At 35.3% G+C, this 60,948-nt stretch overlaps 1 protein-coding gene and 6 pseudogenes across 1 annotated transcript; 2 read left to right on the top strand and 5 right to left on the bottom strand.

Annotated features, from left to right (window-relative positions):
• Nucleotides 1-1,415: 1,415 nt before the first annotated feature.
• On the bottom strand, nt 1,416-2,325 carry LOC116279396 (olfactory receptor 8K1-like; annotated as a pseudogene).
• A 14,820-nt stretch (nt 2,326-17,145) lies between these two features.
• Nucleotides 17,146-18,090, top strand: LOC140693447 (olfactory receptor 5J2-like). The gene has a single exon (XM_072957311.1). The coding sequence runs from the start codon at nt 17,158-17,160 to the stop codon at nt 18,088-18,090; it is 933 nt and encodes a 310-aa protein (XP_072813412.1). The 5' UTR covers nt 17,146-17,157.
• A 5,979-nt stretch (nt 18,091-24,069) lies between these two features.
• LOC140693262 (olfactory receptor 8K3-like) lies at nt 24,070-24,988 on the bottom strand (annotated as a pseudogene).
• Nucleotides 24,989-36,939: 11,951 nt separating this feature from the next.
• LOC102529929 (olfactory receptor 8K3-like) lies at nt 36,940-37,851 on the bottom strand (annotated as a pseudogene).
• Nucleotides 37,852-42,121: 4,270 nt separating this feature from the next.
• LOC107035054 (olfactory receptor 5J3-like) lies at nt 42,122-43,102 on the bottom strand (annotated as a pseudogene).
• Nucleotides 43,103-48,486: 5,384 nt separating this feature from the next.
• LOC140693614 (olfactory receptor 5J3-like) lies at nt 48,487-49,464 on the bottom strand (annotated as a pseudogene).
• An 11,446-nt stretch (nt 49,465-60,910) lies between these two features.
• LOC140693603 (olfactory receptor 4C11-like) overlaps nt 60,911-60,948 on the top strand; it is an 891-nt pseudogene continuing 853 nt past the window's right edge.

The raw sequence follows: 60,948 nt of genomic DNA, 5'->3' as shown, positions 1-60,948 counted from the left end.
GAGAATGCAATTTTGCATTTATTTTATTTTGCTCAATTTATGTTTTATTTCTTTTCTATTTAAATTTTAAAATATTTTCCAGCTTTCTAGAGGTTATAATTGATAAATAAAATTTGTATGTATTTCCAGTGTACAATATGATATTCTGATATATGTATATAAAGGTGATTATTATAATTAGCTAATTAACATATCCATTACCTCACATAGATAATTTTTTTTTCTTTTGTGGTGAGAACACTTAAGATGAACTCTCAATAAAGTAAAACACAGTATATTAAAAAAGGGACAAAATAAACAAAATGCATAGATCTGGGATAAAGAGACCCTAGTTCATATTTTGATTTACTTCCCCACAATTTTCTATTTAAATGCTGACATAGATTGAAGCAAGCATGACTGGGGTAGTGTATATAATTTAAAAACTTTAAAAAGACCATCTCAAACAACAAAGAGAACACTAAGATGTATGGAATCCGTTTGTTTGCTGAGTAAGTACACAATTGGAAAAAAGTGTTGTTAGCAGAGTCCATTCAAAATGTTGGCTCTGTGTATATACAAGACCATGAAGAAGACAAAATAGACGTGATAAAAGTGCAATTAACCCTAGAGTGTGTCAGTCATCTCTAATCTTATTTATCGCTGCTAAAGATTTTCAAAAGATTGATGTCATTTTAGTAAATGACCAGATAATTTACTTTTCTTGTGTTTGCCAATTTTAACTTGTTTGTTGTGAGGCTATAAACCAAAGTTAGCTATAGTTTGATGGCCTATGGGAGACCCAGAGTTAGCCAAAATTTTTCTCATGGTTCTTAATTAAAAAAAAAACTTCCCATATGCTCATTCCATCCTTGAGATTAAAACATATGAATACAATCAGATTGAAAAGTCCATTCTGAAGTTCATGCTTTGTTTCTACTTCAGCTCAGATTCTTAAAGCACCTCATTCATGTTGTGTCATAATCAGAGATTTCATTACTTTCTTGCCTCTTGTCTGACCCACACACTTTTCAAGGTCTAATTTTATTTATATTTAATTTACAGTGACTGCTATAACATACACATTACTAATTTTCTGGTTAATGGTACTCATGTTGACTAAGACTTTTTCTTTCACTTCTGCAAGTCAAAATTTGAGCAAAAATTTGGCATAATCTGCCTTATGTCTAAAACAATTTAAGTTCCAATATGACCTTGAAAATTATCTGGCTGCAATATTTATTCAATTGAAGTGGAAAATAGTACAGGAGTTTTAAGAGAAAGTGTTTTATTCAGAAAAAGAGAAAAGCAATCTCATAAAACATTCCCACTTTTTGATACTATAATCAGAGTGACAGGATATTAAACAACAATTGTTGGTTCTACTTTTGTAACTGAATATTAAGATATTAATGGCGAATTTTGCATCGATTGGTTTAAGTTCTCTTCAGAGCATCTTTTACTTCTTTGTTCCTCAGGCTATAGATCTATGAATTCAGCATAGGAATCACTAGGGTGTAAAACACAGAGGCCATTTTATCAATAGCAAAAGCATGGCTGGATTTGGGTTGCAGGTAAATAAACAATAACGTCCCATAGAACACGACCACCACTGTCAGATGGGAACTGCAAGTGGAGAAGGCTTTGTATCTTCCCTCCGTTGAGTTCATTCTGAGAATGGTCACAAGAATAAACATGTAAGTCACAAGAACAACCAAGAGGGAAGAGAGCAAATTGCACCCTGAAAAGATCAAAATGATCAGTTGTAACTCATGTGTGTCAGAGCAGAGCAGTCACAGTAAAAGTAACTGATAATGTTAGAGTCACAGAACGACTGAAATAACTTAATGGTGAGAAATAGTGACACAAATGTGTCATAGAGACAGGGAGTAAGTACCAGCCCCCAACACACTTTCTCTGCCATGATGACCCTGTAGAGAAGAGGCTTGCAGATGGTGATGTAGCGATCATAGGCCATTGCTGATAGGATGAACAGTTCAGTGATGATGAAAACCTCAAAGAAGGTTAGCTGGGTGGCACACGAATAGTAGGACATTGTATTTTTGTGCACCACAATGTTGACCATCATTTTGGGGCCAATGACAGTGGAGTAACCAAGATCAGTAATTGACAAATGTCTAAGGAAAAAGTACGTGGGAGTATGTAGCTTGGAGTCCAAATGAGTCAATATAACCATGCCCAGATTGCCCAACACTGTGACCAATATATGACTAGGAAGATTCCAAAAACAGGCGCCTGCAGCCCTGGGCTGTCAGTGAGCCCCAGAAGAATAAATCCTATCACTTTGGATACTGCAGTATGGTTATGTTTCTCCATGTGGTTCATCCTGGTAACCTGTGTGTAAAATCAATATTGATTATACTTGAGATGCTATCTTCTAAGAGAATTTCATACATGGTGCATGAGATAAAGTCATTTTTCATTGTCTCAAATTGTAAATAAAGATTCTTCTTCCCATCAGGTCAAAACTGTACACATCTACATTCACACTGCAGTGAAAGGGCCTAATGATTAGCTTTTTTGATTGTAATGTAAGTTCCTGACATTAAGCTTTTGACTGCTGAGTCACTCCATTTCAAAGACATCCACCTCAAATAAATGTATGTCCAGCTACACAATCAGGTAGCCAGCCTGCTCTGTCTCTTAACTTCTCTTTTAGAAAACCCTAGATAATGTAGGTAACTGACTGCTTGATTGGCCCTGCTTTTCCCTTCCTGCATTTTAATTCCTACTCATGTTTTTAATGCACCATTAAAAAGTGAATATAGGTGTGCCCCACCCTTGACCACAATCTAGCCAGAACTCATGATATTCTCTCTCTCTCTTCCTCTCTCCGCAGCCTCTCTGCCTGGCCCTGAGTATGCCACGTACCCACCAGAATGTGTGCAATAAATCTTGTTTTTCTAAAGTTCCCTGAAAATTGTTGCTTAGGTGCATCCTGCAATTGTAATAAAATTCACAAGGGCTGGTCTAGTCACTACAAACTAGCTCTGGTTGGGGAAATGTCTGTGGGGGCCCACTACAAATATTAAGGGGCACTTGAGTGCCCACAGGCATTCCTAGTTGATAGAATCACTACCAATAGGCTGAGACCAATGTGAAACACAAATTCATTAAAACTTTGGTAAAGCATGTTATAAGGGGGCAAGACATTTTGAAGATTTTTTTTGAGATGGCTACTATGGCCTCCTTCTTTTTTACCCAAGTCTTTTGAACTATATCAAGTGACTTATTATATTTCAGGTTTTAAAAGTTTCCAAGTAATTTGTAAAAGAAAAAATCTACACCCAAACCATAAACCTTATGTTATTAACAATCATCATATCTGTTTAAAGTTGCAAGACACAAAAAGACTTTCTAAACGTTTGGAGTGACAAGTAAGACGGTGATCAGAAAAACCTCCGAGTACTGAGTACAGATTTCAGTACTTCTCACTGAATGTAGCCTAGCTTATTTTCCCAACACAAGATCCAATGCTGTAGTATTATAGTTTCAGAGTTTTGCTATTAGTATCTTTGTCCTCATTTGCCACATCAGTTGTTTCTGACTATTGAGTCACCTTGATTGGTCTTCCAATCACACATCCCTCATCTGCATAAAGAGGGCTTGCCACTCTGATTATTTCTTAATGTTGATGGATTATGGAAATTGATGTAAAGAGACCCACTGGAAAGAAGAATACAAATGAATATCAAGCACTGATAGAGAACTCATTAAATGCCAGGCATTTACCCAAGCACTTCACATATATTAAATCATATGATCCACACAATCACTCTAGGAAATAAACAGTATAGTCAGCTGTCTGTTTTCACAGGGGATTGATTCCAGGACCTGCTGTAGATACCAACATCTGCAAATGCTTAAACCTTAAAGCCATCTTCCATATCCACAGGGGATTCTGCATCTGCAAGTTCAACAAACCATCACTGATGAACACAGTAGCATACGTACTGAAAAAAAATCTGCATGTAAGTGGATAGTGCAGTTCAAACCCATGTTGTTTGAAGGTCAACTGTATTAGCATAATCCATCTGAGTGTCAAGGAAACTGGGGCACAGGAAGTGAAATAACTAATGTTACTCAGGTAATAAGTGGTATTAATAAAAGTTATTCTGTCTTCAGAATATATCCTCATAAACACAGAGACATTCTTCTGCTTTATTAAGATCACCCTAAGCACAGAGGAAAGGAAAGTGGGACAGGAGGGACACCAGTTGAATTAGTATAGAAAAAGTTTCTTGTTAAGATAAATAACTGAAGCATTAAGTTTATTTGAAAAACTGAGATGATCTAAATGCACAGAACAGAGTATCAGAGATGATATAACAGATCTGTCCTGCACATGAGTCCTACTGATGACCGGAAAGTACATTGCAAGGTGAGAAACAGTTTTGCAGAACTTAACACCCTTCAAGGTCTATGGTGATGATTGAGTTTAAGCTGTATGTCCTGAGAAGTTGTTGAAGACCAGTGTTTCTACTCAACTTGCTGAAGAATCTGCTTTGACTTTCAACTGTTTTAATCCTCATTGTCTGTTGCAGAATGTTTTTAAGTGTTTTTCTATCCCCTTGAGACTCATTTTGTTAAAGTTATGATCTGGTTCAAGGATAAAAAAAAAAGTACATAATTACCTGAGGGAGGGTGACTTAAATACCTGTTAATTATTCTCCAAATGTTCTACTAGGAAAAATAAAAATTATTTCATGCCTGGGTCTAATGAAATAAATTATACATCACTAAACACTGAAAAACCTAAGTATAACTGTGTCAGCATCTCAGTTACACAATATAATACGCATATTAGGTGTATCACACACACATGCACACAAAATGCACGAGCAAATGAACAAATGACTTTGTAGAAAAAGAATATACAATATTTGATAATACAGTGTCCATTAACCAAGAATAATTTTGATGGATATATAATCCTTATGTCAACCTATAGGTTGACAATTATAAGTTGAATTCTAAGGATTTCTCTTTATCATTGGTTTTCAGACATTTTATGTGATGTGATTTGGTATAATTTCCTTTCTGTTTATCCTGCTTAGAATTATTTTAGCTTCTTATACCTTGGGTTATAGGGTTTCTTTCTTTTTTAAATTCTGTCAACATTCTTCCAGTGGTTTTGCTGCACCATGTTATGTATTCTTCCCTCTTGGATCTACACTTAAATGTACAGTATGTAGCTTGTTATTTTTCTACAGATCACTAAGACTATTTTCATGGTATTTATTCAGTATTTTTATTTCTCTCTGGCTTTATTTTAGGTAACCTCTATTGTGATGTGTTTAAGAGCAGTTATTGTTTTTTTCACTGTATAATCTGCTGTTACTCTTATTCAGCAAATATTAGTTTATATCTAGTACTCTATTTTCATCTTCTGAAGTCCCATTAGGTTATTTTTAATCTTTTTTTGCCTCCTCAAAAAGTTAGTGTTTTAATTAAGTTATTCAGTATGTTGAACATATTTATAATAAATTTAAAGTCCTTGCTCAATAATTCTATCATCACTGTCATTTAAGAATCTATTTTAATCATCTCCTGGATGAGATCACATGTTCCTGCTTTCACATATTTCTAGTATTTGGGATTGAATGCTAAATATTGTGAATTTTTATGTTAATAAGCATTGTATTTTTTTCTGTCTTCTTAAAAGAATGTTAAACATTTTAAACAGGGACTTGGTGGCTCTGTTTAGGACTTGTTTTCAAATTGTATGAGTAGAAGTCTACAGTAGATTTTACCTCTGAGATCCTCTATACTGGATGCCCAAGTGCTGAACAAAAATTCTGCTTTCTGGCTTTTTGTAACTCTAATGTCTTCCTGGGCTTTGTCATCTCTGGAATTATTCAGCTTATAATTCTGTGATTATTCTTTTTTAATAGGTTTGTGGACTTTCATTGTAGGCATGCCAAAATTAATGTTCAGTAAGAAACTCAAAGAAACCTTGTAATATTGTTACTTTAAATGTAAATGGATTAAAGTCTCCAAAGGCAGAGACTAGTAGAATGAATTAAAAAAAATCATGATCCAATTATCTGCTGTCTTTAAGAGGATTACTGTTTACACTGATGTGCAGAAAATACAATGAAAACATGATTGAAAATATACCTGCCATAAAGAAAAAAAAATACCTGACAGAAACAAACACAGTTTGCTGACATAGAGTTTAATAATTGTTTCTGTTGGCAGAGATGGGGGATTCTGTGGAATCATTAAAGGAAACATTGAATCAACAGCAAGGAATGTTGGGATTTTGGGGAATGAGTGACATTTAATTGAGATCTAAAATATGAAGATTCATTTGGCTGAATATAAGCAAAACAATGCATTTTTCTGTGCATTTTAATTAGCCTTTGCTCTGGAGCCAAAAAAGAATGCAATTATATTTATTAGAAATATTATCAAGTAACATTTGCCTTTATCATAGTTTATTAAAACAATATTCCATATTGGATATTAGATACAAAGATTGCATTGATTCTTAAAGATTCTATAAAAGGTGTTTTTTACTTCTTTATTCCTTAAGCTGTAGATGAAGGGGTTAAACATCAGGATCACTAGAGTGTAAAACACGGAAGCCATTTTATCAGTATGGAAGGATTGAGTGGAGTTAGGCTCCATGTACGTAAAGAGCAGAGATCCACAGAACACAACCACCACCGTCAGATGTGAACCACACGTAGAGAAAGCTTTTTTCCTGCCCTCTGCAGAATGCATTTGAAATATGGGAATCAGAATCAGTACGTAGGATAGCAGGATGCCCACCAGCACATGACAAAGTCTCCAGGACATGATGACACTGTAGCACAGGGGGTGACAGATGGCCAAATAGCAGTCATAGGCCATGGGTGACAGGATAAAAAATTCACTGATAAAGAACATAAGAAAGAAAGCCAACTGTGTGACATATGCATAATAGGATATGGTATTTTGATCCACAACAAAACTTACCAGCATCTTGGGACAAATGACAGTAGAATTACCAAGATCAATGAAAGGCAGATGTTTGATAAAAAAAAACACATAGGTGTGTGTATATGAGAATCCACTTGGGTCAAGATAATCATGCCAAGATTGCCCACCACTGTGACTGTGTAGATGATGAGGAAGACCCCAAAAAGGGGGACCTGCAGTTCAGGCTGCCTTGTGACTCCCATCAGAATGAATTCAGTCAACAATGATAGATTCTGCTGGCCCATTTAGTCCAGTTAGATTTTCTGGGAAAAAGCAGAGGGGTTGTTATTAGTTTCATTTAGTGTCACCTGAACAAAGACAGAATGGATGTTTTCTTAGTAATAGGACAAAGAATAATAATTTCCACATCTGATTTTGAAACTAAAATAAATGACAGAATCTTTTACTTCCCAAGAAAGGGTAGTCAAATGAAACACATGCTCTATTATGACATATGAGACTCTAAAGGGTCATAAATATTTGGAACATGTCCATTGATTTAGAAAAATCCATATTGGTGTTAACAGAGAAATGTTAGACTTAATTTCATCTACACAATCATATCCCAATTTTTCTTTCATACACTTCCATTTTTGTCTGAGAATTCTTGCAGTGCTCTCAAATCATACAAAAGTGTATATAAAGAGAATAACACTGGAATTTTAAAATATTTCAGTGATAGTGTCACCCTCTGCATTTTATAAAATTTATGTAGGAAGTCAGTAAAACTAAGTGGAACCACTCTGGTTGAAGATAATGAACCTGCTTTATCTCAATCCACCTGGATTCCCTTCCTTTCACATTCAGTTTCTTCTCCATGAAAACCTGGAACTCTGTAAGCATGATTATCAGTTGGAGGAGTCATTGGAGTTCAACATGCTCAATCAGGCAAAATGCTGGATAGAATTACTACAATGTAATAGAATGCTCGGCTTTAGCCTGCCCAGTCCAAATGGGCCAAGGCAGAAACTCCTCCCTATCAGGTGAAAGTTCTGGGAGTTGTTGAAGAAAAATTAATCAGTCAAACTAAGAAAGAAATGAAGGATTTTATTCTAATGAAATTGAGGATTTTAATCCAGGAACAGCCTCTCAGAAAGCTCTGAGAACTGTCCACCTATGAAAGGTCAAAACACAGTTACATAAGTTTTTGAAACAGAGGGCTGTGCATTAAGTGACGTATTATTGACAGTTTGCAGAATCCAGCTCTACCCATAGAAGGTGAGTAGTGGGTCATGGGTCATTGTGGTCCCTTACAAGATTAAAAAGGAAAGCTGTCTCCTAAGGAGTTATCTTATTGACAGAATGTTGCTCTTTGTGGTTGAGCTGATAGGTATTTCTGCTGATGGGGGAGTTTTGGTGCATAATGCAGACACACAATGCACAGCAGAAGGGAGAAGAGGTTAAAGAGCAGAGGAAAATTTTTATGGTTAAAGTTCTTTGATTTGCCTTAGAATATAAATTTTTATTTCATCAGAGCTGTTAGGGAGGAAGAAATTTTCCTCTACCCTTCTAAGTTCTTTTGGCTGGTCTAAGAATTAAATTGCTGTGAGATAGATTAACAGGAGAAAATCAAATAAAATTTATATAACGTGTATGCATGAGAGAGACCCAGGAAATTTGAGTAATTCACCCAAATGACCGAAGTCCTTGCCTTAAATACCATCTTCAACTAAAGGCAAAAGAGGGTATTGGGGGCAGTGGTTTGGCATTTCAAAGGGGAGGGATGCAATTCACATGCAGGTGGTAAAGCAAATATTTGGTAAACAGATATTTGCTGGGCCATGCAGAGACAATGGTATTCAGCGTGTACACTGATCTCCATGCACTGCCTGAGTTTCCCCCACCACACTAGGCAACTTTCTCTGTAGATACTGCTGGTGATAGTTCTATTCTGGGAACAAGCTATTTATCTAAATTACTTGAGGATGAGACAGACCTGCCTCTTTTTCCTAGATGATTCTGTCTGTTGTTTCTCTGTTGAATCCCATTCTACTTACAGGTTTTTTTTTTTTTTTTTGCTTTTTACTATTTTACAAATAACAGTCAAGTGTTTCAGGACCTTCTGTTAAGGTTTTCCTACAGAATGAGAGACACATTGAGTTAAACAAAGGAATTCAAAATTCCAGTCCTGATCTTACCACTCTGAAGTTTTCAGTGTTGCTGAGAATGATTCTAGTGTTTACTGAGTTTGTCTCCATTTTCAGTGTCAGTTACTACTTCCCTCTGAAGATGTCTTGATTCTTTGAGCTTGCCCATTCTAGTAAGAGAGTGTACTAAGTGAAAATACAGTATTGCTAACTATACACATTGTTGTACAGCAGATCTCTGATACTGTTCATCTTGCATAATTGAAATTTCAAATCTGTTGATTAGCAATTCCCCATATGATTCAGCAATCTCATTTCTGGGCATTTATGGAAAATCATTGCCATCAGGACATTAAAGTGATATTAATACCTTGCCCGTTCTTCATATTTGGGAAAGGATATCTCTGGTCATGTTTGGACATGTTGATGCAACATTTTATATACTTCCATTTAGGCCTAACCATTAGGGCAGGCAGGATGCAAAAAGTATGCAGAAGGATGACTGCTTTTCCATCCTCAGACCTGGTGATAGCAGTTTGGAATTATTTGGGGCTCAGGGCTTTCTCCATAACTCTTAAATAATTATATTTATTTGCCAGTCTACTAACTCAGTTTGTAAAGCCTGTTCTGAAAATAAAATTAACCAAAGGGTAAGCAACCAGTAGGGATATCAAGCAGACAACTATAAAAATCTATATGTTCATGCATGGGAGGTTATCCTTATATATAAGGACTTATATCCTTATATTCAAATTATGTTCACTTAAAAATATTGCAAAATTTTATAAAATATTATAATATAGTGCATATTGTAACATTATTTTTCAAACATTGCATTGGATGTGTTTATATAAAACTATATTTACCAAATATTATATAGGACATATACTAAGAAAAAAAGTTTTAATTTGAAATTCAGATGTGACTGGGCATCCTGTATTTTATCTAGAAACCCTAACCTTAATAGATTCTAATAGATCTAAAAGATCTAAAAAATCAGTAATGATTTTTTCAGATATTTACAATATCCAAATGCACTTTCAACATTCAGAAATCAAATGGATGTATGACATCTAGTAAATTCATAGGATTTAAAGTCCTAAAAATATTGTACTACTCCAGTCAAAAAGAGAGACAATGAATTTTTGTGGTGTAAAGTATCAGCTGTCACTGACCATAAGAGTGTCAATAATCAGCAGCCAGGAACCATGGGAAACTACCAACACCCAGGTGGTAATCAAAATCGACATTCCTATCTACTCTCCTTTAATTAAGAATTGGGTTTTCTTCTCCAAACTTACATTTATTTTTTCTCTGGGTAGGGAAAATAAATGCCTTTCCTCTCTCTATGTGATGATGCCTGAGGAAATAGCATATAATTTATTCAGATGATTAAGCCCAAATTATTTCAGTGATATTTTTTTAATTGCCTGTGCTATTTACTAATTATTCAGGACATCCTATATATTCCCTAGTGAAAAAATATAAGGGGCAATTTTAGGAAAGGAACAAAATAAGATAAATGATTTATACAGTTCATGGAGACCTACATAAATGCACTCACTCCCATACAGAGTCGATGATTAAAGTAACAATGAAAAATACTTTAACATCAGCTTTATCCTAGTAAAACTGGAACAATTCAAAACTCATGATACATTTTACATGACATTATCATCATCATGTAATATTTTTTCTTTGAATTTATTATTCAGATAAAACTATGTAGTAGGCACTGTTAAAGATATATAAAGAAATTAAAACCTCATCTTTAAATGAGTGCTATACCTGCCTTGTCCTTTCATATGGTAAACCCACAATGATTGTTGTAATGCCATGTGTTACTCTAATGATTGCCTCAACTGTAGTGTTTCTTGAGTTGAAATCCCACCACACTTGGGTAACGTTCAGTACAACCTCATTAAGAATAAAATCTAAGATACTACTTTCCTTCTCATAAGATTTCACTTATGCTGTCTTTCTCTTTAACTTCCATATGTACAAGAATTGAGGGAAATTCACATACAGCTGAAGATGGATACGTTTTGAAGAATATTTTATTTGTTCCTAATACCTAAATCAAGATATATAACATTTTCAACACCAAAGACATTTCCCTGATGCTTTATACTCCCTACATCTAGACCACGCCCATCATGAGGAAATTTTCCTTATCTCTTGACTCCCCAAATAATACTGTCCTACGTCCAGCAACTGCAGCTCTGGTTTCTATCCCTAAATTAATTTTTCCCATTTCTGAATTTCATGTAAGTAGAATCACACAATACATATTTTCAGTTTGGTTTCCTTCATTCAGTATAATGATCTGGAAGCTCATCTCTGTTGTGTTCTTATGGATACACAGTACACTTTGTGCATATGCCACAATTATTTATTCTCCTATTGATGGATATTTGAATTTTGGTTTATTACAAAAAAGTCTACTATAAACATTGCTATATAAGTTTATTTATGGACAGGTGGGTTAATTTCTCTTTGTTAGATTGAAGTGAAATTTTTGGATCATAAGGTAAATGTATATTTAAGTTTATAGAAAACTTCAATCTTTCCAAACTTATTATAGCATTTTACATTACCAATAAATATATATGAGATTCCCATTTTCTCCATCCCCATATTTGATGTAAATTATTTTTACTTTGAAATGGAAATTTGAGGAAATTATTTCATTGTGATTTTAATTTTCATTTACTTGATGACTAAATATGATGAACACTTTTCTTGTATCTGTGGGCCATTCATGTAGCTTCTTTTAAAGTATCTAAACTTTTGCCCACTTTAATTTGATTGTTTGTTAATCATTTTTTGGGGGAAATTTTATATGTGTGCTGGACAAAACTGCTTTTTCAGATTTTCTTCTAGAGGTTTTATCGCTTCAGTTGTTTGGCCCAGGATCCTGCAGTGATACAAAGCAGAGCTGTGCTACCACTAGAGGGGCAGAAAACTCTCTCCCATCTGAGAGCTCCACGTATACAAACAGATGTGGGTAAGGGGATGGAGTAGGTAGGAGAGGCCATATAGTTAGTGAAACCCTGGCCCACGGTACACAGACTCTGATGACTGAGAAGGTAGCAGAACCAAGAACCACTCCCTGTCATCACTTTAAAGGTTGCTTTCATTTCCTTGTACATTTGCATGTCAAGGAATTTTGGAATCTATCTTGAACATTGTAGTATCATGCTACAAAAATGTCTGAAGACTGTTATATCCTTCTTAAGAGGGTTGATTTTATTTGCTCATTTTCTTTCATATTTTATCAGAAAATTAACATGGTTTGACTCAAACTACAAACCATGTCTCCTGGGTGGTAATACAAATATTACTTCGTATCTTTATCTCTGTCTGGCATTCTGTAACCTGCTCCACACTTTCATGGCTCAGCGTCGGTTAACTTGGCACACAGAGTATGAATCTAACATTCCCTGGCTTTCCCCTTCCTGGAATGCATCCTTTATTTTCCTTTGACTGTGTTTGTCCCCATTCTGGCTTTCCATTCCTTAGCTCAGAAAGGCAGTGTGTTATATACAAGGTTCCCATTTGGAGCAGATCAAGGCCTTTCTCAAAATAGAATTTGTAAAATGAGAAAATCTCTTGTTCCATTCATGTCTAATGTCTTTCAGAACCTGCCTGATTTTCTGTCTCCAGTGCTTTCAGGTTTGTTTTGTTCTGTATTTTCTAAGAAACTAGTTTTTTAACTGTGAGGTAGCATGTCTTAGCAAAGCTTACTTGGTCATTACCAGAAACAAATAAGGAAAAGTGTATATCTCTTTGAGATTCTAAATTATGTTTTTGCCTGATATAGAATTATTGTCTGATATTTTTCCAGTGTTTTAAGAGGTTGCTCAATTTTCTTCTGCTTCTCATTATGTTTGTCACAAAGTCTGTGTTCATTCTTATCTTTTTTTTTCCCTGTATGTATTATTTTTAGGTCTTTCAAGTGTCTACACTTTTAATGCTTTCTATTTAATATCTTGGTAATTAAGTGTGGATAATTTCTATTCTCTTATGTTCAAATTCACTAATTTATGTCTGTAATGTCTATTCTGCCTTTAACAAATACACAAAAAAATATTCATATCTGATATGATATTCTGCCCTAGTCACTCAATTTGGTTTTCCATCATGATTCTTCTCTTTTTAATGTTCATGTTGCCTTTGAATTCTTAGAAATGTTTATTACTATTTTAAAGTTCTTTCTGCCAATTCTATCATCTCTGGTTTTCCTGGGTCCAGAAATGATATTTTATTTTTCATAATGTTAATATTTCTTAATGTTTCATAATGTCAATTGTTGTGCATAACATTCTCCTGCTTCTTCAACATGCATGTAAATGTTTCTTTGTATGATGGACATTGTGGACATTTTTCAGTTGAGTCCAGAATTTTAAATCTTTCTTCAAACACTGTTGAGCTTTGTTTTGGCAGGAAATTTATTTACTTGCAAGTCTGCTTAATCTTTTTGTGAGCTAATGTGGAGCTTTGTTAGAGTGGAGTACAGTGCATCCTTTTCTCTGGGGTCAGTTCTCTCTTCTGCTGTCTCCACTGAAAGCCCTAGAGATTCAGTGAGATTCCTGACTAAGCTCTGACAGGATGTAAATGTGTCCCAACCCTCTGTGAACTGGTAGTTTTCATCATGCAGATCCCTGGTGGCTTCTTTTCCCCTAGTAGCATTTCTTGATCTAGCGTCACAGAATATCACCTTAATAGGTAGGTGCAGTTTAGAAATCAACCAGCATCTCACATTGATATGCAATCACTTTGTTAGCATGGGTGTCTCCTCTCCAGGACCCAGTTCCACGTGTTCCAGGCACCTCATCCCTTCCTGATCTGATTTTGTGTCTTTATCTCAATATGATTATTGTGTTCTCCATGTACCCACCATCACTCCATGTCAGGGACCAGTAATCATGTCCCTTCTCTCACAGGTCCTAGTTTTGTGCTGACAGACATCAAATATATGAAAACTCCTGTTACATGCCTTCCTCTAATTTTCCAGTTGTTTTCAGCAGCAGATTTATTAAAATTCAACATTCCAGGTACCAAGACTGACAAAACCCCTCCGTTTCCCTACCAGTCTAACTTGAGCATCTTTCCCATTTTTCCCTATAGTGATGATCCATGTTTTCCCTATGATTCATAAAAGCCTATTTCCTGTTTTAATAACAGATTTCTAGATAATCTAAGTGTCTTTGGGAGTATATTTTTATTCAACCTTTCTAAAAACAAAGATTTGATCATTCTGGTAACCCTCTTGTCTCTGGTGTGTAACATGATGTCTAGAGTGTGGCATCCTTCAGTAAATATTGGTTTGATGAATGAAACCCTTGAATTTACACATTTCTAGAAGTATTCTTTCCAACTTAATCTACAGAGTAAACTGAAATTAGAGATAGGCGACCTAGCCATCAGAACTTGTGTTTGTGTGTGTTGTGTGTGTGTGTTGTTTTTAAAGAGTCTTTAAAAGTAACAGCATTTTCAGGTTCCTTATCTTGGACATCTGCATAAAGACAAAATTTGTAACAAACCTAGCAATGTCTAACAATTTATCACTTATGTCATTTTCTGTTCTATGGGGCAAATTCTTCTCAATTATTTTTCCTATTATATGTTACTGAATTCAAGAATCCCGTCCCCCCAGCTTGATGTTTTCTTAAATTCTTTATAGCATTTTGGTTAATTACACACTTCAGAGAGATTTATGAGTCATGGGAAAATGTAAATTCCCTTGAGAGAAGGGTCTCTCAAAGTTTCATGCGTTGCTCTGTAACATTTAAGCTGTAAGAGCTTATTAGAGGCTGATGTAAAATGTATATGTGTATACAGTTCTCCCTTCTATCCAAATTTGTCCTCTTAGAGGGAAAAATAATACTTTAAGATTTCATTTGTTGGTTCATTATTCTGCTTGTTGTATATTAATAGTACAGATTTACCTTCAGCCCTTTTACCTGGAGGTGTCTTCAGTTACATACTATGAATATATTGTTTTTGTTAAAAGTAAGGAAACATGGAAAAGGATATGATGTTTCTAGAGTTGAAATTTTAAAATATTTTCTTCTGGTAAGTTAAACTTATTTTATAAAAACTTATCTTTTTCTTTTCTTTTTAATATGTCCTTATTATCCAAAAGTTTGTTTTAAGTCAGATAGAATCATGAATGTGTAGAATATTTAATTCAATTCCATTCTGTCCATGCCACCTCTCATTCAGTTCTGTTCACAATACCACCTTAAGATTTGCAGGAGATGGGCATCCCTGAACAAGTAATATAGTTTAATTTCTAAATTCTGTCTGGAAATCCCATCTCCTTAATTATTCTTTCAATGAACACTATTCACAATATATAATCCTTCTTTGAGAAAATTTTATTTAATTGGTACTCTAAAAAGATGAGTCAGAGAGCTAGGGGAGCATTCTAACCAACACACATATTCCTGCGGTGATGGAAATGTTCTATAATTAGTGCCGTTCAGTACAGTGGCTACTAGCTGCAAATGGCTATTGAACACTTGAATTGGGATTAATTCAAAGAGAAGAAATTTCATCAAATTCTATTTAAATATTCACACAAAGTTACTGGCTAGTGTTTTGGATAATTCAGATGTCATGGACTAATGCTATATTTGGTTTTGAAATACCTAGATTTAATATTATTGCTGAAAGAACTCATACATTTTGGCAAGTAAATTTTTGTAGCATCTAAGAAGTGTATGAGAAATTGTGTGATGTAGGTGTAATTATATTCTGTCTGAGAGAAGATAAATGACTTTACCAAAGTCAATAAATCAATAAATGACAGAAACATCTTTTAATCACAGTTTGGGCTAATGCCAACAACTTTCCTTTTGTGGCAACTGAAGTATATTAATTAAAGTAAATCAATATAATTGACATAGATAAACCAAATTTTATCATTGTGTTTATATCTCTATTCCTAAAAATACACTTAAGTATATTAATTAAAATAAATCAATAGAATTTATGTAGATAAACCAAATTTTATCATTGTGTTTATATCTTTATTCCTAAAAATATAAATAATCTTGACTAAATACAGAATATGGGTGAGCTCTGTTTTATTTTGGATATATATATTTTCTTAAAAAAGCAGGATATATTAGAATAAAAAGCCTAAGTAACAAAAACTATTTAATGAATGGAAACTCTATTTAGAAAACCGTAACAGTTTATATATATATAAAAAATTATATAAAGGATAAGAAAAAGTATTCCAGACCAATAAGTAATTGTGGTTATCCACATGCTACATTTTATCTTATATATGCATGTGTGTATGTGGGTATATACATACATACATTTATATATGTATAAATATAATTGATATATTAAATAATTAAATATAGAAAATATTAGGCATGCCACTTTGTAGAAACTTATACAACAACAGATACATAAGCATATAAGCATAATGTGCATAAGCCAAAAATCAGCACGTAATTTGTGATGTCCTCTAACTGCTCAATGCAGGCAAGATGTGGCTCTCTGTGCTCCAAGTCTCATGGTTGAGTGAGTCCTCTGGAGATCTCCTTCCATGGTGCTGATAAGGAGGCATCAGAAGGGGCCAGAGATTTACACACTTTTAAGAGGATCGTGACATCATCTTTGGTGGTCAGGACCCCATCTCATAATCTTTGCCTATCTCTGCTTATATCATAGTGCTTTTGTGTAGTAGTTACATGTGTAATACCAGAGCTGATTTGAGATCTTCTTGTAATGCACTTCTTTTATCCCTAAAAATGAAGAGTTTTATAGAAGGCTTAAATTAAATTTTGAAAATTCTTTTCACTTGTCATCAATGTCCCTCATGCCAGGTGTCATTTTCTTATAGAGGCAGGCACTTTGGAGACAGAATTAAATTTGTGAGAGACAAAATGCATTTTCATCATTTTCTTACAGAATAGAACTATACGTAACACACACACAAATCGAAGCAATCTAATCAAGCTCCAAGGACAGAAGCCTATAGTCTTTCTATTATCTTTTAATAATAAATAACAGATTCTCCTGTGTCCATTCTAACCTGCATGTATTTTTCACCTCAGATGTCAAGATAAAGAATTAACCAATGGCTGAAGAGAATTTTACAGTTGTCACTGAATTTATTCTTTTAGGACTGACAGACTGGGCTGAACTGAAAGTTGTGCTTTTTATGTTGTTCCTGGTGATTTATGCTGTTACTTTGGTGGGGAATCTGGGCATGACCTTGTTAATCCACATCACACCTAAGCTCCACACTCCCATGTACTTTTTCCTCAGCTTCCCTTCATTTGTGGATGCCTGCTACTCATCTGCCATAGCACCCAAGATGCTGATCAACCTCTTGGTTGTGAAGGGAACCATCTCTGCTTGCATGGCACAGCATTTATGTTTTGGGATCTTTGTGACCACAGAAGGATTCTTGCTATTGGTAATGGCGTACGACAATTATGTCGTCATGGTGAATCCTTTGCTTTATACTATAGCCATGCCTAAGAGGAAATGTGCAGGGCTGGTCACTGGGTCATGGATTTGTGGAATAATTAACTCATCAATACACACAGTAAGTTTGGGGAAACTGTCCTTCTGTAGGCTGAATGTTATCAACCACTTCTTCTGTAATATTCCATCACTCCTAAAGCTGTCTTGTTCTGATACCTCCATGAATGAGCTGTTGCTCTTTATCTTCTCTGGAGTCATTGCCATGGCCACCTTCTTGACTGTGATCATTTCCTACATGTTCATTGCTGTTGCTATCCTGAGGACCCACTCAGCAGCAGGCAGACAGAAAGACTTCTCCACCTGTACCTCTCACCTGACTGCTGTGACCATATTTTTTGGTACCTTAAGCTCTAGTCACATTCAGCCCAGCTCCCAGTATTCCATAGAACAAGAGAAGATGGTTTCTGTGTTCTACACACTAGTGATTCCTATGTTAAACCCCCTGATTTACAGTCTGAGAAACAAAGAGGTAAAAGATGCTGTGAGAAGAGCCATAGAAATGAAACATTTCCCCCGATAATTTGAAATCACTGTTAACCCTATAATACTGTACCAGTTGGTTCTCACTTCAAAGACTTCCACGAATGTTAAAGCTTCTAAGGACTGCACAGATAATTTCATTCTATACACTTATTTGCCATATAAGGAGACAGCCAATAGGAGAAAGCTGTGTAATCATACAGCTGCATGAGGAAAACCACAGTGTATCACAGAGGTCTTCTTCTGGCATACTGGGTTGTGAATTTCTGAGTCAGTACACAATACAGTATTACATTTATATTTTTGGTTGTTTACAGAAAATAATTGTAAAATAATACTTGTATTTGAAGATATAAAAATAAAGTACTTACTAAGAAAAATAATTGGTTTTCAAATTTCTACAAATATAGATATAATGTCTATAGCCGAAGTCTGCCTTCACTTATTTGTGTTTTAAATGGTCTAAAGAGTGATTGTGGCATTATGATAAAAAATACATATTTGATCGATCTTCATCCTCCATTTTTGTACATTGTTCCTAACATCCTTGGAATTTACTAGGTGAGGAAAACAATAAAGATGTCTTGTTATGTTTTGAAGACATAGCTTTGCAGAAATCATGATGTTAAGTATACTAAAATTATATATGAAATTCAACCCCCAGGTAACAAAACATCAATTCACCGCCTCTTTAGAAGTTTTGAATTGTGTTTCTATTTTTGTGATTATTTAACATTGCTATTTTTGTCACATTTTGAATAAGTAGCTCTCATTTTGCCTTTAAGTGTATAGTAGACACACAACAAATAAAAAATAGACAGAACAAGTGAGTCCTCTAAATTTTTCCTTTTTTATTTTTAAAATTCTTTGGCCTGTTCTAATTTCTTTGCCCTTCCATTTATAGTTTGGAGTCACCTTGTAGATTTCTCCCATTAATGAATAGATGTTTCACATCTTAAAAATACTGTGGCTTCCAATCCGTGAGCAAAATATAATTCTCCATTTACACATCTTCAGTTTGTTTCATCAGTTTTGCTGTGTTCAACAGGTAGAGCTTGATCATATTCTGTCAGATTTATAATAAAATCATGTATTTTTGGTTTTATTGTAATAATTTGTATAATTTTTGAAATTTCCAATTGTTTGTTACATATATTCAGAAATGCAGCAGAATTCTGTATGTTGGCTTTGCATACTGTGACTTTACTCTACTGAGTGATTAGTTCTAGTAACTTTTACAGTTTCATTTTCCACATAAACAATCATGCCAACTACAAATAGAGGCAATTTCACTGATTGGTTTCAAATCAGTATGTCTTTTTATTCTTTTCCTCACCTTATTCCAAAGGCTGGGATCTCCATTATGATCTTTAATAGTTGTGAGAGAAAACAGTCTTGCCTTTCTCCAGTTTTAGTAGGAAAATATTTATCTTTTCATAGTTGAGTGTGCTGTTCATTTAAGATTTACTGTAGATGTCCTGTATCATTTTGCAGGGAGCCCTTAGCTGTTTCCAGATTGTTGAGAGTTTAATTTTATTTTCTACTGTAAATGCACACTGAATTTCATAAAACAGTTTTTCTGCATCAACTGAGAGAAATCAAATTTTTTTCTTTATTCTGTTGATATGATTAACTACATTATTGATATTTAAATATTGAACTAAACTTACATCCCTAAAATAAAACTTATTTTGGTCATCATGTATTATTAATTCTATATATTGGATTAAATTTACTAATATTTTATTGAAGATTTTTTATGACTATGATCTTGAGTTTACAGATTAGCAAGCTGTATTATTCTTTTCTTGTATTGTCTTTGTCTGGTTTCCATGTGTCAGTTATACTGACGTCAAAAATTTTTCTGGAAAGTGACCTCTTTTCTCCTACTTCTTGGAAGAAGAAAGTATGAATTTTTTTCATTAAATATTAGTAGAATTTTTCAATGATACCATCATTTAGCCTCTGGTTTTCTTAGGAGGTTTTTCTATTAATTCAATTTTTAAAAATATATATAGCTCTAAAATCTCTCTATTACAATTTAGTGTGTTTTATACTTTCAGTCTTTCAAGGAATTTGCCTGTATGGTCTCAAATTCATGGACAAAAGTTTGTTCACAATATTTCTGTTACACTTTTGATATTTGCAGGGGAGGAATGTCAGTAACAAATTTATTTAATTTTAATCTTATGGTAGTTTATGATGAAAAAGAATGGGAAAATGAATATACATATATTCATGTACGACTGAAGAATTATGCTGCACACCAGAAATTGACAGGACATTGCAAACTGACTATACCTCCATAAAAAAAATTATTTAATTTTAAGAGGCTCTACAGGACAGACAGAACAGCATGGATAACCCCACAGCAGAGATCTAATGACCACTGATTTCAGCCTCCATTGCCCCAGGACTTTTCTGTTTGAAACAAGCTTGGGCACCAGAAACTAAACTGTATGCAGGAAAATCTCAGCTCAAGGAAGCCACCGGCTATAGGACCTCTCAAGTTTTTCAGCTTTGTTAGTAATATAGCCTCCTCATATGCTCCATGCAGCATGCAATCATGTCTACCAGACTTCCATGCATCATTTTTGGAAGCATATTTTTATTTATCTATTTTTACATATAGTCCCCACAAATTCTGTTAATTTGTGAGTTAATTCTGGAAGTGAGTTCTATCAAGTAGAGGATCATCAGGTGTTCTGTGGACTAGAAATAACTGCACAAACTAACTGTTAAGGGATTTCTTCCACTTTTTTAACTTTGACTTTTGTATTTGCTACATATTCCTTAGATATTTTTGAAATGTTTATTACATCAATTTCTATAATGTTTTCTGTACAAGTTAAAATGCTGACCATTTAATAGAGCCCAAATTATCCAATGCCAAGTTGGGATTTTGTAAACAAAAACATATTACCCATAACTACAGCCCCTCATATGTTTTATAACATTTCTTTCCCTGCACCCTGTGTCTCTCAATTTTTTTTTACCTTCCTACAGTTTTTTCTGGACACAAAGCTACTATATATGTAACTTATCTAAAGCTAAAGGTACTACTTTCTCTAACAATGCGACCCCCAATTGTTTTTATGTTATGGGGCTTTTAGGTCAACCTTATATAATGTGTTCCTTGTGATTACTTTTTTCATAAATTTTATTTTCATTCAGGTTATCAAGGGAAGTTACGGAGCCCCTGCTGTACCATATGGTTGCAGCACACTCAGCAAATCACATGTCAGTTAATATTGCCATGTCACTTTAACAGATTTTCCAAACCAAAGTACCCTCTTTTCCAAGATCATACATTTCTAGACCAGGAGAGTCAGTAAAGACAACTTTCAATAGACCGCAGTCTCTGTTAGTTTGTGGACACCGTTATAACCCAGCAGCGAAGGCCAGGTCCCGCCAGTTTGGGTTTCCAGTCACCAGTGTGAGAGCCTAAGCCTGACCTGTAAGTCAGACTACCTTGCAAATGACATGTCAGCCAGTCCTTCCCTCCTGAGGGCTTGCTGTGCACATTTTATTCCATCAGGTTTGTGACAGTCACAGGACAACTGCACATTTCCTCATCAGCTTTACAAGCAGACTGTGAAACACAGCCATGTTTCCTGGATGAGAGGTCTCTCTCTGGCCTCTGCCTCTATCTGGGTAGACATGCTCTTCCTACGATGGTGAACCTCCAGGAAAACCCTTCGGATGGAGCTGGCATGAGAAGTCTGGCCCTCAAGGGCCTTGAACCTCTCTTAGAGAGTTGTGGCCAGTCAGCTTAGCCACTGAAAGTGTTGTTGCCACTGAGTATTTGCAGAAAGGAGTGACTTAATTTTAATCATGCTCTCCAGGGCATTATGTCACACCAGAGATTATTAGTGGTGTGTGTTCAATGGCGTATGATTCAAGGCTTCCTATAGTGGATAATATTTATTTTTTTGTTTTATGTGAACACAAACTGATAGAAGTCAAGGCTTCCCATAACTGGATATGCATTACTATGCAAAACACAAGTTTGTTAGGATTTCATACAAAATATTTTAATCCTTATCATCAAGAAGCTAATGAAGGAAAGACTGCCTGTAAATACAATGTAAACTTCTGTTGAAAAGTGAGATAGTAGGAAATGGAGAGGCACCACGTGCCCTTGTGATGGGCATGCCCCTCATATTTCCACTCACATATACTAGAAATGAGAATAGAACCCCTCCCGTTCCAGGACTTTGAGAGCTCGCTTCTTGATAGCATCACTGTCAGCTCTCTAGTGGTTGCTCTTTCTCCAGGGGATCCTGGGATATTTGTAGTACTGATTTGTTATTTCCCACACTCTCCTTCTTTCCCAGTGGCACCTTTCTCCAATGAAGAAACCATATGCATATGCAGTTTGACCCTTGGGAATATGATGGTTGTTGTGAGTCATTAAGTACCTAATGAATTTCTTATTCTAAAGATAATACCATCTAATTTTCATACTCAAGCTTCTCAATTAGTATTGTTTCTCTCTCCCATTTTCAGGCACTCTTTCAATGGCACATTGTGTAGGTTTATCAGTGAAGCTTCTTTCCATGAATTTGGTAAATATTCCTGAGTTGTATGTTCCTTTCATCCTCCAGTCACTGTGCTGGGCAGCCTTTGGGTGTTTCCATGAGTCAGGGCAACACTCAATATGTGGTACCTCTTTGGGAAAGTGTTTTTCACATCTTGTTCTATATGAATGTTACACCCTAAAATACCATAGTACCCAAACTTTGCACCTGCATGTGACACTCAGCCTTTCCCCACTGTATCATTTAGGAGTACTGTCACCATGCATGTAATGGGTCATTTAACATATCCTAGCTCAACAGAGCTTAATTTAAAAAAAAAGTGATCACATGTCATGCTTTATGGCTTTCATTCTTTAAGTAGTGAATAGTATTATAATCAATATATTCTCTTGTCCTTAAATTAATTTCTCAAGTGGCTGAAGCTCACATAAAAAGCTTCTTCAAATTCTAAGAAGCAGAAGATGATGGAGAATGAATATTTCCCTCAAAGACTTCTCTTTTTCAGGAAAGAACATTTATCTCTTGTATTGTGCCTTACAGAATTCCTCCTACAAGTCATTAGTGGTATTTCTTAAAATGGAAACTCCCTGGTTTCCTTTTCAGCATGCATGCTCTTGAGAACTTAATAGTAATTTTTGCCCTCCTTCAATTTATTACAGATCTACTTAGATGTTGTCTTGTCTTCACTTTGCTGTGGATTTCTATTTTAACAAGGATACAGAAACAACTGGAATATAACTTTTAAACATGGATTATTCCTTTTTTTTGTCAAAAAGACAGGAATATATTACAATCTCCTAAGCCAAACTGCCAGTTATAAAAAAAAAGAACAATGACTTGGGGGAACAAAATGTACAAATCTGGGAGCTTATGAGGGACCACAAAATGTATCTTCTGATATCAACCAAATGGATTGGTTGAGACAAAAATCATGCACCAAACAGAACTTACAGATGTTTGCTGAACCTACTAGATTCATATACAGAAGTGAAGGAATTGATGAGTAAAAAAGTGGAATCCCATGTTTAAAATAAAGATATTTGTTTAACCTAATATGACAGAGTACTTCAAGTCATCAAATAAACAGATAAAACATAACAAGGAAGACTGTGAAGGTTAAAACAGAAGTAAAAGAAAAGACTAAGACACACAGACACACACTCTACAATTTTATTCTAATAGATGAGAAAAACGCCAGAATCATTGACAGCTTTTTCTGGTCTATATCCACCTAACACATTCTACGGTATTATAACATTTACTTTACTTATATATGTAATTGATAGTTCCCACTCAAGGTAGTCAAATATTTTTACTATTTTGTTTGTTAATTTATTTACAATAATTAGAAACACCTTGCATATGTAAGACAATCCATAAATATATGTTGAACTCATTTATTTCTTTTGGAGGCAAACATAGCAAAATTTAAAGTCCATAACCAGTTTATAGGACTCATATTGCGTGTAAACTTTAAGTTAGTTTTTTCCACATCTTTGGAGGGCGTACTTTACATCTTTGTTCCTCAAGCTATAGATCAAGGGATTTAACAGGGATGATGAGGGTGTAAAATATGGAAGCCACTTTATCAGTTTCAAAGGGATGACTGGACTCTGGTTGCACATACATAGAAATCAAAGTCCTGTAGAACTCTGTGACCACTGTCAGGTGGGACCCACAGGTAGAGAAAGCTTTCCGCCTACCTTCAGCAGGGTTTATCCTGAGAATAGAGTCAAAAATGAGCAGGTAAGACATGAGAACTATCAGAAGGGATGAAATCAAATCAAAACCAGCTAAAATCAGAATAATCATTTCAGCTTCATGAGTATTTGGGTAGCGTAAAGATATCAAGGGGAGACAGTCACAGTAGAAATGACTGATTACACAGTAGCCACAGAAGGACAAATGAAATATCTTTAGAGTGACTATAAGAGACACAAATATGCTATAGAGATAGGGGACTGCCACCAGCACTCAACACAACCTTTGTGACATGATGACTGGGTAGAGCAGCGGGTTACAGATGGCCACATAACGGTCATAAGACATTGCTGACAGAATAAAAATTTCAGTAACAATGAAAACAAGAAAAAAAGCTAATTGTACAGCACAAGAATAATAAGAGATAGTATTGATACACAACAAAATTTACCAACATTTTGGGTCCAACCGTTGTTGAATAACCCAGATCAGTAAGAGCCAGCTGTCTATGGAAGAAGTACATGGGTGTCTGTAGCCTGGAGTCCACCATAGTGAGGATGATCACGCCCAAGTTGCCCACCACTGAGATCATGTAGATGATGAGGACAGCCCAAATAACGGAGCCTGCATCTCAGGGTGGTTTGTGATTCCCATGAGAATGAATTCTTTCAGCACTGTTCCATTGTGTGTTTCCATCCAGGTTTTTCAGGAAACCTATTTGGAATAGAGACATCAGCATAGTCAACAGGTTTTATGTATTATCACCTGGGAGATATTTAGTGTGCAAGATAGTATAAATAAGATACATTTAAACTTTCCTATTTAGGATATTTGAAAATCAGCTCATCTACTACATATCCTAATGTGCATGCATACAGGTAGAAACAGAGACAAAGACAGTCACTGGTTTTCAAATAGAAGTTATTTAACTAACCTAAGAACATTTGTCAATGTCCAGAAGATTTGTTGGTTATCAGCTGGGAGATGGGTGATACTGGCATATAATGGTTATATATATATATATTATAAAATAACCCATATCTGTCCCAAATATCAATAGTGCTAAGGTTGAAAAGCCAAGCTGATATAGATAGATGATAGATAGCTAAAGAGATACATACATACATACATACATACATGTAGATACATGTTAAAACCTAAAACTTTGAAGGTTACATATTTAAACAGTTATTGTGTTGTTCTTTTGGGTTTTCTGTTAGTCATTTACATAATTGCAATCACATAATGACATGTATAAATTACATTTAATTATATGACTCAATGCATGTGCCAATTATATAATCAACTATATTACACAATTCAACAAAAATTCTAATGGAAATGTAGACCCAGAAACTCCAAAAAGTATTGAATCCACTACTTAGCACATAGTTCTATAAAATCCTATGTATGAGTGATACAGGGGGAAACAATTAAGACACTTGGCACATACTAGACAGGTGTATAAATAAGAAAATTGTAACAGATTGCAGTGAGAATTGTCTTTATGTGAAGAAATATATGAGACTCTCACACACACACACACACACACACAAATATAAAATCTCTGTTGTAACTCCATGTATAGATTATGTAAAGGGTTACCAGATTACTTTTGGCAAATAATTTAACTTATATGAAACTTTATTGTCATATACAAAACTGATACATCCTCACAGGATGTTTGGGTGCAAAATATAAAGATTAAATAAGTCAATGTGTCTATACTACCTGGAAGTTAAGCATACAGTTTTTATTGTTTTTAATAGTGACAATAATTAAACTCATGGAGCATTTCTTTACATATTCATGGGTAAATTCTTCTGCACTGTGGCATCTTCTCTGTCAGGGCTATGATCAATGGGTGAGGAACAGGTCAAGTAGGATGGGATGCTTGTGACATACACCAAGCCCTGCCCTTCCCCCTTCTCCGTGACTAAAATTGGACCACCAATGTGCTATTATTTTGGAATTATTTATCTTCCAAATGCCTTAGCTATTTTAGAGAAATATGAATGTAAGTTTATTTTGATATAAATTTCTTAAAATATTTGTCTTCCCCTGGGGGCATTTTCACCAAAATTGACATTTACTAACTTGCATGTAACAATTCAAGTGCAATTTATCATGCAAGAACCCAGAGTATATGAGGAAGTTTGAGCAAACTGGAAGAAAGAAGAGTAATTTGCATTGTTTTTATTTATTGAATGTTATAAAAAAAAAAACCTCCTTTGGATAAAGAAATATTGTACTTTAAAAAGTGTTTGAAGTCCCTGTGTTACACAACAGTATAGATCTGAAATTATATACAATATAGAATGGCTGTGCTTGGATCCTTGGTTTTTACATTAAATTCTACATCTTAAGGCCACAGGAATTCCTTCAAACTGTGATATAATATAAACCACAGATAAACATTTTTATATGATCAAATAGAAATGTATCTGAATGTCCCTAATAATACACAGATCAAGAATTTACCAGAGTAAGGTAGATGGCAAATTAGGTAAGAGAATTATTAAATTTAAAATACTGTGAGCCTGAATGATTTCCTTAAAAAAATAGAAATGATACTGCATACAATAAAAACTACAGTGACAGTAGTGTCTGTTCTATAAGAAAATCAATAAAAACACATGCTTTTATAATATTAAATATGAAAGTGATTATATGAAATTTGCATTTAATGCACTTAAAATATTGCTTATAATTTTGTGACCTCATGATAGCCTGCCTTACCTGGATGCACACAACTCTTCTTATATCAGATGTATGAAATGGGTATCAGTAGATAGTCATTTTAGAGAAATGTCTTCAATACATTTATTAAGAAGCAATATAAACCTTGTTTTTGTTTCTTTGTTTTGTTTTGCAAATATGAAAAGCTGAGAAACATCAGACTTGGTAAATTCCAATTTCCCTGTAAGGTAAGAAAAGATGAAAGTGATTATTTCTCTCTCTCTCTCATAAGCTTTAGCATTCTATGAAAAGATCTGAATAGCTTTTTCATAGTTTAACAACTTTGTTGAACACTGATTGTAATTTTTTTAAAGCTGCACTCCATGAGATAATCATATCTGCTTTCTGTCAGACCATTTGAAATTGAAAAACATGCTGAACATTCTACCATAACCATAAAACTGGGTCCTTTAAAGTCTGCTAATATCCCAATAACACTTTTCACATCTCAGTGTGCAGCAGAAGTTCCCTTTGTCCCTTCAAGGTGTCTGGAAAGACTCATACTTATACATTTATTTAAATAATCATTAAATATTAAATTATAATTGGGGGGCCACATAAAAAGCACCTAGAGCACTAATTAACTACAAATTTGGGAAGATATCAAAATGAGAGACAAAATATTCACAGTTTCTTAATTTTGCCAATTTCTAAAAATTCACATGTCTTTAGTGATGTCTCTTCATTTGCTCTCAGTTTTGGCCTCTGTTATAGATAGAATTGTTTCTGTAAAAGAAATAACATGATGATGTCTCAAAGACACTTTTCTGCATTTAGTTTTTCAACCACTCAAAAAATTAATATGAAGAGGAAAGAAGAGGTATCCTATTCCAGCTCAGGTATTACAGAGTACTGGAAAGCAAAGAGAAATGCATCAGAAATGGCCTCATATTTCTCAGGCTTTGCCATTGGGCTAAAGTGAAATTTTGAAAATGTCACTTTAGCATTGATGATATTGGAAACTAAAAAATGTCACATGAAATAGTCCATCACTTTACATGTAATGATGCCTCTGTCTTGACTCCCTCATGTGTTTCTTACACGGTGTAGTGAGAACAATTCTTTCCCCTTTGGAGACTCTCCCTCAGGAAATGCCAAGCAATTTGTTGATTATCCCTAAAGTATTGAAAGCACAACAGAATGTCTGGAGATTGTCCTTTAATTGTCATGGGCAATTTGTTTCCATTGCCTTTTCTTTCTCTCCTTCCTTTCTTCCTTCCAGACTTCCTGTCTGTATTCTTTCCTCTCTTCCTCCTTTCTTCCCTGCATTCCATTTTTCACTCTTGGTTAAACCAAGCTCCTTTTGTAGCCCTAAAGATGCTCAATTAAAGTACTGTGTCTAACAGGCATGCCTGTCAGGAGTCAGCATCTCCACAGTGGTCTTCTTGAATGTATGACCGTGTAGAAATATTTAAACACTGCCTTGTTACATTACTTACAAATTTTTAAGGAATTAAAACAATACATGATGCTGCTATGAGGTATTGCCTCCTGGATTTGTTGCCCATGTGATTGTTTTTACTTGTCCCTCAGAGACAGAAACTAGTCACTGTTACTTCTCATTTCATTCTGACTTTCTCTCCTAGGTCTGTTCACCACTTCTGTGTTGCTGTTTTTTCCCTTTACTGCATAGTGCACTATTAGTTATTTCATTCTGTGCAGCCCCATTCCAATACAGACCTATTCCATCACCACAAGTGCCCTTCCCATTAAATTACTCCCAAAGGCAGCCTAAGAAAGCAAAGACTTTCATATGCCTCCAGGCGTAGAAGCACTAATCTGTGATAACAGGTAGGTGACAGTGGGTGGGACTTTCCCAGCACTAAGAAGGCAATTATGATCGAAATGACAAAGTCCCCTTATGGACTGAAAAGTTTTCTTGGGACTAACTTCCCGAAGAATTGGCAAAAGTGCTGCCTGTCATTTCATGTCTCTGGACCAGCCAGTCAGCCTTCCAATTTAAGCGGGACAACCTGAACCCTCAGGTGGCAGGAGCCTGGAGGAACATTCCCACTGGTTACAAGCTCTCAGGACACAAAAAAGGATGTAAGGGGGTTGGGGCCAAATGACATCCTTCAAAGTCCAGGGACCCCTGTTTCTGGGCTCTCAGATGTCTGCCTGTGACCCCCCAACACAGAAAGTACCTTCTTTACTGGGCATGTTTGCCCCAACAAACTAATAGCCCTGGATAATGCCTAACCTCACAGCTGCTCAGGCTGGCCTGTTTCAGCCCACCTTATGAGAGTCATAAACTCCACTGCCCTTCACAGACCCTAAATGTCTTACCTCACCTACAACCAATCAGAGCCTTGTGCACAAGCTGATCAGGCTCCTGTGACCCTCCCCTATGAAAGACCCCAGGAGCTGGCCCTCGGTGCTCACACAGGCCCCTCTCATCTGTGTGGCTGTTGTCATCTATTAGTTCCTTGTAAGCACCTTTACTCTTCTCCTCCTTCATCTTTGGTAGATTCTTTTACTGCCAGAGACACTGGCCCACTGTGTTCCCCAGCAAGGAGTGTCGCTGAATGCAAGTTTTTGTGCCCAACTCACAGTGAGGCAAAATCGATCTAAACATTGGGGTCTGGAGCAGATCTGTTGCAGGGCCAAGCAAGAAGAACTGGTGGCTCATCCTCAAAAGATGTGAAACTCCCTGACTCTTTGCAGGGAAGAGTTTTTATAGGTAAAATTGGGGGGAGAGCAACAGAGTGTGTAGCTCTCCTCTGATTGTTTGGTAGTGAGGTAACAGGTGTCCTAGAAACCTTGTGCTCAGCCTGAATTTGCCATCCTCCACCTGGGTGGGGGCCTTACTTCCTGCAGAATAACACAAATGTACATTATTATGTGCATATGCCCCTTGAGGAGGAACCAGGACCTTGCTTATCTGTGCACTGTTGTTTCTTGGCTGCTTCTCTTTTGTGTCTGTGTTCCCTCACTTCCCTGGTTAGTACTTGCTTGAATCTACCCTTTGGAACCCAGGGAAGGTCTAGGAGGCTGAAGTCTTTTCCCTACAAACATGGGATAGGGAAACAGAAAGGCTTTTGTATCCAAGAGGGATCCACTGGGTCTTTCTCTGTTTTAAGAGACCATCATTTATAGATTTTCCTCCTTATGGTAAACAGCACAAAAGACAGAGACAAAGGAAAACAATGACTATTTCTGGGAAGCTGACAATCAGTAATAAACCAAGGGCATCCGAAAACAAATTCCCACAGGTCAGAACTCAAGGAACTAATTCTTAGAAATTCATTTTCTCATATCGAAATTTGGAAAAGAAGGGACCAGAGGAAAACTTTGCCTTCCTCTCTTATCTTGGCACTGCAGGCAGAGCTGAGAGAGCGATTTGGTAAGAATACTTACCTTTGATGGCTTTAGATCAAAGGATAAACTTAATTGCTTATTTGTCATCTTTATATGTTATTTGATAAAGCAATTGTTCAAATGTTTTACCCATTCTGGAGATAATATTATCTACTATTATTGTTTTGAGATTTTTCTATATATTATGGGACAAGCCTTTTATGAAATACAAACCTGAAAATAATGTTTTCCAGAATATAAACTGTTCTTACATCCTCTTAAGTGTATCTTTTGAAGAATAAAAGATTTAATTTTGAAGTTTTCTAATGTATCATGTTTTTATTTTATTGATTTTACTATTGTTGTTTTATCTAAGAAGTCTTTACATTTCCCAAAGTCATGAATATTTTCTACTATGTTTTATCCTGAAATTTTTAGACTTTTCAGTGCTACATTTACATCAATGATACTTTTTTTGTGAATTTTTGTATGAGTCATAGACCCAAGTTCAATATTTTGCATACCTATATCTAATTAGTCCATCCCTATTTGTTGAAAAGTTCATCCTTTCTCCATGAAATTGCCTTTTTTCTTTTGCCTTGTAGAAAATTTGTTGCTCATGCAGGTACGATTCTGTGTCAGGTCTATCAATATTGTTTCATTGATCTGTTTGTCATGTCTTATACCAGTGCCACTTTTAAAAAATAACTATGGCTTTGGAATATGACTAGACATTATTTAGTGTTCTTTTATTGTTTGCATTACAACTTTACTTCTTTTTTAAAAGTTAATTAAGCTATTCTAGTTTTTTTTTTTGATTCATTTATGTATTTTGGTTTCAATCCCTTTTCAATTTCTACCAAAAAAAAAAAAAGCCTGTTTGGATTTTTATTGGGTTTGCATTATGAAAAATGTAGTATTTTAACAATATTAAATAACCCAGAAAATAATTATGGTATGGCTCTCATTTATTTAGTGTTAGTCATCTTTAATGTTTTACAGAAAAGTTTCCTAACTTTTAGTGTACAGGACTTACAATTTTTTTCAGATTTATCTTTAAGTATTTTACAGTTTTGATGCATTTGTAATGGGTACTTGAAAATTCCATCTCTAATTTTTTATTGCTTGTGTACAGAATTTAAAAATATGTATATGGATCTTTCTTTTGAAATCATGCTAAATTCTCATTTTAGTTCAATATTTTCTACAGATTCCATTAGATTTCCACCTCTACAATCTTGCGCTGTATCAATAAATAACAGTTTAACTTTCTGCTTTCCAATCTGACATTTTCTCTTCTTTTTCCTTGCCACATTGTGTTGGGCATGTCAAATAAAAACAAAAACACAAAACCTAAAAATTGAGAATTCTGTTTTACTCAGCAGACTTGCTGAGGACCTAAGTCTGAAAGACAGCTTCTCAGATAGTTCTGAGGGACTGCTCTGAAGTTAAGGAAGGAGCTAATACATATAGGAGATTTGGTAACAAAAACCAGGTAGTCGGGAACAGCAAAAGTTTACTTTGAATTAAAGGGAAACAGACATCTCAAATTAATGAATTTAGTGCTTTCCTATGTATGGGAAAGATGCCGGAGGCTGGGCTAATTGAAATCATTACTTTGATGTGCACCTTCACTACCCAGGGTCAGTATCCTGCTCTTCTGCATACTGAGTCCCCTCAGGGCACACAGCTAGGGGTGGCTGCAGTGGCTGATGACTTGAAGACTGCAACATCCTTTGTTTGGTGATATGGCAGGGGACATACTCACTCACAGATATAACCTCCAGTACCATTCGAATGTAGTTGAAAAGAAGAGGCTTACTTGCCTTTGTTCTGATTTAGTGAAAGTGTATTTGAGTTTTTAACATGATATGTGATGTTCCCTGCAGGTTTTTCATTGGTTCCTTTATCATTTCAAGGGAGTTCCATTTATTCTAGTCTGGTCAAAGTTTTTATTCCTTATTTTGATCTGCAACAAAATTTACCAACAATTTGGGTCCTATGGTAGTTGAATAATCCAGATCAGTAAAAACCAAGTGCCTGAGAAAGAAGTACATGGGTGTCTGTAGCCCAGAATCTACCTTGGTGTGGATGACCATGACTAAGTTGCCCACCACTGAGATCACACAGATGACGAGGAAGAGCCCAAATAACAAAGCCTGCAGCTCAGGGCAGTCTGTGATGCCCATGAGAATGAATTCGCTCAGCACTGTTTGATTGTAGTTTTCCATATGGGTTTTATCAGAGAATCTATTCTGAATAGAAACATCAGCAGGCAATGACATCATGTAGTACAATTTGGTGATTTTTTTTTAAGTGTACAAAGCTGACATAAAGAAAATAAATCTAAAAGTGTATTTTAAGCACAATGAAAAAATCCACCTCCTATAAATAAAACATACAAACAGAGAAATAATAAACAGAGATAAATATACAGTTGGAAATAGAGAGAGATTTGTAGTTTTTAGGCATTTTGGTTGTTACCACTGGAGGTGGTTTGAGGCCAGTAAGGCTGGTACTTATCCTAATATTTTATGGCAGCCCTCAACAGCAAGGAATTATACAGCCCAAAATGCCAAAGAGCTACATTATCCAACCCTGATAATATGTGTAGATATGGATATGGAATGATATAAAAGTAGATGAGGGAAGCATTTCTGAAAAAAATGATATAACTTTTAGATCTTGTTTTAAAAGTGAAGGTAAACTTTTCTATTGCCTTTTATATAATGACAATCATATATTTACAAAGTTAAAATCACTTAATATTACATCATATGTGTGCTAATGATATCAAAATTAAAATAAAAATTCCAATTGTGTGTGGAAACATTTAGAAGCTCTTGCTTTAAAAAAAATGTTCATCTGAACATCCTTATATCTACAGGTGAGACAGGATAAAACAATTAATATCTTTGGCCAATATCAGACTGAGATGTAAATAAACATAAGGAAATTCTAACAGAGCATAGTCCACACTTTTGTCTTTATACAGGGAAATATTCCATGAAATATACATAGGTTGATATAATCTCATATATACCTATACTTTTTGCATATACAAAACTGTACTTTGGGCAAATGTTGTAAAGTATCTTAATCTCTTTGTACACATTAGCAAGATCAACTTTTTCTTGCAGGGCTGTTGGGAAGATAAGTGATAATTAAACAGTTAAATGTAGTTATAGTGGTACCTGAAAATATCCCTAAAATGCAATGGAATTTTTGTATTTGTTTTTAATTTCTTAATGGAAAGAGCATGATTCTGGAAATGGATTATCATTATACATGTACATGTACATTCTTTTTGAGTGATTTAACTTTTCTGTTAGGGGTATGATGAGGAATAGATGGAGAACTTTGTTATCCAGCTAACAGTTCCAAGTGCCCCCCACCATGCCGCATCTCCATGGCTACAATGGGGATCATCCATGTGCTCTTGCTTTGCATAATTTATCTTCTATCTCACTTAATATTATTAATATACATTTATCTAACACAACATATTTCCTTCTCCCCAAGTGCACTTTCATGATAACTGACATATACTGAATCATTTAAACATGTAAGGTATGTTTTGCTATGAAGGAACCTAACTTAGTAGGAGGAAATTGAGCAAATTAAGAGAATGTGATGTCCCTTGAAATTGGTTTCATAGAATAAAGTTTCATAAACATATCCTTTGAATAAAGGGATTCTTTACTTTACAGAAAAAAAGTTCTAAAATCACTGTGTATTACACAACATCATACTGGAAAAATAAAATAAAAAGATAAAATACCAAGAATATTGTATAATTCTAGAATGTTATTTTGCCTGCCTTTACATTAAGGCCACAAAGTACAGCATTTAATGCAGACATATATAAATGTGATTAAGTAAAGATGTATATGAATATTCCAATTAAGCCATTAAAAATTAAAAAAAAAACTAGAGTAATACCAGAATAGAATGGGGGTGGCTGGCTAAAGAAAAATAATTAGTGGTTTAAAAATTTGTATTAATGCTTACTAAAAAAAAAAGTAAATATAATTGATACTTATTATATGAAAATTATCAGTGTCAGGAGAAAGCAAATAAAAATATGTTTATAAAATTACATTGTGTATATGTTTATAGGAAATCCACATTCATCTCACAAAATACATTGTTTATAAGGTTGTGAGCTTCTAATATCCTACTCTGTCCCCACATACATGTCTTTCTTATGTCAGAAATACTGAACTACAGTTAGGAAAACATATTTTAAATAAATGGAATCGGAAGTTATATAATCTTGTTTAGATGCACTGTCGAAAGGCTACAGGAACAAAGCACATTGATAAGTGCTGAGTTTTCTGTAAGATAAGGGAGGGCTGAAGAGCTTTTCCTTACCAGCATCAGAGTTGTATGGAAGGTATCAAATTAATTTTTCTTACTTTACTATCTCTGTTGATTATCTGATTAATATTTTTAAAGTTATATTCTTTGAGAACATTTTATGTGCTTTCTGTCCGATTGCACTGGAAACTGAACATTGTATCATCACTGTAACACTGGATACTCAAGATCTGCGAGCTTCCAAAAGTTGCTTTTCACATCTCAATACAAGGTGGAAACCCACTTTGTACTCAACAAGAGATCAGAAAAATTCATATTTATACATTGATTTCAATATTCATTAAATATACAATATTCTTAAGAAAGGAATAAGATGTGCCTATAGTCACTAACTGACTAAGGATTTGACAGGACATCAAACTTGAAACTGACCACCTGCATCTTCTTAATTCCACCATGATTTTAATTTTTTATTCCTGACTCTTTAGTTAGACCTTCTTGTCCCTCAGTTTTGACCTTTCTTCTTCATATGACTAAGTAAGTATGTATATAAAACTTAAATATTACATAAACAATATGGCACTGACATTTCAAAGATGCTCATTAGCCTTTGTGAAAATATTTGTACATCAATCTGAAGGAAAATGGAAACTGTCCTGTTCTGCTCCATGCATTATCAATGGCAGGGTGCACACAGAAGTGAATCAGACATCCTCATGTTTTACTGTGCTTTGTCATAGAATAAGCACTCTACTGCAAGTCACCAAGCTGGATATCAGTAAAATACGGCACCAACATGGAATATACTACCTGTTTACCTGTGATGAGACTCTGCCTTGGCTTCCCCACGTGTTTCATGACACACATAGTGAGATCAATTTATGGGTTCTTTTTCACCCCATGAGACTCTCCCTCAGGGAATGCCAAGCACTTTCTTGATTTTCCCTGAAGCACTGAAATCATAATAGATTACAAAGGAAAGGGTGGATTTATTAATAGTACAGAACAATTTGTTTTTACCAGTAGGTGATTAAGATTGCATTCCTGCTTTTTACTCTTTATTCACTTTCTATTTTTTCTGCTTTGATAGTTAATTTCTGCATCCCTTTGGCCAGGCTGTGGTGCCCAGTCATTTGGTCAAACATCAGTCTAGACGTCATAGTGAAGATTTTTTTTAAAGATTTTAACATTTAAATCAATAGAATTTTAGTATAGCCAGTTATCCTCCTGAATAGAGGTGTGCTTCATCTAATTAGCTGAATGTCCTAAAGAGCAAATGCTGAGGTCTCCTTATCTCTATGTATACATATGTATGTATGAATCTTCTTTTGAATCTGTTTCTCTGAGTACCCTTACTAATACAATCCCACAGGGAAATGGATTTCTTTATTTTATCTATACAACAACCTTGTCAGTATTCCTCCCATCTACAATGGTCTCCACAAATAGGTGATAATCGAGACATTTTAAACAATGTCCAATCACATTAGTTAAATGATTAAATGAACTCAAAGTAATAATGCATTATGTGTATGAAGTGTGATTTCCTTCAATTACTTTTTCACTAATTTCTTTTTTTTTCTTTTTGAACATAGAGAGACTAATTAGTTACTTACACTTCCCATTCTCATTTTATATTGTATTGTCATGATCTCTTTAGGTCTTCTCTTTCATTACATTTGCCTGTGTTATATTTCAGTATTTCTTATTCTTCCATTATGTCCAATATTCACTCCAACTCTTCTTGTCTAACTTGACACATATTCTACTATGCTTGATATATACCCAGCATGATCAATGTGGTCTGCAAAAATGTAATATTTTCTGTGCATATATTTTACTGTGTTATTTTGCTGTAAATTGTTTTGTTGCATTTTAGGTCACTTTATTTGTCAGAAATCCATGTTGTGACTTTTTTTGTTTCTTTCTTCATTGTAGTCAATAATATATGATAATTTCATACATCTATTCTTTATATGGTAAACAGGCTATGTGTGAGAACATGTAGGAATGACACGTCATTTGGACTGGAAACTAGATATGGGTAGATATCTGAAGTATGAGCAGGAATTAGTCATCTGTCTGTGATATACTTTGGTTTGAAAATAATAAATCATTTTCTTTATTTATATGCTTATCATACATTGATTTTTGTTTATCCCATAGAGGTAACATTACAGAGCTGAAACAATGCTGGTTACAGTATACATAGTTTAATATATAATTTGCTGTTAGCATATCCTACAGTGAATTTTAAGTAGAATAATTGCACACATTCTCCAGGTTCTAAGTCAGGCAGTTTTCACCTCTTTGTTCCTCAAACTGTAGATCATAGGATTTAGCATGGGTATTACTAAAGTGTAAAATAAAGAGGCCATTTTATCAGCATCAAATGAATCACTGGATTTGGACTTCACATACATAAAGAATAGAGTACTGTAGAATATGATTATCACTGTCAGGTGAGACCCACAGGTGAAGAAAGATTTGTGCCTGCCTTCTTCAGAGTTCATCTTAAGGATGGTGACCAGGATCAAACTATAGGGCACAAGGACTATCTGAAGAGATGAAATCAAATTAAAAATTGAAAAGATCAGAATTATTGACTTAATCTCCAGTGTCTCTGTGCAGAGCAAAGACATCAGTGGCTGAGAGTCGCAGTAGAACTGCCTAATGACATTATAGCCACAAAACGATGAAGTAAAATTTTTATGATGGTCAGCAAAGACAAAAAGACACCGTAGAGATAGAGGATTGCTATGAGTGCCTGACATAATCTTTGGGACATGATGACTGTGTAGAGCAGGGGGTTACAGATGACCACAGAGTAGTCATAGGCCACTGCAGACAGAATGAGAAGTTCACTGATGATAAACGCACCAAAGACAGTCATCTGGGCACACCAGTTATGAGAGATTGCATGCTCATCTACAGCCAAGTCGACTAGCATTTTGGGCCCAATAGCTGTTGAATAACCAAGATCAGTGAAAGCCAGGTGTCTGAGGAAAAAGTACATGGGTGTTTGTAGCCTGGTGAGGATCTATCTTGGTGAGGATGGTCAAGCCCAGATTACCCACCACTGAGACCATTTATACAATGAGGAAGAGTCCAAATAACAGAGCCTGCAGCTCAGGGAGGTCCATGATTCCTATTAGGATGAATTCATTCAACACTGTCAGATTGCATTTGTGCATCCAAGCCATTTGGGAAACATATACTGGAAATGAATATCAAAATAATTGTTAACTTTCATTAGATATATCTGAGATTATCATTGTAATAAGTGATTTAAGTCTTACATCTTTTATTTATGGCTTGCTGGTTTAATTGGCTAGCTCAACACATGGCACCTTAGTTCTCTCTCTCCCCCTGCTCAGCTAAGCTGTTTACAGGTTTCTTAGACATGGCACCAAAAGCACAAACAGCAGAAGTAAACATAGATGCATTGGACTTAATCAAAATTAAAACAAAACAAAACAAAACTTTGTGCAGCAAAGGACATTCTCAAAGAATTAAAAATGTGACTCACACAATAGAAAAAAATTGCAAATCATATATTTAATGAGAATCTAGTATACAGAGTATAGAAACGATTTCTATAACTCAACAACAAAAAGACTTAATGACACAAATTTGAAAACAGGCAAAGACCTTAAATAGAAATTTGTCACAGAAGATACACAAATGGACAATAAGCACATGAAAAGATATCCAACAAATCAAAGACACAATGAGATATCACTTCATACCACCCCTCCCACCATGGCTATTTAAAAAAAAATTGCAAATGCTGACAAGGGTGTAGAGAGATTAGAACCTTTACCCATTGTTTTGAGGAATGTAAAATGGTGTAGCCACTATGAAAATAATTTGGCAGTCACTCTATAAATTAACCATAGATTTGCCACTGTGACCCAGCAATTCCACTCCTGGATATGTGCCTCAAAGTTCTGAAAACCACACATGCTCCTACAAAATCATGTACATAAATGTTAATTGCAACATTTTTCATAATAGTCAAAAGGTAGAAACCACATAGATGTCCATCTAGTAATGAATAAATATGATATATCCATACAATGGAATATGAATGAGCCATAAAAGGGAAGAGATACTGATACATGCTACACCATCCATGAACCTTTGAAACACTGTGCTAAGTGAAAGAAGCCAAGTATACAAAGCTACATATTGCACATATCCATCCTGTGAAATACCCAGAACAGACAAATCCACAGAGACAGAAAGCAGGTTATTGTGGCTTGTTCAGGAACACTGAATTAATTAACAACAGACAATCCATTTGGGGACAAATTTCAGTGGATATAAAATTATATAAATTTTTATGTACAAATCTCAACTGGCTGGATAAATGAGGTTAGGGGGTGTGTTCTTTTCTAAATACATGCTAATAAGTACCAGTCTCCTTGTATGTGAGAAAATTGTGAAATATTTTTCTCACCATCCTTAGAGTTCTGTGTAAAGCACTAAATGAAAAACAAAATTCTACTTATATTATTTTACATAATTAGTGAAGATGGTCCGGTTCTGAACTTTAAATCTTTTTTCTCTCAAGATTCTTGAAACATGTAAAAATACAACAGGCAAGGCTTAGCATTGGACCATCACTATAAAGCTATGCTGAGGAAAGAGATTAGGGAGGTTAAATCATTTCCGTCCCTGCCCTGTGCACCAAATACACATTCAACACTAAAATAAGTGACAGTAAATGTATTCTACAATGAGAGATCAAAAATATATATCTAAATTGATATATTTAAACACCAAAATAATTTTTGAGAAGGAATAAAGGGAGTTTTACTAAGAGCTCCTAAAAAAGAATGGTAAAGACACTGTAATTTTAGGCAAAATACACATTCCTTTTTTATAATTTTGTAAGGACTGTTTTTTGCTTAAATCTGTATTTGAATAGATTTTAATCTTAGTTCCAATCTCATTTAGATGTGCATTTAGTCATTCAAGGGACAATATGATGGCATTTCAAATACTAATCAGACATTATGGTGTGATGGAGTCACCATGTAGTGAAATAGATGCTTTATTCCATTTTGCTTAGTCTTTCAACATATTTTAATTGAAATGAGTCTGTAAGGAAGAGTTACCATTTCTTATTTATTTGTTTATAGCAGTATATACTCTTTGATACTTAGTTTGTTTTGGGAGGTTATTATCCAATACCCCCATCACTTCCATTGCTGCTTAATTCATTCTAGCTTTGCTAATGGAACCATCATTGAATTAACTCCTGCATGCTCTGCTCTTTGTTTGTTTGATTCATTTCCACTTCTTACATCCTGACAGTGCAGTGTGCTCCAGGTTTATAATATATTTTCCTGGACTTTTCTCTAGAAAGTACCACTTCGCAAAGGATCCCTGTTATTATTATATTATAAATTTTTAAATAAAGATAATGACATTGATGAAGTCATTAAGTTTTATATAAATATTTTGGAAAGTAATTTAGTAAAGTATCAAGATAAAAAATATGCATTTCACCAAAGAATTCGATTATTAGACAACTATCAGGATGAAAACAATCAGAAAAATGAATAAGTTTTATACACAGGTTAATCATTTTGCTATAAATTACTTTGTAAGACATTAAAACCCGAAGTGTACAACCCAGGAATTGGATATTTTGGCTGGCCCAGTGTACGTTAGAACTTTATTTTGTGATTATGAGACATCATTCAGCACTTGCCACATCCTAATGAATCTCTCATTAAGTAATAATTTTGTTTTTGAAAACTTGGTTTAACATTAAGTGATTATTTATATTTTTGAAAATGCATGGCAGTTGTGGTGATATGCAATCAAAATATTTAACAGTGGGATTATTATGGAAGAAAATATAGGCCACATAGAAACAATGAAGTACAATTTGCCTTAAAATACTTTGATACATATTAACATAAGTTTAATTGTCAAGTAATAAGAAAAAAAAAAAGCCCAGAGACTTACAGAGTTTGACAGATAAAGTTTATTGCTAGGCACTATGGGTTATTTCATTTGATAAATATCAGCATTCTTTCCACAAATTTGAAACTGTTCATTAAGCATTGCAAAGGTGTCATCAGCAAAGACTATGCTCACTCTCTTAACAACTGTAGTGATGACAGTGGTGCAGGACCGAGTTTCTGATGCATATCTGAGTAAGTAGGACTATAATATGAACATAGCTATGTGGGACTCTAAGAGTCATTTTGTTTAAAAAAAACTTTCAGCATTTTCAAGTAGCTGTACTATTTAATGGAAATTTCCTAAAGGCTGATTTTTTTTTTCAGTGAATTCCAATATACACTGATATAACAGAAAACCTTTGCATTGTTATTTTGGTATTTCTGTTAAACAACAGGGAGAAATAGAATTGTCATAAAAATAAACACTTCTGTGCCTGTGGCATTATTTTTAAAGTAAAATATTCAAATTTTAAATTTTCCAGGTAAATATGGCAAACAAAATGCATTCAGAAAATTGTGTTTCCTTGTGTAAAGTGGGAGAAGGCCTGTGAACATGTACACAAATATATGTGTGTTTGAACACTACTTCTCAAATGTTGGATACTGTCTGATCTTGGGTAAGCTTTTAACTCCCTTGATCACTTGTTTCCTCATCTGTAAAATGGGTCAGCTCTTCTACAGCTGTAAAGAGGGAAGACTGATTTCACTCTCTGTAACTGATTCTTTTTGAAGTATCTGTATGTGCATGTGTGAGTGTGTACGTGTGTGTTTCTGTATGTGTATTAGTGTGTTGTCACCTACTGGTTCTTCTATATCCAATTAAAACTGAAAATCATATTCTGTAACTAACCAATCTGTAGAAGATAGTGTCAATTTATTACCTAAGAAGTTAGTAAAGATTCAAAATAATAATTGAGAAATTGAAAGAATCTAAATTATGCAATGGCACAAAATTATTTTAAACTGGAGCCACTTGAGATTCAGTTGATGCAGAGAGATGATTTCTCTGAACCTCCTTTATCTGACTAAAGACAGAACTTCTGAGAATGAAGTTGCCATATATCCTCTCTCCCTGGACTGCTTTGTCTTGAAGAGGAAGACAGAAAAGATCACTTGCTCCTGCATAAACAAATGATGTCACAGAATTTCCTGTCTCTCATTTGTTCCCTTAGAAACCCATTTGTTTTTCCCATAGAAGTCATGTCTCCCTTTCTCTTTCTTATATTGTTGGGAAATAAACTTCATCTCTAATTATTGAGCTAGCCACTTTTTTTGGTGCACTCATATACATATGAATGCACTTTGTCTATTCTCCTGTGAAGCAGCCTTTTGTTAGTTTATCTTTTTTAATTAAATATATTAATTTATTTATTTTTAATGGCTGTACTGGGGATTGAACCCAGGACCTCATGCATGCTAAGCACGTGCTCTACTGCTGAGCTATTAGTTTAATTCACAGGCCCTTAATTAATAAACCTAAAAACATGTAGCATTAATCAATATTTCTTAAATTTTTTTTCTTGAAATTTAATAGTCTTTGAGCAAATATTTTTTGCATAACAATTCTTTTTATTGCTTCTTTGGCCTCTGTGTTTCTTATACTGTATATCAGGAGATTTAATATTGGTGCCCAAAGGGTATAGAACACGGACAGGATTTTTGCTCTATCCTGTGGGTAGCTAGAGCTGGTTCCCAGATAAATAAACATCACTGTTCCGTAGAAGAGAGTCACTACCATTAGGTGGGAGGCACATGTGGAGAAGGCTTTGTATCTGACCCTCAAACACTGTATTTTCAGGACAGTGAGAAGGATGCTCATATAGGAACTAACCACCATCAGAAAGGTAGCCACTGACATGGTCCCAGAGAGGACTGTAAACAAAGCCTCATTGTACTGGGTATCAGAACAGGAAAGTTGGAACAGCAGTGGGATATCACAAAAATAATAGTTGATGACTTTGGGACCACAGAAGGACAGACTGAGCAAGCCACTCAAATGGGTGAGTGAGTTGGTGCAACCTACTAGGTAGGACACAGTCACCAGTTGGATGCAGAATGTAGGGGTCATGAGACCTTTGTAGTAAAGGGGGTGGCAAATGGCAATGTACTGATCAAATGCCATTGCAGCCAGAAGGAAGTATTCTGTGGTCAAGAGCATGCTGACAAAGGAATACTGAAGGGGGCAACTGCAATAGGAGATGGCTCTCTGTCCTGCTATGTAGTTCATCAGCGTCTTAGGGATAAAGACCAAGGAATAGCAGAAATCCAAGAAAGCAAACTGGCTGAGGAAAAATTACTTGGGAGAATGGAGCTGGGCACTAGCCAGGATGACTGCAATCAGCCAAACGTTGCCCACCACAGTGATGAGATAAATCAAGAGAAACAGCACAAATAGGATCATATTCAGTTCAGGGTCATTGGTCAGCCCCAGGAGGATGAACTCAATTATCTCACTGACATTTCTGTTAGCCATTTATGTGGCTCCTTTATGATGGGTCTACAGAGAATAAGAGGAAACAGAAAATAAGTAAAAGGTGTAGCTTGAACATGAATTTGTTCAACCAGCATCTTTAGAAAACTGCATGGTTTTGGTTAATAATAATAATCCACAGTCAATTCATTTCTTGCAAGTATGAAAGTTAGCCTGATTCAGAACCGTATTCAGATCAAAGTCTCACCAGGGGCTGTGAACTGGTAGTAGGTTCTACATAAGAACCCCTGGAGAAAATAAACTCCCCATGAAAAGCTGTAATAGTGATCTTAGTTCAACAGAGACAGTTCAGAGGTTGATGTTGGATAACAGTGTGTCTCAGTTTCCAGAACACAAGACAAGGACCTCATGTTTTAAGGAAGAAGATCCCTTAACAAAGAACAAAAAACTCAATGTTTAACAGGTAAATTCTTGGGGCATCTGGCAAAATTATTCTCTATGACATCTTTTTAACTTAGACTAAAATACACATGACATGTTAAACAATAGAAATAACAAGAGGGCAGAATATACATATATGTGTATATAATGTCATCTAATACAACTGATCATTATCCATAAAAATGGAAAATGAGAATTAGGTGTGTCCAGACTGAATGAAACAACTTAAAACATTTTCTCTCAATATGACATCACTTATTCATTAAAACTCAGTTATTCCAGGAAGTCATTCTTTGCTATGCCAAAAGATATTTATCATTCCATGCTTGGATTTCTTACAACATTTATTACCAAATGGCTTAAATTAGACCACAGCAGTTTTTTTGCCTTAAGATTGAGTCAAACATGTGTTTGAACCCCTATAGTCAAGAAACCTCAACTCTAGATGGGGTGGATGTAGGTCAGTGTTAGAATGTGTACTTAGCATGCATGAAGGCCTGGGGTCAATTCCCAAAATCTCTATAGATGTAAATAAATAAATAAACCAAATCACTGCCCCCCCCCACACACACAAAGAAAAAAAGATTTAAAGTCTCAAGTCTAATTTCAAGAACAATGTATGTGATTTTGGCACATTAGCTCACATATGAATCTGGAGTTTTATCCAGGAAAAGTTAAATCATTAAATCAATTTTATTTTAACTTTTATCTTATAACCCAAACTATGTGAGAAGCAACATTCTGATATCTAATATATTTGGGAAACACTTAGCTAAATAACTTTTAAGGAAAGCTTTCTTTACTGCAGGACTTATAGAAATGCATAATATTTGACTGTGCTTTGCAAGTTTCAGTAAGACAAATAAATACAGAACACATTTCATATTAATTTGACAATCAGATCTATCTTCACTAAATATTAATGAAGATGATTTTCCATAATCTGTGCTTTGGGAATAATATTTCCCTGATATTGAATGCAGAGTGAGTGGGCTTGGATTTGTAACTTTTATTATCAGTGTTATACAAAAAAGTTATTTGATAACAATTCTGCATATCATGGTGCCAGATAACTTTATGTCCATTTGCTAGGAGAACATCCCGTGTCTAATTTTTCTCACATTGGATATACAAGATATAAAAAGAATGGCTAGTCACTTTATACCACGTTGAGCTGTGATTGCACATCTAACTCTTGGTTTCCTAGCCTATTAGATTCATGTCTAAACCTTTCTCAAGCAGTAGATGTGAGACTTAAATAAGAAAATATGTGGAAACAGGGTGGCTCACCATGGGTAATCTCAAATGTTTGCTGTCTCTTCAAAGTAAAACAAATAAGGAAAACAGACTGGACTCTGCTGACCTACTGGACAGATGCCTTTGACTAAAGTGATTATTTGGATTTTTGCTTTTTTTTTAGTTTTGATGAGTTAGCTTTGCCTTGACTTTGTTTTTAAACAAACCAATTTGTTACTTTGATGATGAATTTCTTCTTATTTCACTGATTTTCTATTTCTCTTTAATTTTCACTTAATAACTGGTACATTTCATCTGGACTTCCTTTCACTGTAAAGTCAGTTATGCAGAATAAGTTAACCTTTGAGTCTAAAATTTAGCTCTGCTAACAGGACCAAATAAATGGCTGCTCTTTTCCTCAGATTTAACACAATTCAACAGTTTGCAATAGCCAATCTCAATGAATTTCTGTAAGTAAATTCCCTCCTGTAACCGGCACAAGTATGTGATGCTATAAACACAGCTACCTGAGGAAATATGGAATAAGCCGTCTAATGACCTCTAGCGAGCTGGTTGGCCTAGTTGTAGTCTAACTGGGTTTCAGGCATCTCAGTAACTGGGACAGATTTGAGGAGACAATTATCTTCACATTTCATTCACAGTGTCTATTGAGAGTTGCTCTGAATACAGGAAAAGGCATTTATAACTCCTTTGTTAGAGCACATGAACGCGACCCCTACCTGGTGTTGAGAGGAAGCCTGGTTACTCTTATTGGTTTCTTGACTTGTGCTTCTATTTGGCTCAGGGCCTTTGGGGGATGCCATCCACAGGGGTCCTGTGAGCACCTGGTCTCATCAAACAGCTAAAGAGAGTCCTGGGAGAGTAAAGTCCCAGCACAATCTTGTCAAATGATAGCAATTCATGTATTTGGCCTTTTCTCTGTTTTAAAGAAAATTGTCACATGTGTCTTATCTCAGTTAGATGAGTCTCTACAAGGAAAAAATGAATTATTAAAAAATGAACTCCACTGGTGTCTATAATTATGATTTACAGAACTTAATAATATATACATAGACTTTATATATGTGTATACATACTGGTTTTAAAGAGCACTAAGCTTCAGCTGTTGAGGGCCATGTTCTTCTATAAATACATTGTTACTGATATGAATATGGAAAACACACACATTTACATCTGAGAGAACTCAAAAGAAGGGGGAGCAATGACTAAGCAGAACTCAGGTCTGTGTGTGTTTTTATACACTGGATTGCCTTTTAATATTGGGGTAATTCAGTCAACTAAGACACTAAAATATCAGGTTCAACACTTTTGTCACAATAGCGGCTGAACATAAAAATAAATTTTAGAAATACTTAATAGGTTGATATTTGGGGGATAAACTGGGAAATAAAAAGAAGGTAACTGTAGAGTGAAATGGTAGGCTAAATGTAAAAGAAGGGGATGGGATATTCTCTTGTAAGACTAAGTCCCTAAGATGAGTCAATACACACAGCATGAGAAAAGGTGGGGAAAATCTGCAGTAATTTTAAAATGAAGCAATACTGAAAACAGACCAACACACAGGGGATGTTAGAAGGTGTTTTATTAGTGAGAGTGTTTCTTTTACTTTGTCAACCGTTCATTTGCTATTGACTATATCTGCCACTTAAGGAGATTTGGAACCTGCTTAACTCAATTTCACTTAGTTTCAGAATATTTCACTTTAATGGTGTATTAAAGTTAAGATTTATAAATTTTAATGTTTATACATTTCATTTTAATGATATGTTAGTCATTTTCCAATCTACATTCTACACATCTGCACACGAACCCTCCATTTGCCTCAGAATTCTAGGACTGGAATGTTTTTTCTCATTTAAGCATCAAGTCCCTGTTCTATAGTATAGTAGCTGTTTGTTAGGGTTAGTTGAAGGTCAGTACTAGAGAGAAACAAAAATCTTTCTTTTCCATAAAATAACACCCTTACACACACACACACACACACACACACACACACACTCACTTAGTAAACTGTGTTCGTTTGTCTGCAGACTGGGAGGCCAGCCCCTTCTCCTATAGGCTGTATATTGTGATAGAATTTATTAAAAATTGTAAACAGCCCAATTTACTTTTCTGAGTTTCAATTCTTTTGCCCTTATAATATTTCTTGTGTTTCATACTCTCAGATATAAGACACTTAATGCTCCCGAAAAGTTGTGATGAATTACATAAAATCATCATTATTATTTTATTTTTATCTTATTCTGAAAATTAAGACTTACATACAAATACATTTACATCAATGTCTCATACATAAATGCAGCCTTGTAGCACCCAATTTTAAATAATATATTAAGTGATTTTGGAAAATTCTGAAGGACTGTATATATAAATGTTATATGCTGTCCTTTGTGGTGGTGGTGGTGTGGTTGTTTTATTCTGAAAAGTAAATTTTCATATGAATTTCTTTTCATGAATGTCTAATACAATAAGCATTTCAATTTCCTAACTTCACAGACAGTGGAACCATTCATTTATGTGATTTTGGCTGTCACTGAGAAGAAAAAAATACAGATTAAACCAGGCTCACTGCCTTGTAAAAACATGAGTTAATAATATAGAGCATCCAGCTGTCTCTGCACTGCTTAGCCAAACTACCACTATTTGTGTCAGTATTTAGAATAGACTCCAAAAATTAAATACAATTTTATTTGTAAATACAAGTATTCTTTAGAATACTGTTTTTATTTTCCAGACAGGATACTTTGCAGCAATTTGGGGAAAAGAGATTGTTATGGAGCAATCAGCATTTAGGGTTCTAATTTTATCATTATGTCCCTGTACATATAATTTGAATCTCTGGGAAAACAATTGGCCTCACATGCTTTCCCTGCTTAGAATACAGAGCAGCGGTTGTCTCCTACCTACATGACCTTCAGGGAAGTTTTTCTTTTAATGTCTAAAGATGTTGGAAGAGCCTTAAAGGAAAAGGAGAATTGAGTCTGATTATTGAATATTCTCTGATTAACTTGGAGGCATCCTTCCTAAATATGAAGAAAAGTTCTTCAGCGTAAGTTTTCTCTGAGAATTAGTGGCTCTTCCATGGGAAATGGTAATAAAGCTGTGGCATTCCATCTTGCTCAGTTTCATGTGTGGTAAAGGACACCAAGGCCAGGAAAGAGGAAATGGTTTAGGATAACCTCTGTGAGTGGAAAGGTGTCAAAACCAAGTCCTCCCTCTATTTTTGAGCATGTCTTTTATTTTGTAGAATATCTGACTATAAATAATCAAGGCTAATTCTAGGAGCATGTATCTACCAGTTTTACTTGATAATTCAAAAACTAGTACTTTCTGCTTTTAAAGTATTTTGCTTTTTTCTATGCTCAAGAGAGAAAACCAGTTAAGAGATATTTCACTATTTATGAATATTATGTTTGTATCTCTGTGTGTGTTTGTGTGTCTATATATCTGTGTGTATATATTCATTTCTACCCACATACAGGAATGAAAATGTTTACAGCTGTCCAGAAATAACTAACCTAGATTTAGGATGGTTTATTAGGTTACTTTACACAGTAACCAGCCAACTATGACATTATTCCAGGCTTTTTTCTTCCATTGTAAAACAGAAGTTTCCAATTAAGTAAACTCTAAGAGTCCTTTGGATTCATAGTTTTAGGAAATTCATATAAATTTCATTATCAAAGTCACTTGTCTGTCTACTATTTTAGAGCACATATGGTATGAAATTAACAAGGAATATATTTCATTTAACTCTTTTCACAGCATCCTTCACTTCTTTGTTTCTTAGGCTATAAGTCAATGGGTTTAACATAGGAATCACCAAAGTATAAAACACAGATACCACCTTTTCTTGTTCTAAGGAGTATTGGGAGCTTGGCTGAATGTAACTGAAATGTATAGAGCCATAAAACAAGGTCACAGCTGTAAGATGTGAAGCACACGTGCAGAAGGCTTTGTGTCTTCCTGCTGCTGAGTGGATTCTCAGGATGGCAGCGACGATGAAGACATAGGAGATCATCACAGTCAGGGAAGTGGTCATGGCAATAACTCCAGAGAAGATTAGAAGCAACAGCTCATTCATGGATGTGTCAGAACATGATGACTTCAACAGTGGAGGAAGGTCACAGAAGAAGTGCCTGATGACATTGGGCCCACAGAAAGACAGTTTCAGCAAACCAAGCTTGTGTGTCAATGAGTTGATTAAACCTACACACAATCCAATGACTAGAGTGACATAGACCATTTTTCTCATAGCCACCGTATAAAATAAAGGGTTCACAATGGCCATGTAGTGGTCATAAGCCATAGCTGCCAACAGGAAGCCCTCCGTGGTCAGGAGTGACATGAATAGAAAATATTGCACAATGCACAGAGAATGAAATCGTCTCCCGTTCAACGAAGAAGTTCAGCAACATTGTGGGTGCAAAGACTGATGAATAGCAGGCATCAACAAATGATAGGCAACTAAGGAAATGATACATGGGTGTTTGGAGTTTGGGAGTTATCTGAATGAGGAAGAGCATGCCTAGGTTCCCCACCAAGGAGATGGTATAGATGAACAGGAACAACAGGAAGAGGACCACTTTCATGTCAGCATGATCTGTCAGTCCCAGAAGGAGAAATTTGGTCACCAGTGTGAAATTAACATCAGCCATGTGCTTACTTTTCTTGGGACTTGTTAACAATAAGGAGATTGGAATAAATTGAGAAGTAACCATGTGGCATTATCAAGAGTATCTGGAATCCCTAACTAGTGACTTGAGTTGTTGACTTCTCTTCTCTACTTGTTTTATCCATAAAATTATAAAATTTTAACTAAAATTTTCTAGTCTCTTTAAGCACTGTTTATTTGCCTGCTCCATTGGGAAACTCCATGCATGAAGAAAGAAAACATTAAGGTCTCAGTTAGGGATGAATTCAGAAGGCATTCAAAACCTTAAATGAATTTCATTCTAAAATATGTAAAATCTAGTTTATAAAGCATAAATGACTGAAGTTGAAAATTTAATGTGTGGTACCATTGAAGCTCTCTTTAAAACATCTTCCTTGGGATCTCATAGTAGCCAATGCCAACTATATCAATATATAAGAATAAATGGTATTGTGACATTTAAACTTAAGTTTTCCCACTTAATGACTTCATGTTAAGTTCACACTCCACATATTTTTTAAACTGGGATGTGAAGAAAGGCAAGTCCCCAATATGAATAAATTCTGAAGTCATTCTCTGAAAATAGCCAGAGGCATTAGCTCCTGAAAAGAGTGCTCATTAGGCATGTGGGGAGAGGGAGCTCTAAGCTGGAATATGAAAATGGTGAACAGTAACTTACAATTGGCCTTTGATATCCAATAGAAATACCTTACACAGGAGACTTAGGAAAAAGAGTCTTTAGCTTTTTCTGACAAAAAGTAAAGCAAGCTTATAAAGTAAAACAAGCTTACAAACCATTCAGCTACTGCTTTGTAATACTTTGTTTTCCTTGACATTGCAACACCTTTCTTAGAATATGCAATAAATTTTCCAATTAAGCCAAGCATATTTATTGATTGTGACGTCATTTTGCCTGTAAAATTGAACTATTTTTTAATATTTATTTTCAAAATAAATATTTTAAACAATTTAGGATACTAGTGACTTTACCTCTGCAGGATATAGGATGATTTTTTTTTTTGGTGTCTTAATCATCCTTTTCACTTAGGAGATGCTATTCCTTGTGTACAGAGATAAAACTTAGAACAAGAATAACATTGCAAGATTACTGGATTAATATGAAATAAGGAAACATCTATGCTAGATCTAGAGTATCTAGAGTGACAGATGAAACATCCCCATGGGAATACAGAGTCATGATTTAGATAGCAATTCATTCTTTAGGAAATATTCCAGATTGAATTTAAACACTGATTTTTCATTACTCCAATAGAAGTTGCATAACAATTTTGATGCTAATATAGAAAAAGAGACTGAAGTGTAAGACAAAAGGTGGGAATAACAGTCAAATTACAAATTTCTCCCTCCCCTATAACTTAAAGTCTTCATCACATTAAAATCTGAACCTTTTTTTCTTCATTTGTTTTGGATATTTTTAACTGATAAGCAGAATGTATGTAGACTGGATATTTAAATAAGTGAATTTTACTTACCAGTGGAAGAAAAAAATAGTCAACACCTTAGTTCATTTATGAACCTCATCAACACTGATCATTCATAGCTTATTTTTCTCTATTTCCCAACCAAAACCAACAAACCCAAATCACACAAGAATAGTGAATTGACTGATATTTTCAGTGATATGTATATTGGGTAAATAATAGTAGTTACTGAGTAGCAAGATTGAAATTCATACTTATTTAAATGTGAGAACCAAAGCCACAGACTCCAAGCTGTGAAAGCAAGAGAAAGATGATCAAAAACAATCATGTTAGAAGATAGATTTTGTTAAAAAGTTCAGTTATATATCTCCCTGTGTTCAAATGGAAATATGGTCCCTGGAGTTAATCTTGTGATCCAAAGATATATTAAATATATTATTAAAAGTTCTTCTGTACTTCTTGAGGGATTTAGGAAACTCTCAATAACTTAATGGCTCCCTTAAGGCATTTGATTTCCTGATTGTTAAAATGAGTAGAAGGAAAAGTGGGGCAAGTATAGGGAAAGAACAGAAATCTACAATCTCTGAAAATAAAAAAAAAAAAACTGAAATAGAATTGGTAGTGATGCCTGCTCCATACCTCAGCAAGGAAAGATTTTCAAAATAACCTATTATTTGTAACTAATTGTCAAACGCACACACACACACAGACACACACACACACACACACACACACACAAGCAAAGTGGGATATCAGTGGGCTTTAATGTAGTAAAGCAACACTAGATAAAAAACAATTTTAATCCTTTACTTCTTTGGATTGCAAAAAAGTCATACAAGAAAATTAAAACTACTACTTCTTAAAAGGCTACCTTGTAGTGGATCCAACCACCTACCTCTTGAATTTGATTCTTCCAGTCTAGATATGTGTCTGTGGATAGAAAATTTGGGGGGGGTGGCTTTAAAATGAATTATGATGGATTCTGGTAGCAGTATTTCACACTCTTCCATTACATAGACATCTAAATAAGAATCATCCTTTGTTGCTTATTCTAAAAACAATTACATTTTTCTTCCTAAATGCAATTTCCTAAATCCCTAAATTAAAAGCTGATGGGGCAGGTGGTAGTGTTACTGGGTCCCAAATTCATTCTGTTCACTGCTCAACAGGCCAATAAGTTGGGAGACAAAGTGTTAGGGCAAGGAATAACAACTTATTTGGAAAGCCAGCAGACAGAGAAGAAGGCAGAATAATGTCCTGGAGAACCATCTTACCCAAGTCAGAATTCAGGCTTCTTTTATACTAAAAAGGGGAGGGAATGTGGTTGATTGTTTCAAACTTCTTGGTGTCAGAATCCTTTGTTCATGCAGCTGCCCATGTAGGTCAGGTCATGGTGTCCCTGTAGACCTCCAACAAGACAAATGTTATTTTCAACTCTGCAACTTTTTATTTATATAAATGGGAAAGCATTATACCCTTAAAAGTCAGAGCCTTGAGAATGGGCTCACCTTTATATTTCAGGCTGTAGGCAACATTCTTTTACAAAAGGTGCACAATCAGCATGACTCCGCACAGGAAATAGAGCATAGGGTTAGAGCCAAAGAAACAGGTCTAGCAAGGAGTCAGATTTGTTCCTCCCTCTTACAGTAGGAGTGGGGTTAGGTGAGATTCTGTGGCTGAGTTAAGCCAGAAGATAAGCCATTATTTTAGAAGGCCTAGAACACTTTTTTAAGTACCTGATGCAGTCTCTGTTTTAATTTTTAAATATAAAATTCATTTCCAGTCCACATATGAAAGTGTGAAGGAAAAGACAGGCTGGGCTAACAAGATAACTCACAAGTCTAGGAATGTGAAGGAAAAGCTGGGCTGGGATGGCAGGATAATTCACACATCTAAGTATCGGAATACTGATCTGAGTTCTGCTAACTAACTCATAAATCTAAGTTAATTAGTGTTGGTTTGCTGTTCATGGTTTTTTTTTTTTTTTTTTTTTGGTAGCCAGCTGGATTTTCAAAGAGATGTATCTGGCTTTGGAATGTTGGTTTGCTGCCTCCCTGCCTCCACTTTTGTGATAATGATGCTGCTAAAGCTGTTCCATGCCTATTGGCTGAATACCCCAAGCTTGTACTTTACCCTATAAAACCTCATGTGCACGTCTTGGAGGTGCTCAGAGTTTCAGAGAAGAAGCCCCCTTGAGCCTGCCAGCATAATAAATCTGAGTACTCCAACCCTCTGAGTGGTGCTTGTTTCTTGGCTGGCCTTTCATTTCCCTAACACTCTGACGTTTAAAATAAATCTTGATCTTACCTCTTTTTTTTATAGGAACTTGCTTTTGCTAATATTAGATTGTAATTTATATGATCTCTATATCAGAATTGAACTTATTCAATTAAATTAATTAATTAGTCAATACTATTCATGATACAAAGACATCACAATATAAGAATGCATGTGTAATATATAAAGGAATATATCTTTTAATTTGAGGGAGAGATAGGTCTAAAAATCAGTTACAAACTTCAAACTTACTGGAAAACATTGGATGAACTTGCTTCCTATATCACTAAGAACTAGTTAATAGAAGAGAGAACTTTTATTTACCAATTTGGCAGCACCCATTCAGTTATATGCTACCTCCCTCCTGAGTCTTATACATATATTATCTGTACTCCAATCCAAAGGCAATCAACCTCATATACACTGGACCTTATATTTTACATGAAGTTGTGGGAGCCCATGACTGGGTTAACAAATTGCAACAGAGCCCAGCCACTTGTCACCTTTAGGAAGAACAAATGCAGGTGTCTGTGCATCACACTCCTGTCTCCTTGTCATAAAAAGCAGGGACAATCCCTTGCTTGCATAGTTGAGGTGTTAGATAGCACTGTGCTAATTGCAAAGCAATGACCCAGGCCCTCAAAATATAAATGTTGGGTGTGCCTGATGTTTAGATAGTCTGTTATGCCCAAGACAAGGAACTAGCTGGCCTGGTGGTCTGCTTTTTAATTAACATGTCTAAAGAATGTACCTTGTTCCCCTCTCCCTGTGACTTCCCTAAAGATAAACTAAGCCTTTGTACTCATTGTGATTTCTACAAACTCTATCTCATCCTGTCTTTCCCTAAATTCCTGCATTCCATCACACAACTGTTAGTGAGTTTTCCTTTGACTGTACACAATTAATGTGGGAGCATTTGAGAGGTTTGTGGAGTTGGTCCCTGACTCCCTCTTGCTCTCATGACTTTCCACAGAGTCTCGGGTAATTCATTCTGTCTCGGTGGGTCTTCTGCTGGTCAGAACCCTCATGAAGGTATTGGTCAAAAATCTCTACTATGTCTCTTATTTCATCTACATTTGCCATTTCTCTGAATCATTTTACATCAGCAAAAAGCAATCTGTTACCTCACTCATTCTTAAAATAAAATCTTTCCTGGTTCCATTCCCTTTATCTTCTATGACTTCATTTCACCCTCTCTTCTTTGTAACAAAAATCAGGAGGTTCTATCATGTTTGTCTCCCATTTCTTTCCTTCCACTCTCTTGAACCCTATTCAGTCACACTTCAATTACTAACACTGAAAATGCTCTTTTCAATGTCACCAATGACCTCTGCATCACTAAATATACTTGTTATTGTTCACTTCGCATGTTAAAGAATCCATCAGCAACATTTCACCCAATATTCCCTGACACACTCCCTTCAGATGACATGATTCCCAAATTATTACCTCCAGCTCAGAATTTTTTCTTGAGGTTGAGACCTGGAAATTGATCTTCTTCCATGTTATTTCCTCCTGAATGACTAATAGATTTCTTAATTAAGTCTGTGTCTTGGTTCTTCCCTCATCCCCAAACCTACTCCACTCACAACATTCTCTGTCTTAGCTGATGGTACATTTGGTCTCTCCTCTTCATCTCACATCCAGTGTATTAGGAAATTCTTTTTGCTCATCCTTCAATATATGTCCCAAATTCAATCACTTCTAATCACTTTTAGACCTGCACCAAATTACTATCTTCTTTCCCTGAATCCTTGCAATTGCCTCAAATCTACTCTCTTTGCTCTATTTTAGCATCCTCTGCCAAATAATACTCTATCCTCAATAGAGCACTCACAATTATCTTTTAAACTCATAAGTCGGGTCACATCACACCTCTATTCAGTACTCAGCAAACACTCTCCATGTAACTCAGAGTAAAATTCAAAACCCCTATAGTTAGTAAAAATTGTTTCTCTTTTATTCCACTCTTTTGAGTGACCCCTTACTGACTGCTCTGGCACCATTCTGTGCCTCTTACTGGTGAGGTGTGTTGTTGCTGTAGTGCCTTTACATAGGCTGTTCTCCCTACATAGCACACTTTCTCCCAGACATCTGTATGACTAACTCACTTCATATTGGTAAATGGAAATAACTAATATGTTAGTTAGTTCTGACCTTGGACCTGGACAAGCAGAGACACTGTTCTTATCTCTACATCTTGAACTGTCTTCTGAGAAATTATCTAAGTTCTCTTTCAGTGTCAGGGACTGGGAAGTGCCTTCTAGTGGGGCACTCCAGCCAGGATTAGACTGCATGGGCCTCATCCCTGCTTTCCCATCCAGGTGCTCTTTGGTGTTCTATCCCTCACTTGGGGTCCACCAGATACCCCTAGTTACTGGATCTGCCTCTGTGAGGTTATCTCTGGCCCTGTGGCCAGGACCTTAGTTCCAGGAGGGCCGTCTAGGAAGTAAATGTCCTCTATGAGCTGGTTCATTATTTCTTTCATAATATTGGACTAAGCTGATTACTAGAATGGTGTTTACATGATGGTTTTGAGTGACACAAGGCACATTCAAGGATCTGGGTTATAAATGGTCCTCTATTGACCTTTGGCTTGGGCCAGATGTCTGGGCCTTTAGCTGTCACTTATCTGAGGTCTGACTGCATTGTCACCACCTACAGTAGTAGATGCAGACATCTTACATCCTGTGCATCTCTCCTACCGATACCCAAGCAGGTCACCCCAGCCCTTCCACAGGCTCTGCTGTGTGTCAATCAGGTCTTCAGATGTGGCTGTACTTAACTCTTGCAAGGCTTTGAAAGCATTTGTTCTCAATGAGGATTGTTCCTCTCTTGCCTCCATGGATGTGGGGGAATTGTGCTCTCTTGTGTTGGTTCTAAACCATGTGTGATGAGGAGTATCATTAGCATGAATGGGACCACTTTTCTTTGCCTGCATTCAGGTTTTTCATTTGCTCTACCTGCTGGTGGTGATGTGTGGATGATAGGGCTGTGGTCAGTGGTGAAATCTATCACCTTCCAGAAATGCAGCCATTGTGGTATTAAGAGTTCAAGGGAAGTCATGGTTGGAGGATAATTCTATATACACCTAAAATTCCAAGTCATTTATTTAACATGATTGGGAAATGAATTATTGTTCATATTTTCTTTCAGACTGTGGTCCTCAGGTTTGTACTTGTGCTCATTAATAAGGAAATATTACTGAGAGAGTAACTGGAAGGCAGTATTCATGGGCAGTCCCATAAATTATGCAGCATCATTAGTTATGATGTAAAACAGCAAACTATCATCTCCTCCAGGAGTGCAGTCCATGTCAGATGGTTCTTCCATGTCAGGAAAAACATCTAAAATTTTAATTAAAATAAAATAGCGTTTGTCCCTTAATACAATAGTCTAGTGAATTCTAGGCACTCATGGACTTTTACTTTTCTAATGAATCAGTTCAATACTAGTTTTTTTCTGTGGGGTGTGAATACACATTAAAATAGGTAGGATTCAAGAATGTATAGAGCAACAAACTCCTTGGCATAGACTCTCTCTGAAGGGGCCTCATAGACTAAGTCCAGATTTTCCATCAGTCTTCAATCCCAGTGCTACATTCCATCAGAGTAAACAGGCCTGTCATTCTTTTTTTAAAAAAATGGAGGGAGTTAAGTTTGTTTAATCTCTAGAAATTGTGCTTTTATTTTTAAAAGTCATGGCATATTAAGATCAGGTACTGAGAGAAGAAAAGAACAATTTGGATTAATGTAAGCATTTTTGTACATGTATGTATAAATTTTGTTATTCTGGAATAAGAACGAATTTCTCCTCTAGTCACCAAACAGCATATATTTGTGTGGATTGATGGTGTATCTCATCCCAGAACTCATCTTTTGCATTTTATAAGTATAAGAGCATTTCACCCCAATTCTGCAGAGACACTATATTCTGACCCAGTTTACACAGTTTTCTATTTCTGAACATGATGGGAAATAAAAGCATCTTCAGATAGAAGCCCAGGAGAAGATGATAGAAAGAAAGGAAGAAAGAAAGAAAGAAAGAAAGAAAGAAAGAAAGAAAGAAAGAAAGAAAGAAAGAAAGAAAGAAAGAAAGAAAGAAAGAAAGAAAAAATACCTAATTGGTTGGGGACAAACATTTTGCAAACACTTGAATAGGTCAGACCACAGATAACTGTGTCTTGGAAAATTGTAATGATGGGAAATTTATAAACCCTGAGGGGAACTGAGAAGTGGTTCTGCAGGATTATGACCTTTCAGGGAAACCTCTTTAGATTCCATTTGGAAGTCAATAAGGAAACTTCTGCTTCTTTATTTATGTTTAGCTTGAGACCATGTTGAAGACAGTACTTGAGAAGTGGTGGGGAAAATTCTTTATCTCATCAGCCAGAGCTGCCCATCCTCATTCTTAGATATAGAAGTGAGACTTGGAACTGTAGTTCACTTTTTGGCCAGCTGGCAGTTGGGCTTTCCTCCATAGAGAATAGAAGATTGTCATTATCAAGAATTTTCAAGGAATGGGGACATGGTGAGATTTATCATTTGCATTTGTGCATATTCCAAGAGGGTTTTAAATTGGGATGTAGTACTAGAAGTATGGGTGTCTTGATGCAGGCTGCCAAATTTAAGGCAAGCTAGGGTTTATCATGAAACTGTGCACACTGGGCTAATTATATAACCATTTTTTGGCCTCAGAATCTTCATTCTTAATGGGAATTATATACTAACAACCTCAAATGATTTAGAAACAAAATCATAATGTGGCTTTGATTGGACAGCACTTGACACATTTTAAATGCTCAATAAATAACAACCATTTGAATGCAAACTTACTTTGGAGGCCAGGGCTCCTCATTACTGCAAGTCTAATGGAGTTAGACCTACCTTCAGCTTATCTTCTCCAACTTCAATCCAAATAATTGTGAAGTGCAACAAGTGAATATTTTTGTCAGAGCTAGTCAATAGTTTTATATATTCTTTCTTAGCATACATTTATTGTTCATCCTCTAACATTGTCCTTCTTCCTGGTGATTTAGATTAAAAAGTGGAATTATTCTGAGGCTATGTAAATAATACTGATGTAGGAGCACAGTAATTCAAGTGCTGTTTACCACTCACAGTACTATTAATACGTAGCATATTATTTAATGATCCTGCAAGAAAACCCTAAGGAATGGCCTAGGACATGAAGGGTAAGAATGTTTTACTCAAATCGCAGAGTGTAGACTTCTTATTTTAAATTCATCTACTTAATTTTCTCTAAGTGCATTTAATGTTGCTAAATAAAAATTGGCACTTGCCATCTGCTTTTACAAGTATTGGATTACATTGGCACTTGTCATATAATTTTGTTTTGATTAAATCATGATCCACTGCAGCTAATGAACCTCCAACACACCCTGAAAGGAGGTCAGCATGGAGATCAGGAATGAGGCATTCTGTGTTCAAGGAAAACTGGCTGAATGGGCCTTCAGATAGTTAGATATTTTCAGAAGATTTTATATGTCCAAATTCTTGCCTTTTCTCATATCTAGAAAAGCACTAAAGTCATTACCAGTGACATTTGTTCCTCATGATGAGCAGCAAGCCTCTGCCTAAGTGTGTGCTTGGCAGCATGTGCCCCCTTCACTGAAAAATATGGTACTGAGTATCCCCCTGACTCTTTGAAGCAGTTTCTCAGAGCTTTCTGGAATGCTGTCTCCTGGGCTAGAGTCCTCATTTTGCCCCAAATAAAAGAACCCACAATTCTCACATTGTGTGATTTTTTTTCAGTCAACAATGTCATAAATAGAACTATATTTCTGCCAGGATTGTTCAAGAGTATTTAATTGGGTGAAGTTCTGAACTGCTTTAGGGCCACTGAATCATGGATTTGTTTCTTTCTTAAAATGAGCTAAATCACTAAGACAGCAGATGGAAATAAGGCCCAGGCATCCATCAGGAAGGACTCAGCTGGGAACATTGAAAAGTTATTTTTTTCAAAATTCCAGAAATAGAAAGAGTATAAAAGTTGAGACATTTAGGGAAATCGGCTGAGTGATATTGAAGGGAGAGAAAAGGACCTGATATATGAAGAGAACATATTTCTTAGATTAACAGGGAAAAGAATATGCTTAAATAGACAGATAAAGAATAAATCAGTGCTGAAGTAAATACTAACCCTGGACTAAAAATGCAGTAGATTTAAGGAGCTTAACAGGGAGGTTAATTAGAATGGGATAATATCTTAATTTAATATTATCATAAAATTGCAAAACATTATAATGGCAATTCTACTACTAATTTTAAGAGTTATGAATCTTATATATACTTCAAAATTGATACAGGAATTTGCATTATTTTCATAATGATACTAGAATAGTATTGTTGTCAAAATGAATGGGAAGGAAGCAGTGGGCAATGGGAATAGTGGGGAGGCAAATTTTCCAAGGTTATAGCCCCAAGATATGGCCCAGGGCCCATGGTTTGAGGGCCCTGAGCAACCTCTGTTAGAGCCCCAGCATTTAAACAACATGGCTGTCAAGAAAGGAAAGACCATGAAATCATCTAGGAGAAATGTGAAAAGAACATGGCATTTTGTATAAGAATACATGCAGTTAAAATTGATATCAGAGTGACTACAGAGGTTAAGGAGGGCTGTACCCATAATTCGGCTATCTGTGGATGGTTTAGTGTAGCTGATATTTTGTAATTTGTTAGTTCCACCTATGAAAATTAATTCTGCTGGGTAGGATAAAATTATCATTAAACCCCATCTTCTTTTTCTGAACAGTTTAGATGATGGAAGATATAGTGTTGTAGGTTTTAAACCTGATTTTTGATGTTAAAACTTTTTATAATTATATCAATATAGATAATTGAATAGAAAATAAACCCATTGTTCTCTGCCTATTTTTCTCATTCTTTATGCTTGATTCGTCTTCTCACAAAATTAAATCTGACTTATATTCTTAAAGTATTCTGATCCTAACAAAATCATATATAGCTTCAAATTTGAATTTTATTAGTGGGATTAATCTGGCCAGAGTTTCTTAATTATTCACTGGAACTCTAACCTTTGTGAGATATAACTCTCATGTATCCTAACTGGCAATGACAGTCAAATTATGGCCACCGCAAGTCTAAAATTGGAGAAATAATTTTTTCTTAAAGCATAACCCAAGCAAGATACTGAAGAGGTCAGGAATAATTGTGCAAACTGGTGTCCAAATCAAAAAATAGTCTTGGTCAAGAGAGAATCTCCAGAAGCATTATTTCTAAATTATATACTAGTATTGTTTTTCAGTAATTGAGATGCATACACATTATTTACATGTACATAAGCCAACATATGCATGTGCTTAATAAAATATCTTTAGAATCTCTGTCATATGAAGAAAGAGCTTCAAGATATTAAAGTGAACTGATTGAGATTGTAAAGCAAAGTCACTGGTGCTCAGAACTTGGCAGAGAGAATAATCACTTAAGGGCTTTCCCCACCAAAAAAAAAAAGAAATTTAGTCCCCCTAGAAAGACCTTGAATCAATGTCCATGCTTAAAGCATAAACATCAGCATTAATAAATAAAAAAGCTTCCCAAGTGAGTATAATGTATGGGCAACTTTGAGAAACACTGAGTTCTAGGTGTTGATGGAATTAGAAACCTGAAAGTTGTGATTTTGAGTCCAAATACACTGGTATTGCCAAGTCACCATTTCCCCAATTTTCTTTGCAGATAAACCATTTCTCAGCTGTGTCTGTCCTACATTCACCATAAAAGCAACATTATGATTAGGAGCATGAATAAGTTCATTCTGTATGGGTTAACACAGGCTGT

This window comes from Vicugna pacos, unplaced genomic scaffold (assembly GCF_048564905.1).
Source record: "Vicugna pacos unplaced genomic scaffold, VicPac4 scaffold_19, whole genome shotgun sequence".
Classification (NCBI taxonomy): Eukaryota; Metazoa; Chordata; class Mammalia; order Artiodactyla; family Camelidae; genus Vicugna; species Vicugna pacos.
Note: the sequence above shows the minus strand (reverse complement) of the source record. Positions and strands in the feature narration are given on the sequence as shown.

What these genes read in the sequence shown, in the direction of transcription:
- LOC140693447 (XM_072957311.1), top strand. Translation starts at nt 17,158, where the DNA reads ATGGCTGAAGAGAATTTTACAGTTGTCACTGAATTTATTCTTTTAGGA.